The following is a 72,089-nucleotide window of genomic DNA, read 5'->3' as shown; positions in this document are numbered from 1 at the left end:
AGCTCTAGCAATCCATCTATGGACTGGCGCAAGCATCTCGGAGTTGGAATATACGCTTTGATAAGTTGATCAAAGCATATAGTTTTATACAGACTTGCGGTGAAGTCTGTATTTACAAGAAAGTGAGTGGGAGCACTACAACATTTCTGATAAGTATATGTGAATGGCATATTATTGATTGGAAATAATGTAGAATTATCCTGCAAAGCATATAGGAGTGTTTGAAAGGAGTTTTTTTAAAGAAAGACCTCGGTGAAGCTGCTTACATATTGAGCATTGAGATCTATAGAGATAGATCAAGACGCTTGATAAGTTTTTTCAATGAGTACATACCTTGACAAGATTTTGAAGTAGTTCAAAATGGAACAGTCAAAGAAAGAGTTCTTGCCTGTGTTACAAGGTGTGAAATTGAGTAAGACTCAAAGCCTGACCACGGTAGAAGATAGAAAGAGAATGAAAGTCATTCCCTATGCCTCAGCCATAGATTCTATAAAGTATGCCATGATGTGTACCAGATTTATTGTATACCCTACACTGTGTTAAGCGAGGGAATACAATAGTGATCTAGGAAGTAGATCACTGGACAGCGGTCAAAATTATCCTTAGTGAAATAAGGATATGTTTCTCGATTATGGACATAACAAAAGGTTCATCGTAAAGGGTTACGTCGATACAAATATTTGACATCGATCTAGATACATATTGAAAGTGGGAGCAATTAGCTAGAGTAGCTCCGTGCAGAGCATTGTTGACATAGATATTTGCAAAATACTTACGGATCTGAATGTAGCAGACCCATTGACTAAGCCTCTTCCACGAGCAAAACATGATCAGCACCAAAGCTCCATGGGTGTTAGAATCATTACTGTGTAATCTAGATTATTGACTCTAGTGCAAGTGGGAGACTGAAGGAAATATGCCCTAGAGGCAATAATAAAGTTATTATTTTATTTCCTTATATCATGATAAATGTTTATTGTTCATGCTAGAATTGTATTATCCGGAAACATAATACTTGTGTGAATACATAGACAAACTAAACGTCACTAGTATGCCTCTACTTGACTACCTCGTTAATCAAAGATGGTTATGTTTCCTAACCATAGACATGTGTTGTCATTTGATTAACGGGATCACATTATTAGGAGAATGATGTGATTGACATGACCCATTCCATTAGCTTAGCACCTGATCGTTTAGTATGTTGCTATTGCTTTCTTCATGACTTATACATGTTCCTATGACTATGAGATTATGCAACTCCCGTTTGCCGGAGGAACACTTTGTGTGCTACCAAACGTCACAATGTAACTGGGTGATTATAAAGGAGCTCTACATGTGTCTCCAAAGGTACATGTTGGGTTGGTGTATTTCGAGATTAGGATTTGTCACTCCGATTGTCGGAGAGGTATCTCTAGGCCCTCTCGGTAATGCACGTCACATAAGCCTTGCAAGCATTGCAACTAATGAGTTAGTTGTGAGATGATGTATTACGAAACGAGTAAAGAGACTTGCCGGTAACGAGATTGAACTAGGTATTGAGATACCGACGATCGAATCTCGGGCAAGTAACATACCGATGACAAAGGGAACAAAGTATGTTGTTATGCGGTCTGACCGATAAAGATCTTCGTAGAATATGTAGGAGCCAATATGAGCATCCAGGTTCCGCTATTGGATATTGACTAGAGACATGTCTCGGTCATGTCTACATTGTTCTCGAACCCGTAGGGTCCGCACGCTTAACGTTACGATGACAGTTTCATTATGAGTTTATATATTTTGATGTATCGAAGTTAGTTCGGAGTCCCGGATGTGATCACGGACATGACGAGGAGTCTCAAAATGGTCGAGACATAAAGATTGATATATTGGAAGCCTATGTTTGGACATCGAAAGTGTTCCGAGTGAAATCGGCATTTTACCGGAGTGCCGGGAGGTTACCGGAACCCCCCGGTAACCTAATGGGCCTTAATGGGCCTAGTGGAGGAAGAGGAGAGGAGGCCTAGGGGCTGACGCGCGCCCCTCCCCCCCCAAGTCCGAATTGGACAAGGAGGGGGGCGCCGCCCCACTTTCCTTTCTTCCCTCTCTTCCTTCTTCCCCAAGTCCTAATCCAACTAGGGAAAGGGGGGGAGTCCTACTCCCGGTAGGAGTAGGACTCCTCCTGCGCGCCTCCTCCTAGGGCCGGCCGCACCCCCCTTGGCTCCTTTATATACAGGGGCAGGGGGCACCCCTAGACACACAAGTTGATCTCTAAGATCGTTCTCTTAGCCGTGTGCGGTGCCCCCTTCCACCATAGTCCTCGATAATATTGTAGTGGTGCTTAGGCGAAGCCCTGCGACAGCTGAACATCAAGATCGTCACCACGCCGTCGTGCTGACGGAACTCTTCCCCGACACCTTGCTGGATCGGAGTCCGGGGATCGTCATCGAGCTGAACGTGTGCTAGAACTCGAAGGTACCGTAGTTTCGGTGCTTGATCGGTCGGGCCGTGAAGATGTACGACTACATCAACCGCGTTGTCATAACGCTTCCGCTTTCGGTCTACGAGGGTACGTAGATCACACTCTCCCCTTTCGTTGCTATGCATCACCATGATCTTGCGTGTGCGTAGGAATTTTTTTGAAATTACTACGTTCCCAACAATCATACACGTCAACAGTGAAGAGCAATTGGCAGATATCTTCACCAAGCCCTTGGATGAGAAGAGGTTTTGCAAGTTATGGTGTGAGCTAAATATCTTGGAATCCTCAAATGTCATGTGATCAGGCACACATCCTAACACTGAAGCATGTTGATGGCATAGATGTGCAACACACGAAGTAAAGTATATCTTCAATCAATGAAGACTTACATTCTGAGTGTGAATACATTAACGTGGAACTTGACTTCAGAGCACCACAATAATTGTGCGCCGTGTCTGGGTCTAATACTTCCTATATGGTGGGTAACACCACCACCAAATTCTTCTGTTTGAAGTGTTTTACTCATGGCGTTACATTTGATATGTCTTCACATTTGGATTGTCTTCAATTTCAACTTGTCTTCATGATTATCTTCACTATGCTGGTTTGATTGTCTTCTGATATATACATATTTGTGTTCTGTCCTCTACAACATTCACTTATAGCTATGTCTTCCTCATTGAATTTTTTGAACTAAGTGAATGTGATCGGACCCTAATCTCTCTATGCTCTCTATCTCAACCTCTCTCTATCCAAGTCATATGCATTCTATTGAAACTGTCGAATGTCTTCTCTGCGTCCTTGTCAGCAGAAGACACAGAGACAAACATTAATCCGTTTTCAATGCTAAGTCCTTTCACCTAAGACCCGGAGAAGTGGGAACGACCACCCAACAATCCAGGCGTGCGTGGGAACGTGGAACAACCTCTGATATGTTGCATGATAGCCACGTGTCCTTCAGATGTGAATCGCCAGGGGCACCTGTGTAATAACACTGTGCCGTCCCTATCCCTATAAATACATGCCTCACCACAGTCATTATCCTTTCTTCCACTCTCGCACAAAACCCTAGTGCCACCGCTAGCTCTCGACGACGCCGACGACGAAGCGCTTAGCTGCCGTGACTTCACCGACGCCGTCCTCACACCGACCGCGGTCTTCGTCCTCTCCGCCACCGCCGTAGGAGTCCTCCGTCGCCAAGTTAGGGCACGGTGGATTGAACTGCTCAGTCTCCTACTCTTCCCATCTAGCAGTTCATCATGTGGTAAATAAAACTCTCTTTTTACCATCTTGTTGATCCTAAGAGATTCATCCTGTTCACCGAAAGTGGTTTCTGCCTACTCAATGTTAGATCTATCCTGTCTGTATCTCATATAATGCCTAGTATATTCACTTAAGCTTCATAACGAGTTAGATTCCTCACTTGTACCTATTCCTGGATTCGTACAAATCTGGAACCAACCCCAAACACATAAGTGAATGTCTTCGCACTATGAGGTCAATGTCTTCAAACTGATTTACCTTCAAAATCTTCTGAGAATGCATATGACCTCTCCCCTTCCCTTGCATCTCTAATGCTGTCATAGGTACATGTCCGCGGGAGAATCCCTTGGTTCTCACAGTCTGCATTCGTTTGCAGAATTCTTACAGCATCACATTAACTCTCCCGAAGCCAGTTCCTGTTTGACCAGCAAGCGGAAGCCTTTGAACATGTTGACGCCATTCAATTTGAAGTTCATGGCTACAGAGAAATCAACAAGGAAGGGTGGCAGACAGCGTCGAGGGGGAACATCAAGAGATCTACCTGATGACCTCTCTGAGCTGTACAAGACAGATCCAGAAGAGGATTACAATCAGCGCAAGACACGAATCCAATGGATTCGAAGATATTGGGCCGAACATTGGTTTAAATACAAGTTTGTGACCCAGGAGTATGCTGAGAAGAATGCCATCAAGAGTCCTTGGGGTGACATTCTCTTCCGTAATCTTCAACCCAAGACCAGAGATGAAGCCATTGCTCAAGGTTTCTATCCCTGTATGGTCCATGGACCATACCCTGACAATGCTGACCCATCATCAATGCTCTGGTGTCGTGACGATAATCTCTTCAAGCGCAACTTCCAGCACGCAAAGGCATCGGCCAAGGAAAACAAGAAGTCATTGGGATTAGACTTCAACCCTGGTCCTTCTGCTCCACGGGCTGACGGCACACGCGATGCTGAACCCAATATCATCGGACCTTTCTACAACCTTGATGGTCTTATCACTCACATTTCTGTTCAAGGTGCCAAAGTAGATCATTCTGATGATGATGCCGACACTGATGAAGCCCCAGCTCCTGCTCCAAAGCCGCAGAAGCCAAATAAGGCTAGAGCTTCAAAGTCAACTGCTCCTCCAAAAGCTTCACCTGTGAAGCCACTGGCTACTGCACCTCCTGAAGACAGTGTGCAGTCTGAAGATCTATCACGTATCTCCAAGAAGACGGAGATGAAAAAGATGTTGGGGAACGTAGCAGAAAACAAAAATTTTCCTACGGTTTCACCAAGATCCATCTAGGAGTTCATCTATCAACGAGTGATTAGATGCATCTACGTACCTTGTAGATCGCGAGCGGAAGCGTTCAAAGAACGGGGATGAGGGAGTCGTACTCGACGTGATTCGAATCACCGAAGATCCTAGCACCGAACGGACGGCACCTCCGCGTTCAACACACGTACGGAACAGCCACGTCTCCTCCTTCTTGATCCAGCAAGGGGGAAGGAGAGGTTGAGGGAGATGGCTCCAGCAACAGCACGACGACATGGTGGTGATGGAGCTGTAGTACTCCGGCAGGGCTTCGCCAAGCACTATGGAGGAGGAGGAGGTGTTGGAGAGGGAGAGGGAGGCACCAAAAAACAAGGTAAGAAGTCCTCCATCTCCCCCACTATATATAAGAGGACCTAGGGGGGGGCCCTAGGAGATCCAATCTCCTAGGGGGGCGGCGGCCAATGGAGGTTTCCCTCCCCCCCCCCCAAGGCACCTAGGGGTGCCTTCCACTAGTGGGACTCCTCCCCTTTGGAAACCCTAGGCGCATGGGCATATTGGGGCTGGTGCCCTTGGCCCATGTAGGCCAAGGCGCACCCCCTACAGCCCATGTGGCCCCTCGGGGCAGGTGGCCCCACCCTGTGGGCCCCCGGGACCCTTCCGGTGGTCCCGGTACAATACCGATGACCCCGAAACTTGTCCCGATGGCCGAAATAGGACTTCCCATATATAATTCTTTACCTCCGGACCATTCCGGAACTCCTAGTGATGTCGGGGATCTCATCCGGGACTCCGAACAACATTCGGGTTACTGCATATACATATCCCTACAACCCTAGCGTCACCGAACCTTAAGTGTGTAGACCCTACGGGTTCGGGAGACATGCAGACATGACCGAGACGACTCTCCAGTCAATAACCAACAGCGGGATCTGGATACCCATGTTGGCTCCCACATGCTCCTCGATGATCTCATCGGATGAACCACAATGTCGAGGATTCAAGCAACCCCGTATACAATTCCCTTTGTCAATCGGTATGTTACTTGCCCGAGATTCGATCGTCGGTATCCCAATACCTTGTTCAATCTCGTTACCGGCAAGTCACTTTACTCATACCGTAATGCATGATCCCATGACCAGACACTTGGTCACTTTGAGCTCATTATGATGATGCATTACCGAGTGGGCCCAGTGATACCTCTCCATCATATGGAGTGACAAATCCCAGTCTCGATCCGTGTCAACCCAACAGACACTTTTGGAGATACCTGTAGTGCACCTTTATAGTCACCCAGTTACGTTGTGACGTTTGGTACACCCAAAGCACTCCTACGGTATCCGGGAGTTACACGATCTCATGGTCAAAGGAAAAGATACTTGACATTGGAAAAGCTCTAGCAAACGAACTACATGATCTTGTGCTATGCTTAGGATTGGGTCTTGTCCATCACATCATTCTCCTAATGATGTGATCCCGTTATCAATGACATCCAATGTCCATAGCCAGGAAACCATGACTATCTGTTGATCAATGAGCTAGTCAACTAGAGGCTTACTAGGGACATATTATGGTCTATGTATTCACACGTGTATTACGATTTCCGGATAATACAGTTATAGCATGAATAAAGACAATTATCATGAACAAAGAAATATAATAATAATACTTTTATTATTGCCTCTAGGGCATATTTCCAACAGTCTCCCACTTGCACTAGAGTCAATAATCTAGTTACATTGTTATGAATCGAACACCCATGGAATTCTGGTGTTGATCATGTTTTGCCCTAGGGAGAGGTTTAGTCAACGGATCTGCTACATTCAGGTCCGTATGTACTTTACAAATCTCTATGTCTCCATCTTGAACATTTTCACGAATGGAGTTGAAGCGACGCTTGATGTGCCTTGTCTTCTTGTGAAACCTGGGCTCCTTGGCAAGTGCAATAGCTCCAGTGTTGTCACAGAAGAGTTTGATTGGCCCCGATGCATTGGGTATGACTCCTAGGTCGGTGATGAACTCCTTCACCCATATTGCTTCATGTGCTGCCTCCGAGGCTGCCATGTACTCCGCTTCACATGTAGATCCCGCCATGATGCTCTGCTTGCAGCTGCACCAGCTCACTGCTCCACCATTCAACATATACACGTATCTGGTTTGTGACTTAGAGTCATCCAAATCTGTGTCGAAGCTAGCATCGATGTAACCCTTTACGACGAGCTCTTCGTCACCTCCATAAACGAGAAACATGTCCTTTGTCCTTTTCAGGTACTTCAGGATGTTCTTGACCGCTGTCCAGTGTTCCTTGCCGGGATTACTTTTGGTACCTTCCTACCAAACTTACGGCAAGGTTTACATCAGGTCTGGTACACAGCATGGCATACATAATAGATCCTATGGCTGAAGCATAGGGGATGACACTCATCTCTTCTTTATCTTTTGCCGTGGTCGGGCATTGAGCCGAGCTCAATCTCACACCTTGCAAAACAGGCAAGAACCCTTTCTTGGACTGATCCATTTTGAACTTCTTCAAAATCTTATCAAGGTATGTGCTTTGTGAAAGACCTATGAGGCGTCTCGATCTATCCCTATAGATCTTGATGCCTAATATATAAGCAGCTTCACCAAGGTCCTTCATCGAAAAACTCTTATTCAAGTAGGCCTTGATGCTGTCCAAGAGTTCTATATCATTTCCCATCAAAAGCATGTCATCTACATATAATATGAGAAATGCTACAGAGCTCCCACTCACTTTCTTGTAAACGCAGGCTTCTCCATAAGTCTGCGTAAACCCAAACGCTTTGATCATCTCATCAAAGCGAATGTTCCAACTCCGAGATGCTTGCACCAGCCCATAAATCGAGCGTTGGAGCTTGCACACCTTGTCAGCATTCTTAGGATCGACAAAACCTTCCGGCTGCATCATATACAATTCTTCCTTAAGGAAACCATTAAGGAATGCCGTTTTGACGTCCATCTGCCATATTTCATAATCATAAAATGTGGCAGTTGCTAACATGATTCGGACGGACTTCAGCTTCGCTACCGGTGAGAAAGTCTCATCGTAGTCAACCCCTTGAACTTGTCGATAACCCTTAGCGACAAGGCGAGCTTTATAGATGGTCACATTACCATCCGCGTCTGTCTTCTTCTTAAAGATCCATTTATTTTCTATGGCTCGCCGCTCAACGGGCAAGTCAGTCAAAGTCCATACTTCGTTTTCATACATGGATCCTATCTCAGATTTCATGGCTTCTAGCCATTTGTCGGAATCCGGGCCCGCCATCGCTTCTTCATAGTTCGAAGGTTCACCGTTGTCTAACAACATGATTTCCAAGACAGGGTTGCCATACCACTCTGGTGCGGAACGTGTCCTTGTGGACCTTCGAATTTCAGTAGGAGCTTGATCAGAAGTATCTTGATCATCATCATTAACTTCCTCTCTAGTCGGTGCAGGCACCTCAGAAACATTTTCTTGAGTTGCGCCATTTTCCGGTTCAAGAGGTAATACTTCATCAAGTTCTACTTTCCTCCCACTTACTTCTTTCGAGAGAAACTCCTTCTCTAGAAAGGATCCATTTCTGGCAACAAAGATCTTGCCTTCAGATCTGAGGTAGAAGGTATACCCAATAGTTTCTTTAGGGTATCCTATGAAGACGCATTTTTCCGATTTGGGTTCGAGCTTTTCAGGTTGAAGTTTCTTGACATAAGCATCGCATCCCCAAACTTTTAGAAACGACAGCTTAGGTTTCTTCCCAAACCATAATTCATACGGTGTCGTCTCAACGGATTTCGACGGAGCCCTATTTAAAGTGAATGCGGCAGTCTCTAAAGCATAGCCCCAAAAAGATAGTGGTAAATCGGCAAGAGACATCATAGATCGCACCATATCTAATAGAGTGCGATTACGACGTTCGGACACACCATTACGCTGAGGTGTTCCAGGCGGCGTGAGCTGTGAAACTATTCCACATTTTCTTAAATGTGTGCCAAACTCATGACTCAAGTATTCTCCTCCACGATCTGATCGCAGGAACTTGATTTTCCTGTCACGTTGATTTTCAACCTCACTCTGAAATTCCTTGAACTTTTCAAAGGTCTCAGACTTGTGTTTCATTAAGTAGACATACCCATATCTACTCAAGTCATCAGTGAGGGTGAGAACATAACGATAGCCACCGCGAGCCTCAACACTCATTGGACCGCGCACATCAGTATGTATGATTTCCAATAAGTTGGTTGCTCGCTCCATTGTTCCTGAGAACGGAGTCTTGGTCATTTTGCCCATGAGGCATGGTTCGCACGTGTCAAATGATTCGTAATCAAGAGACTCTAAAAGTCCATCAGCATGGAGCTTCTTCATGCGTTTGACACCTATGTGACCAAGGCAGCAGTGCCACAAGTATGTGGGACTATCATTATCAACTTTACATCTTTTGGTATTCACACTATGAATATGTGTATTATTACGTTCGATATTCATTAAGAATAAACCATTGACTATCGGAGCATGACCATAAAACATATCTCTCATATAAATAGAACAACCATTATTCTCGGATTTAAATGAGTATCCATCTCATATTAAACGAGATCCTGATACAATGTTCATGCTCAAACTTGGCACTAAATAACAATTATTGAGGTTTATAACTAATCCCGTAGGTAAGTGTAGAGGTAGCGTGCCGACGGCGATCACATCGACCTTGGAACCATTCCCGATGCGCATCGTCACCTCGTCCTTTGCCAGTCTCCGTTTATCCCGCAGCTCCTGCTGTGAGTTACAAATATGAGCAACGGCACCGGTATCAAATACCCAGGAGTTACTAAAAGTACTGGTAAGGTATCAATTACATGTATATCAAATATACCTTTGGTATTGCCGGCCTTCTTGTCCGCTAAGTATTTGGGGCAGTTCCGTTTCCAGTGACCCTTCCCTTTGCAATAAAAGCACTCCGTCTCAGGCTTGGGTCCATTCTTTGACTTCTTCCCGGCAGCTTGATTGCCGGGCGCGGCAACTTCCTTGCTATCTTTCTTGAAGTTCTTTTTACCCTTGCCCTTCTTGAACTTAGTGGTTTTATTCACCATCAACACTTGATGTTCCTTCTTGACTTCTACCTCTGCTGATTTCAGCATAGCAAATACTTCAGGAATGGTCTTTTCCATCCCCTACATATTGAAGTTCATCACAAAGCTCTTGTAGCTTGGTGGAAGCGACTGGAGGATTCTGTCAATGACCGCATCATCCGGGAGATTAACTCCGAGCTGAGTCAAGCGGTTATGTAACCCAGACATAGTGAGTATGTGCTCACTGACAGAACTATTTTCCTCCATCTTACAGCTGAAGAATTTGTCGGAGACTTCATATCTCTCGATCCGGGCATGAGCTTGAAAAACCATTTTCAGCTCTTCAAACATCTCATATGCTCCATGTCTCTCAAAACGCTTTTGGAGCCCCGGCTCTAGGCTGTAAAGCATGCCGCACTGAACGAGGGAGTAGTCATCAGCACGTGTCTGCCAAGCGTTCATAACGTCTTGGTTCTGTGGGATGGGTGGATCACCTAGCGGTGCTTGTAGGACATAATCTTTCTTGGCAGCTATGAGGATGATCCTTAGGTTTCGGACCCAGTCCGTGTAGTTGCTCCCATCGTCTTTCAGCTTGGTTTTCTCTAGGAACGCGTTGAAGTTGAGGACTACGTTGGCCATTTGATCTACAAGACATATTGTAAAGTTTTTAGACTAAGTTCATGATAATTAAGTTCATCTAATCAAATTATTAATGAACTCCCACTCAGATTAGACATCCCTCTAGTCATCTAAGTGTTACACGATCCGAGTCGACTAGGCCATGTCCGATCGTCACGTGAGACGGACTAGTCATCGTCGGTGAACATCTTCATGTTGATCGTATCTTCCATACGACTCGTGTTCGACCTTTCGGTCTCTGTGTTCCGAGGCCATGTCTGTACATGCTAGGCTCGTCAAGTTAACCCTAAGTGTTTTGCATGTGTAAAACTGTCTTACACCCGTTGTATGTGAACGTAAGGATCTATCACACCCGATCATCACGTGGTGCTTCGAAACGATGAACTTTAGCAACGGTGCACAGTTAGGGGAGAACACTTCTTGAAATTGTTGTAAGGGATCATCTTATTTACTACCGTCGTTCTAAGTAAACAAGATGCAAAACATGATAAACATCACATGCAATCAAATAATAAACGTGACATGATATGGCCAATATCACATAGCTCCTTTGATCTCCATCTTGGGGCTCCATGATCATCTTGTCACCGGCATGACACCATGATCTCCATCATCATGATCTCCATCATCGTGCCTCCATGAAGTTGCTCGCCAACTATTACTTCTACTACTATGGCTAACGCGTTTAGCAATAAAGTAAAGTAATTTACATGGCGTTTCTCAATGACACGCAGGTCATACAAAAAATAAAGAAAACTCCTATGGCTCCTGCCGGTTGTCATACTCATCGACATGCAAGTCGTGATTCCTATTACAATAGCATGAACATCTCATACATCACATATATATCATTCATCACAAAGCACTTGCTGCAAAAACAAGTTAGACGTCCTCTAATTGTTGTTGCATGTTTTACGTGGCTGAAGTAGGGTTCTAGCAAAAATGTTTTCTTACCTACGTGAAAGCCACAACATGATTTGTCAACTTCTATTTACCCTTGATAAGGACCCTTTTCATCGCATCCGCTCCAACTAAAGTGGGAGAGATAGACACCCGCCAGCCACCTTATGCAACTAGTGCATGTTAGTCGGTGGAACCGGTCTCACGTAAGCGTACGTGTAAGGTTGGTCCGGGACGCTTCATCCCACAATACCGTTGAAGCAAGATAAGACTAGTAGCGGCAAGAAAGTTGACAACATCTACGCCCACAACAAATTGTGTTCTACTCGCGCAAGAAGAACTACTCATAGACCTAGCTCATGATGCCACTGTTGGGGAACGTAGCAGAAAACAAAAATTTTCCTACGGTTTCACCAAGATCCATCTAGGAGTTCATCTAGCAACGAGTGATTAGATGCATCTACGTACCTTGTAGATCACGAGCGGAAGCGTTCAAAGAACGGGGATGAGGGAGTCGTACTCGACGTGATTCGAATCACCAAAGATCCTGGCACCGAACGGACGGCACCTCCGCGTTCAACACACGTACGGAACAGCCACGTCTCCTCCTTCTTGATCCAGCAAGGGGGAAGGAGAGGTTGAGGGAGATGGCTCCAGCAGCAGCACGACGGCGTGGTGGTGATGGAGCTGCAGTACTCCGGCAGGGCTTCACCAAGCACTATAGAGGAGGAGGAGGTGTTGGAGAGGGAGAGGGAGGCACCAAAAAACAAGGTAAGAAGTCCTCCATCTTCCCCACTATATATAGGAGGACCTAGGGGGGGCGCCGGCCCTAGGAGATCCAATCTCCTAGGGGGGCGGCGGCCAATGGAGGTTTCCCTCCCCCCCAAGGCACCTAAGGGTGCCTTCCACTAGTGGGACTCCTCCCCTTTGGAAACCCTAGGCGCATGGGTCTATTGGGGCTGGTGCCCTTGGCCCATGTAGGCCAAGGCGCACCCCCTACAGCCCATGTGGCCCCCCGGGGCAGGTGGCCCCACCCGGTGGGCCCCCGGGACCCTTCCGGTGGTCTCGGTATAATACCGATGACCCCGAAACTTGTCCCGATGGCCGAAATAGGACTTCCCATATATAATTCTTTACCTCCGGACCATTACGGAACTCCTCGTGATGTCCGGGATCTCATCCGGGACTCCGAACAACATTCGGGTTACTGCATATACATATCCCTACAACCCTAGCGTCACCGAACCTTAAGTGTGTAGACCCTACGGGTTCGGGAGACATGCAGACATGACCGAGATGACTCTCCAGTCAATAACCAACAGCGGGATCTGGATACCCATGTTGGCTCCCACATGCTCCTCGATGATCTCATCAGATGAACCACGATGTCGAGGATTCAAGCAACCCCGTATACAATTCCCTTTGTCAATCGGTATGTTACTTGCCCGAGATTCGATCGTCGGTATCCCAATACCTTGTTCAATCTCGTTACCGGCAAGTCACTTTACTCGTACCGTAATGCATGATCCCGTGACCAGACACTTGGTCACTTTGAGCTCATTATGATGATGCATTACCGAGTGGGCCCAGTGATACCTCTCCGTCATACGGAGTGACAAATCCCAGTCTCGATCCGTGTCAACCCAACAGACACTTTCGGAGATACCTGTAGTGCACCTTTATAGTTACCCAGTTACATTGTGACGTTTGGTACACCCAAAGCACTCCTACAGTATCCGGGAGTTACACGATCTCATGGTCAAAGGAAAAGATACTTGACATTGGAAAAGCTCTAGCAAACGAACTACACGATCTTGTGCTATGCTTAGGATTGGGTCTTGTCCATCACATCATTCTCCTAATGATGTGATCCCGTTATCAATGACATCCAATGTCCATAGCCAGGAAACCATGACTATCTGTTGATCAACGAGCTAGTCAACTAGAGGCTTACTAGGGACATATTATGGTCTATGTATTCACACGTGTATTACGATTTCCGGATAATACAGTTATAGCATGAATAAAGACAATTATCATGAACAAAGAAATATAATAATAATACTTTTATTATTGCCTCTAGGGCATATTTCCAACAAAAGAATACTGATCATGCATTTACTCCTGCTACCATTTTGCGAGACGAACACATTGACCTGTCCAGTGATGAAGATCCTGCAGACGACGCTCTTGAGCAACTGATTAAGAGCAAGGAAGAAGCAGAAATCTTCAATGATTTGCCTCTCTTTGACATGGCAATCATCCACAACTTCATTGATGAGTGGTTTGAAACCCCCAATCTCAGCTTTGACGATCTGCAACTTCCAATTGGCCTCAGCGTCTCTTTCACTGGCGCCATTGCTTTTGAGCTAGCTCTAGCTCAGTGCATCATTGAACTGAAGCAAAAGATCGACTATGAGAAAGCTCAGTTCAAGAAGCACATGGCAAAGCTTAGCATGCAAGATGTCAAAAACTTCAAGGTTATGCTGCACGAGCTCAAGGAAGCCTTTCTCAAGAAATGAGAAGAAGCCAAAGGTTCTCTTGAGCGCATGAAGAGTCTGGCTGACAAGTGCGTGCTAGTCTACAATGAAGCTGAGAAGCGCAAGGCTCTTGGGCGTCCTGGCATCGACCCCAGAATGGCTGCAAAGAAGAAGAAGAAGACATCGACTGACAAATCTGCACCTTCAAGGCAGGAAGAACCCCGCATTGTCTTCCCAAGCAGCATGTCTGGCTTGAAGCCAAAGGTCATGTCCATCGCTTCAGACCTAAAGAAGACAAGGGCTGCCGAGGCTGAAGCCAGAAAGAGGAAAAATCCTGACGCTTCTGATGTCGCTCCCTCCAAGAAGAAGCGCAAAACCAAGAAAGACCGGGCTGCTCCCATAGAGCCCCTTGTTATCGAGCCCATCTCGGTTGCTCGTCCTAACTCTTCACATCAAGAACGACGGATGATAGTTCATGAGCCTGCTTCCAAAGAGGCTCCTGAAGCTGAAGACTTTCCAGCAGTTGACCCCACTGCTGCTGAAGACATTGGTCACCATGAAAATGTTAAAGATGATGTAGTTCTTCCTCAGATCGAGCACAACTTGGTATCATCGTCTGTTCTCACGAACAGCGAACTCATCAGCATTGGTCGTCCTCTGACGCCAATTGCTCAAGATGCATCATGGGCTGATCACCCACAACAACAAGAAACCCCTAGTACTCCCCAACAACAAGTCACCCCACCAGTGCAAGAAGAAGAGGATGACTTTGAGGCCCAGCCAACTCCATCTTCACAGGCGTCGCCAGCATTACGCAGGCTTCGCAAAGGACCAAGGCCCCAAGTCCCTCTTTCGAGCGTTTCAGAAGGAGAAGTGCACCACCAATCTGTTGCATGTCAGGTGTTCCCCGAAGCCACTCCTACTGTGAACGTCTTTGAGTCTGAAGCTAAAGTTGCTGAAGACAATCCGGCTGCATCAGCCGAAGAGAAACAAGCAGAAGAACGTGTCCCTACTTCCCCCATCGCTGAAGAACTGTTCCTGAAGTGAACGTGTCAGTGCCCAACCCTCCAGCTCGTCAAGTGGAGGTTGAGAATCCTGAGGCTGCCACCACCAACACCACTGAAGCCAATGACATGGTCATGGCTGAAGACAGTGTGGAGCCTACACCTAACACTGTGCTAGAAGCCAATGAAGCCAATGATGCACCTGCAAAAGATGTGCAGCCTGACGCCTCTGTTGATGCCACTGCTCCTGTTCCGCCACCAAGGCCACATACTATTGAGCAAGCATACAACTATGGTCAACTCATCACTGTCAAATGGCCTCTTCTTGTTCCTCCACCTGCTGCCGGTCCCCAATTTGACTATCACGTCGAGCGCAGGCCTCAGGTTCAGAAGCCAATGCCAAGGCTGCCTAGGTTTCCAGGCACTGATCTGCACCCGGATCATTCAATATCAATGGCTTCAAAGCACACAACACCTTCTTCAATAGCGCCTAGAACCCCTACTCTAAGGCAAGAATATCTTCTGATCGGTTCTGGAGCTATCAGCAGCGCAGTTATTACTCATGCATCTTGTACAATCAAGGTCGCATTTTTCCCCATATGCGTCTTGACACTGAAGCCATAACTGGTTTGCCCTGTTTGGAAGAAGCGCTAGATTGCTTCAGAGAATCTGGCTTGTTGCAGTTCGTCACTGACAAGGAGCACTGGAATGAAGAATTGCTGCTCCAATTCTATGCCACTCTTCATATTCGTGGCTACAACAAGGATCTGAAGACTTGGGTCCTTGAGTGGATGACAGGCAATGTTCATCACGAAGCCAAAGCCTTTGATATCATTGAGCTCACTGGCCTGCCCACTCCACGAGATCTTTATGAACCTGGTTGTCAGCTTCACAGTCCTGCTATGGAAAGCATTTTTCACAAGCCTGAACCCAACATGAGTCAGATGCTTAGCATGATGAAGCCTTTGCCTCCAGATGCTGAATATCCTAAGGAGTTCTTTGTTGAAGACCTTGAGTATCTGCCACGCACTATCTATCACATCATAAGGCGAACTCTCTGGCCCATCAAAGGACATTCTCCACATGCAAAGCTGGAAGGTGCAATGAAGACTTTGGTCTTCCATATTCTTCACGGCAAAAGCTTCAATGCACAAGACTTCTTGATCCGCCAACTTGCTGCATCAGGATCTGATCTCTTTGGCTTGAAGTTTTATGCTCCATGGATTATGCATCTGATCAAACTACACTCAGCTGTCACCTATCAGCCCTTTGCTCGCAATCATCGGATTTTTCTGCCTGGCGTCGATATGTCAGTTGAAGCCATCTATCCAGAGCCTGCCAAGGAGCCCCTTAGTCTTTAGAATGCTGATAAGCAAAGTTTCTCTCAACACATTGAAGGCGACCCAACAGTCACTCGTGTTTATCCTCTGGCTGGTACTACCCGTGCACCTCATCGTGCCCTCATTGAAGCCACTGAAAGCACCATTGCACAACGGCCAAAGAAGCGATCTCGTGTTCTCAATGACCGAGAGCTTCTAGTTGCCCTTCATCAGAAATAGGATAAACATCATGACTGGCTGAAGCGCCAAATGCAAAGCCTCTTGGTGGACATAAACAGGATTCGCAACCTTGCCACCAAGAATGCCTTTGTCGCCCATGAAACTTGTCGGCGTACATGGAAAGGGCCGGTGCTTATGTGTTCTGAAGATGATCTTCAAGATGATGGTTTCTCTAAACGCTTCAAGTTTGACTCAACACCTCCGAGAAGGACCTTGCTGCGGCGTACTCCGTCTCTTGAAGACTCTGAGTTCTCCTCCTCTGCTGCAACAGTGAATGCACGTGTCATCGATGATGAAGACGATGCTACTTCACCACCTTCGGCACGAATCACCACTGCACCGAGTTCGTCTGCACCGCCAACCAACTCTGACGACCCTGCTGCTTCACCAACTCTTCATGGGAACGAGTAGGTGCTCTATGTCTTCAAACCTTTTTGGTCCTTACTGACAAAAGGGGGAGAAGCATATGAGTTTGATAGTCTTCAAGCGGGTCCATATGGGCAGTGGTTTTATATTTTGCCTAGTGTTTACAACTCTCGCGTTTTGATACATTTGGTTCTTTGAGTTGTAACACTCAAACTTGATGGTCGTCTGCTACGTATTTGCTTTTCTGTGATGCGATGATAAATTCCGCATGTGCGACGATAAATTCCGCACTTAGATCATTTTGCAGACGTCCATTTTTCATTATGCATGTCATTATCTTCCTTACATCATATCTTGCATAATGAATTGTCATCATAGGTTGAAGAGGATCTCCACAAGTAGAACCTGCCATGTGCATTTGCATTCCTAAAGCAAATTACTTATATGCACATCTTCAGGGGGGCCCTTGCAACTTATGAAGACAATACCCTATCCTTTACAATTTCACATATTTTATTCCCCGTTGAAAACTTCAACCAGTTTGTCATCAATCACCAAAAAGGGGGAGATTGTAAGTGCATCAAGTGCCACCCCTAGTTGGTTTTGGAGTATTGACGACAAACCTGGTTGAGGGACTAATGTGTTTGTGAGAATTGCAGGATAACACAGGTAGAAGTCCCTCATTGATTCGGTTTTCCTACCAGAGATGACCCCTAAAAATGTATGAAGACATTGAAGTCAAAGGTGGTATGTGAAGACATTCACATTGAAGACTATGACAAGAGAGGACATCGCGTGAAGACTATGGAGCGCGAAGACTTAGCAGTTTCGTCGTTCTGTGTTTTTCTTTGTTGAGTCATAGGAACCACCATACTGTTAAGTGGGGTCCAAGAGAACCAGTCAGAATGACTGAAGTGATGCTTAACCAAAATCCTATGTCTTCGAGTGAAGATAATGAGAGCAAATCTTATCCAGAGTTGGATAAGTCAGCTTTGCTTGTAGCCCAAGTAAAGTTGCCATGTGTGTTTGAAATCTGACCGTTGGAACACGTGTCAGTTCCTTAGTGACCAAGGGTCATTTCAGACAAATCAGGTCGGGTTGCCTAGTGGCTATAAATAGCCCACCCCCTACAACCATAAACGGTTGGCTGCTCAGAGTTAGTGTACGGCTTTTGTCGTTTGAGAGCAACCCACCTCAAAGCCTTTGAGAGGGAATTCCTTGCGAGGATAAAGCCCTAACCACCCAGAGCCAAAGAGTGTTAGGCATCACTGAAGTCTTCCTGTCTGTGTGATCTGAAGACTTATTACACTCGAGGACTGTGAATCCTCCAGCCGGTTAGGCGTCGCGTTCTGAGCATCCAAGAGTCATTGTGGATCGCCGGTGAACGAAGTCTGTGAAGGTTTGGGAGTCTACCTTGAAGACTTACCAGAGTGATTGGGCGAGGACTGGGTGTCCTTAGCTCAAGGGGAATAAGGTGAAGACGCAGTCTTCTGAGTTGAATCTCAGCCTCCCTAACCAGACGTACAGTTGTCACAACAATTGGAACTGGTCCAACAAATAATTGTCTTCAACGAGTCACTGGTTTCATCCTTCCCTCTCCTTTACTTACGGTTGGCCCTGGTGAAGTCACTGTATGATTGCATTATCTTTTATCTTCAGTGAGTGACTCCTTGTTCTGATTGGCTTCACACTATCTTCCTATCTGATCTAAACTGCCTAGCTGCTATTAGTCATTGTGCTTTCACTTCATTGAATATTTGACTATGGCTTGCTTAGTGTAGTCTACCTTCCGCTGCATGGTAATAGGTTTATTTCTATCGTTTGTCTTCAAAACTTCCATGTTTTGAAGACTTCCATAAAAATTGCCTATTCACCCCCTCTAGTCGATCACTAGCACTTTCACCTACCCTCCCGTGGCAGCGGGGTCCTATTGAAAACTAAGGGATATTAAGGCCTCCTTTTAGTAGAGTACCGGACCAAAGCATTAACACATAGTGAATACATGAAATCCTCAAACTACGGTCATCACCGGTAAGTATCCCGATTATTGTCACTTCGGGGTTAACGGATCATAACACATAATAGGTGACTATATACTTGCAAGATAGGATCAAGAACTCTCATATATTGATGAAAACATAATAGGTCCAGATCTGGAATCATGACACTCAAGCTCTAGTGACAAGCATTAAGCATAGCAAAGTCATAGCAACATCAATCTCAGAACATAGTGGATACTAGGGATCAAACCCTAACAAAACTAACTCGATTACATGAAATCTCATCCAACCCATCACCGTCCAGCAAGCTTACGATGGAATTACTCACACACGGCGGTGAGCATCATGAAATTGGTGATGGAGGAAGGTTGATGATGACGATGGCAACAGATTCCCCTCTCCGGAGCCCCGAACGGACTCCAGATCAGCCCTCCCGAGAGAGTTTAGGGCTTGGCGGCGGCTCCGTATCGTAAAACGTGATGGATCCTTCTCTCTGATTTTTCTCTCCCCGAAAATGAATATATGGAGTCAAGGTTGAGGTTGGTGGAGGATCAGGGGGGCCACGAGGCAGGGGGGCGCCCAGGGGGGTAGGGCGCGCCCCCACCCTTGTGGACAGGTGGTGGGCCTCCTCACGTGGATCTTTCTTCCAGTATTTTTTATATATTCCAAAATAATTCTCCGTTGATTTTCAGGTCATTTCGAGAACTTTTATTTCTGCACAAAAATAACACCATGGCAATTCTGCTAAAAACAGAGTCAGTCCGGGTTAGTTCCATTCAAATCATGCAAGTTAGAGTCCAAAATAAGGGCAAAAGTGTTTGAAAGTAGATACGACGGAGACGTATCAACTCCCCCAAGCTTAAACCGTTGCTTGTCCTCAAGCAATTCAGTTGATAAACTGAAAGTGATAAAGAAAAACTTTTACAAACTCTGTTTGCTCTTGTTGTTGTAAATATGTAAAGCCAGCATTCAAGTTTTCAGCAAATATTATGAACTAACCATATTCACAATAACACTTAGGTCTCATGTTTACTCATATCAATGGCATAATCAAGTAGCGAGCAATAATAATAAATCTCGGATGACAACACTTCCTCAAAACAATCATGATATGATATGACAAGATGGTATCTCGCTAGCCCTTTCTAGCACCTTTAAAGATTAAGGACTGACTAGACATTGTAATTCATGGTAAAAGAGATCCAGTCAAGTCATACTCAATGTAAACTAACAGTAATTGGTGCAAATGACAGCAGTGCTCTCCAACTGGTGCTTTTTAATAAGAGGATGATGACTCAGCGTAAAAATAAATAGATAGACCCTTCGCAGAGGGAAGCAAGGATTTGTAGAGGTGATAGAGCTCGGTTTTGAAATAGATATGAATAATATTTTGAGCGGTATACTTTTATTGCCAACATAACAACTGAGAGATCTCGATATCTTCCATGCTACACACATTATAGGCGGTTCCCAAACAGAATGGTAAAGTTTATACTCCCCCTCCACCAACAAGCATCAATCCATGGCTTGCTCGAAACAACGAGTGCCTCCAACTAACAAGAGTCCCGGGGAAGTTTTGTTTGCAGTTATTTTGATTTGATTTGCATAAAGTATGGGACTAGGCATCTCGGTGACCAGCCATTTTCTCGTGAGTGAGGAGCGGAGTCCACTCCTCTTGAGAATAACCCGCCTAGCATGGAAGATACAGACAACCCTAGTTGATACATGAGCTTTTCGAGCATACAAAACAGAATGTTTATTTGAAGGTTTAGAGTTTGGCACATACAAATTTACTTGGAACGGCAGGTAGATACCGTATATAGGTAGGTATGGTGGACTCATATGGAACAACTTTGGGGTTTATGGAATTGGATGCACAAGCAGCATTCCCGCTTAGTACAAGTGAAGGCTAGAAAAAGACTGGGAAGCGACCAGCTAGAGAGCGACAACAGTCATGAACATGCATTAAAATTAATCAACACCGAATGCAAGCATGAGTAGGATATAATGCACCATGAACATAAATATCATAGAGGCTATGTTGATTTTGTTTCAAATACATGCGTGAACATGTGCCAAGTCAAGCCACTCGAATCGTTCAAAAGAGGATACCACCCTATCATACCACATCACAACCATTTTAATAGCATGTTGGCATGCAAGGTAAACCATTACAAGCTCCTAGCTAATTAAGCATGGCATAAGAAACTGCAAATCTCTCATTGTCATTGCAAACATGTTTATTCATAATAGGCTGAATCAGGAACGATGAACTAATCATATTTACAAAAACAAGAGAGGTCGAGTTCATACCAGCTTTTCTCATCTCAATAAGTTCATCATATAATCATCATTGTTGCCTTTCACTTGCATAGCCGAATAGTATGGATAATAATAATAGTGCATGTGCATTGGACTAAGCTGGAATATGCAAGCATTCAATTCAAGAGAGAAGACAAGGTAATATGGGCTCTTTGTTAGATCAACAATAATGCATATAAGAGCCACTCAATCATTTTAATCATGGTCTTCTCCTCTCGACCCCCAAAGAAAAAAGAAATAAAACTATTTACACGGGAAAGCTCCCAACAAGCAAAAGAAGAACGAGAAATATTTTTGGGTTTTCTTTTTAATTACTACTACTACAACATGAAAAGTAAACTAGCTAAAAAGCTACGACTATTTTTTTGGTATAAGGTTTATCAAACACACAAGAGGAAAGCATAAAAAGGAAAATAAACTAGCATGGATATTATAATGAAAGAGTATGAGCACCGACAACTAGCATCAGTGTGTGAACAGGAATGTAATGTCGGTGAGAAATACGTACTCCCCGAAGCTTAGGCTTTTGGCCTAAGTTGGTCTATGGCCACGGCTGGCCTGGCGGATATCCAAAGTTGTAGCTGGGGTCATACTGAGATGCAGTGGCAATTGCCTGATGAGTTGCAGCTTGGAGGCGAGCTGTCTCTGCCCTCCTCTCGTACTCGGTCACCTCCTCCCTAGTTATAACATATCTCCCCTTTGCCTGAAAGTCAAAGAAAGTAGGAGCAGGGAGAGCGATGTGATAGGTGCGTCGTCTGTCAAAGATTAGTCGGTACTGGAGGAACTGATCGTTCCTCTCAACAAACTGATGACGAACCATAGCCTCATAGTCTAGATAAGAAGGAGGCAACTCGATATCATCTCCAAGTATGGGTATGTCAAGAAAATTAGCTATACGAGTTGCATAAATTCCACCAAAGAAATCTCCATGAATAGGATTATTATGCAACCTACATGCAACAATAGCCTCCAAGTTGTATTGTTTATCTCCTAAAACAGCGCTCCTGAGAACGCTAAGATCAGGTACACACATGTGACATGCTTCATCTTTACTATTTATGCATCTACCTATGAAGAGAGCAAAATAATGTATAGCAGGAAAATGAATGCTCCCTATAGTGGCTTGTGTTACATCTCTAGATTCCCCCACTGTAATACTAGCAAGAAAATCTCTACATTCAGATTTGCGAGGTTCACTAACATCACCCCACTGAGGGAGTTTACAAGTAGTGTTAAAATCTTCTAAGTCCATGGTATAAGATTTATCATAAAGATCAAATAGGACAGTTTGAGAATTGCGTGATGATGAAAATTTAAACCTTCTCACAAATGAATCAGTTAAATAGAGGTATTGACGTCACTTATCTGCCTCGAAGCTCTCCAGATCAGCATTACACACATATGCATCAAATTCCTCTTTAATTCCTACTCGGATCATGAAGTCTTCTGACGGTCATTCACAAGGCCGCACTTGAGCGTCTCTTGGTGGTTCCTCGCCAGCATCGCGTATTACGGGCCTGGGTCCTTGCTTCCTTGAAGAACCACCTTGGTACAGTTTCCCAAACATATTTCTTCCTTTGAAAAATTTCTAAAATTTTTAGTAACTTCAAAATAAAAGTGAACCAAACTCAACAATATTGATAGCAACTACTCCTACAAGTGCCTAGAGGCAATATCATGCATCAAAACTACTTTTGACCACATAAATTTGACATGCAAGCTCAAGAACAGGGTCACCTAAGCAGCAAAATTTTGCAATGAATAAAGCACTAGAACAAAAACTAATTGGACCATTGGAGGAGTCACATACCAAAGAACAATCCCCTAAAGCAGTTTTGTGAATGGAGCTTTGAGCTAGGAGATCGAAAATGGCAGCAAGATGAGCTTGAACTCGGGTTTGAGCTGGTTGGTGATTTTTGTGGGAGGAAGAAGGAGTGTGTGGTAGCTGGAATAAGTTGAGGGGAGACACCATGGGCCCACGAGGCAGGGGGCGCACCCTCACCCTCGTGGGCATGTGGCTGCTCCCCCTGTTGTGTTTTCAGTGCCAGATATTCTAAAATATTCTAGAAAAAATCATATTTAAATTTCAGGGCATTTGGAGAACTTTTATTTTCGGGGTATTTTTATTGCATGGATAATTCAGAAAAACAAATAGAAAATACTATTTTTGATTTATTTAATATAAATAATAGAAAGTAAAAAGAGGGTACAGAAAGTTGCGCTTTCTAAATTCATCCATCTCATGCTCATCAAAAGGAACCCACTAACAAGGTTGATCAGGTCTTGTTAACAAACTCATTTCGAATAACATGAAACCGGAGAATTTTCGAATAACACTAGGTTAACTCAACGGGGATATGCATGTCCCCAACAATAAGAATACCATATTTCTTCTTGACAGTAGGAAGAGGAAATTCAAAACCTCCAATAGTAATTGTTGAAAATTTTCCAATAGAATTGATACTGTGGATTTGAGGTTGTTTCCTCGGAAAGTGTACCATATGCTCATTACCATTAACATGAAAAGTGACATTGCCTTTGGTGCAATCAATAACAGCCCCTGCAGTATTCAAGAAGGGTCTTCCAAGAATAATGGACATACTATCATCCTCGCGTATATCAAGAATAACAAAGTCCGTTAAAATAGTAACGTTTGCAACCACAACAGGCACATCCTCACAAATACCGACAGGTATAGCAGTTGATTTATCAGCCATTTGCAAAGATATTTCAGTAGGTGTCAACTTATTCAAATCAAGTCTACGATATAAAGAGAGAGGCATAACACTAACATCGGCTCCAAGGTCACATAAAGCAGTTTTAACATAGTTTCTTTTAATGGAGCATGGTATAGTTGGTACTCCTGGATCTCCTAGCTTCTTAGGTATTCCACCTTTAAAAGTATAATTTGCAAGCATGGTGGAAATTTCAGCTTTCGGTATCTTTCTTTTATTAGTAACAATTTCCTTCATATATTTAGCATAAGGATTCATTTTAAGCATATCAGTCAAACGCATACGCAAAAAGATAGGTCTAATCATTTCAGCAAAGCACTCAAAATCCTCATCATCCTTTTTCTTGGATGGTTTAGGAGGAAAAGGCATGGGTTTCTGAACCCATGATTCTCTTTCTTTACCGTGTTTCCTAGCAACAAAGTCTCTCTTATCATAATGTTGATTCTTTGATTGTGGGTTATTAGATCAACAACAGGTTCAATTTCTACATCATTATTATTGCTAGGTTGAGCATCAACATGAACATCATCATTAACATTATCACTAGGTTCATGTTCATTACCGGATTGTGTTTCAGCATCAGAAATAGAAATGTCATTGGGATTCTCAGGTGTGTCAACAACAGGTTCACTAGAAGCATGCAAGTCCTATCATTCTTCTTTTTCTTCCTTTTAGAAGGACTAGGTGCGTCAATATTAATTCTTTGAGAATATTGCTCAATTCTCTTAGGATGGCCCTCAGGATACAAAGGTTCCTGAGTCATTTTACCACCTCTAGTCATAACTCTAACAACATTATCATTCTTCTTCTTATTTAATTCATTGAGCAAATCATTCCGAGCCTTAAGCACTTGTTCTACTTGAGTGGTAACCATAGAAGCATGTTCACTAATAAGTTTAAGTTCACCTTTGACATTAGCCATATAATCACCCAAGTGTTCAATCATATACGCATTATGTTTCAATTGTCTACCAACATAAGCATTAAAATCTTCTTGCTAACCATAAAGTTATCAAATTCATCCAAACATTGGCTAGCAAATTTACCAGGAGGGATTTCAGCTTTATCATATCTATAGAGAGAATTTACCTTTACTACCTGTGTCGGGTTATCGAGACCATGTGTTTCTTCAATAGGTGATGAATTAAGACCATGTATTTCTTCAACAGGCGGTAAATTCTTAACATTTTCAGCTTTTATACCTTTTCTTTCATAGATTTCTTTGCCTCTTGCATATCTTCAAGACTGAGAAATAGAATACCCCTTTTCTTTGGAGTTGGCTTAGGAGTTGGTTCTGGAAGTGTCCAATTATTTTCATTAGTCAACATATTATTCAATAGAATTTCAGCTTGATCAACAGTTCTTTCCCTGAAAACACAACCAGCACAACTATCCAGGTAATCTCTGGAAGCATCGGTTAGTCCATTATAAAAGATATCAAGTATTTCATTTTTCTTGAGAGGATGATCAGGCAAAGCATTAAGTAATTGGAGAAGCCTCCCCAAGCTTGTGGGGGAATCTCTTCTTCAAATTGCACAAAATTATATATCTCCCTTAAAGCAGCTTGTTTCTTATGAGCGGGGAAATATTTAGCAGAGAAGTAGTAAATCATATCCTGGGGACTATGCACACAACCAGGATCAAGAGAATTAAACCATATCTTAGCATCACCCTTTAATGAGAACGGAAATAATTTAAGGATGTAATAATAGCGTGTTCTCTCATCATTAGTGAACAGGGTAGCTATATCATTTAATTTAGTAAGATGTGTCACAACAGTTTCAGATTCATAGCCATAGAAAGGATCATATTCAACCAAAGTAATTAACTCAGGATCAACAGAGAAATCATAATCCTTATCAGTAAAAAAGATAGGTGAAGTGGCATAAGCAGGATCATATTTCATTCTAGCATTCAGAGCTTTTTCTTTAAGCTTAGCTAATAGCTTCTTAAGATCACTTCTACCATTGCAGGCAAGAAAGTCTCTAGCGGTCTCTTCATCCATAACATAACCCTCAGGAACAACAGGCAATTCATATCTAGGGGGAGAATCTTCATCATCACTTTCATCAATATTATCAGTTTCAATAATTTCATTCTCTCTAGCCCTAGCAAGTTGTTCATCAAGAAGTTCACCAAGTGGCACAGTATTATCAAGCATAGAAGTAGTTTCATCTTAAGTATCATGCATAGCAAAAGTGGCATCATCAATAACATGCGACATATTGGAATTAATAGCAGAAGCAGGTTTAGGTGTCGCAAGCTTACTCAAAACAGAAGGTGAATCAAGTGCAGAGCTAGATGGCAGTTCCTTACCTCCCCTTGTAGTTGAGGGAAAAATCTTGGTTCTTTGATCTTTCAAGTTCTTCATAATGATAAGCAGATATAAATCCCAAGTGACTCAAAGAATAGAGCTATGCTCCCCGGCAACAGCGCCAAAAAATGTTCTTGATAACCCACAAGTATAGGGGATCGCAACAGTTTTAGAGGGTAGAGTATTCAACCCAAATTTATTGATTCGACACAAGGGGAGCCAAAGAATATTCTCAAGTATTAGCAGCTGAGTTGTCAATTCAACCACACCTGGAAACTTAATATCTGCAGCAAAGTGTTTAGTAGCAAAGTAATATGATAGTAGTGGTAACTGTGGCAAAAGGTAATGGTAGCAAAAGTAATATTTTTGGGTTTTGTAGTGACTGTAACAGTAGCGATGGAAAAGTAAATAAGCGAAGAACGATATAGGAAAAACTCGTAGGCATTGGATCGGTGATGGAGAATTATGCCGGATGCAATCGATCATGTAACTGTCATAACCTAGGGTAACACAGAACTAGCTCCAGTTCATCAATGTAATGTAGGCATGTATTCCGAATATAGTCATACGTGCTTATGGAAAAGAACTTGCATGACATCTTTTGTCCTACCCTCCCGTGGCAGCAGGGTCCTATTGGAAACTAAGGGATATTAAGGCCTCCTTTTAATAGAGTACCGGACCAAAGCATTATAATTTTTGGCCTCGCGAAGGAGAAAGCATCGCTCAAGCTTGGGGGAGGCTTAAATCAATGTTATATTCATGCCCCAATCATGAGCTCTCAAGAGAAATGATTATTCAAAATTTTTATGCTCGGCTTTCTGGTAACAATCGCACCATGCTTGATACTTCTTGTGCTGCCTCTTTTATGATGAAGTCTATTGAATTCAAATGGGATTTATTGGAAAGAATTAAACGCAACTCCGAAGATTGGGACCTCGACAATGGTAAGGAGTCAGGTATGACACCTAGTTTTGATTGTGTTAAATATTTTATGGATACCGATATTTTTCGTAAATTTAGCACTAAATATGGACTTGACTCTGAGATAGTAGCTTCTTTCTGTGAATCTTTTGCTGCTTATGTTGATCTCCCCAAGGAGAAGTGGTTTAAATATCATCCTCCCATAGAAGTAAAAGTAGCTACACCTATTAAAGTTGAAGAAAATACTATTACTTATAATGATCCTATTGTTCCTACTTCTTATGTTGAGAAACCACCTTTCCCTGTTAGGATAAAGGATCATGCTAAAGCTTCAACTGTGATTCGTAAAAGCAATATTAAAACATATACACCTCCTGAGCAAGTTAAAGTTGAACCTAATATTGCTATTGTTAAAGATCTCTTGTCTGATAATATAGATGGGCATGTTATTTATTTCTGTAATGAACTGCTAGAATTGCTAAACCCCGTGATACAGATAAACCTAGACCTGTGGTAGGTATGCCTGTTATGTCTGTTAAAATAGGAGATCATTGTTATCATGGCTTATGTGATATGGGTGCTAGTGCTAGTGCAATACCTTATTCTTTATACCAAGAAGTTATGCATGATATTGCACCTGCTGAGATGGAAGATATTTATGTTACAATTAAACTTGCTAATAGAGATACTATTTCACCAATGGGAATTTTTAGAGATGTTGAAGTCTTGTGTGGGAAAACTAAATCTGATATGTCCATTTTGCATCATGCTTTTATATCGATATTTATTGCATTATGGGTTGTTATTTCACATTAAGTCACAATACTTATGGCTATTCTCTCTTATTTTACAAGGTTTACATAAAGGAGGGAGAATGCCGGCAGCTGGAATTCTGGGCTGGAAAAGGAGCAAATATTAGAGACCTATTCTGCACAACTCCAAAAGTCCTGAAACTCCACGGAATACCTTATAATAAATAATGAAAAATCCTCGCCAAAGATGAAGACCAAGGGGGCCCACACCCTTTCCACGAGGGTGGGGCGCGCCCCCTACCTCGTGGGCCCCCTGGTGGCTCTCCGATGACCATCTTCTACTATATGAAGTCTTTCGTCGATAAAAAAAGAAGCAACCTTTCGGGAGGAAACTCCGCCGCCATGAGGCGGAACCTTGGCGGATCCAATCTAGAGCTTCGGCAGAGCTATTCTGCCGGGGAAACTTCCCTCCTAGAGGGGGAAATCATCGCCATCGTCATCACCAACGCTCCTCTCATCGGGAGAGGGCAATCTCCATCAACATCTTCATCCGCACCATCTCATCTCAAAACCCTAGTTCATATCTTGTATCCAATTCTTGTCTCCAAGTCCGGGATTGGTGCTAGTAGGTTGCTAGTAGTGTTAATTACTCCTTGTAGTTGATGCTAGTTGGTTTAATTGGTGGAAGATCACATGTTCAGATCCATTATGCATATTATTACCCCTCTGATTATGAACATGAATATGCTTTGTGAGTAGTTACGTTTGTTCCTGAGGACAAGGGAGAAGTCTTGCTATTAGTAGTCATGTGAATTTGGTATTCGTTCGATATTTTGATGAGATGTATGTTGTCTAGCCTCTAGTGGTGTTATGTGAACGTAGACTACATAACACTTCACCATTATTTGGGCCTAGAGGAAGGCATTGGGAAGTAATAAGTAGATGATGGGTTGCTAGAGTGACAGAAGCTTAAACCCTAGTTTATGCGTTGCTTCGTAAGGGCCTGATTTGGATCCATATGTTTCATGCTATGGTTAGGTTTACATTAATACTTTTGTTGTAGTTGCGGATGCTTGCAATAGAGGTTAATCATAAGTGGGATGCTTGTTCAAGTAAGAACAACACCCAAGCACCGGTCCACCCACATGTCAAATTATCAAAGTACCGAACGCGAATTATATGAACGTGATGAAAACTAGCTTGACGATATTCCCATGTGTCATCGGGAGCGCTTTTCCTTATATAAGAGTTTGTCCAGGCTTGTCCTTTGCTACAAAAAGGATTGGGCCACCTTGCTGCACTTTCTTTACTTTTGTTACTTGTTGCTCGTTACAAATTATCTTATCACAAAAGTATCTGTTACCACTTATTTCAGGACTTGCAGAGAATACCTTGCTGAAAACCGCTTATCATTTCCTTCTGCTCCTCGTTGGGTTCGACACTCTTACTTATCGAAAGGACTACGATAGATCCCCTATACTTGTGGGTCATCAAGACTCTTTTCTGGCGCCGTTGCCGGGGAGTGAAGCGCCTTTGGTAGGTGGAATTTGGTAAGGAAAAATTTATATTGTGTGCTGAAATTTACTGTCACTTGTTACTATGGAAAGTAATCCTCTGAGGGGCTTGTTCGGGGTATCTTCACCCTGACCAGTAGAGCAAAGAGTTGATCCTCAACCTACTGAACCTATTGAAAATAAAATTCCTTATGAGTATCCTTCGGGTATGATAGAAAAACTGCTAGCTAATCCTTTTACAAGAGATGGAACAAAGCATCCTGATGAACATCTAATATATGTGGATGAAGTTTGTGGATTATTTAAGCTTGCAGGTATACGCGATGATGTTGCTAAGAAGAAGGTCTTCCCTTTATCTTTGAAGGGAGACACATTGACATGGTATAGGCTATGTGATGATATGAGATCGTGGAACTATAGAAGATTGAAATTGGAATTTCGTCAAAAGTATTACCCTATGCATCTTGTTCATCGTGACCGCAATTATATATATAATTTTTGACCTCGCAAAGGAGAAAGCATCGCTCAAGCTTGGGGGAGGCTTAAATCAATGTTATATTCATGCCCCAATCATGAGTTCCCAAGAGAAATAATTCTTCAAAAAATTTATGCTCGGCTTTCTGAAAATAATCGCACCATGCTCGATACTTCTTGTGCTGGCTCCTTTATGATGAAGACTATTGGATTTAGATGGGTTTTATTGGATAGAATTAAACGCAAATCTGAAGGTTGGGACCTCGACAATGGTAAGGAGTCAGGTATGACACCTAAGTTTGATTGTGTTAAATCTTTTATGGATACCAATATTTTCCGTAAGTTTAGCACTAAATATGGACTTGATTCTGAGATAGTAGCTTCTTTCTGTGAATCTTTTGCTACTTATGTTGATCTCCCTAAGGAGAAGTGGTTTAAATATCATCCTCCCATAGAAGTAAAAGTAGCTGCACCTATTAAAGTTGAAGAAAAGACTGTCACTTATAATGATCCTATTGTTCCTACTTGTTATGTTGAGAAACCACCTTTCCCTGTTAGGATAAAGGATCATGCTATAGCTTCAACTATGGTTCATAAAAGCAATATTAAAACATATACACCTCCTGAGCAAGTTAAGGTTGAACCTAATATTGCTATTGTTAAAGATCTCTTGTCTGATAATATTGATGGGCATGTTATTTACTTCTGTAATGAAACTGCTAGAATTGCTAAACCCCGTGATATAGATAAACCTAGACCCGTGGTAGGCATGCCTGTTATTTTTGTTAAAATAGGAGATCATTGTTATCATGGCTTATGTGATATGGGTGCTAGTGCTAGTGCAATACCTATTGACTTATACAAAGAAATTATGCATGATATTGCACCTGTTGAGTTAGAAGAAATTGATGTTACTATTAAACTTGCTAATAGAGATACTATTTCACCAATGGGAATTGTTAGAGATGTTGAAGTCTTGTGTGGGAAAACTAAATATCCTGCTGATTTTCTTGTTCGTGGTTCCCCACAAGATAGCTTTTGTCCCATTATATTTGGTAGACCCTTCTTAAATACTGTTAATGCCACCATAGATTGAACAAGGGATGTTGTTACTATCGGCTTAGATGATATGACTCATGAGTTTAATTTCTCTAAATTTAGTAAACAACACCGTGAAGAAGAATTGCATAGTAAGGATGAAATTATTGGTCTTACTTCTATTGCCGTACCTCCTTGTGATCCTTTAGACCAATATTTGCTAGACCATGAGAATGATATGTTTATGAATGAAAGAAGGGAAATAGATGAAGTATTTTTTAAAGAGGAACCTATTCTGAAACACAATTTGCCTGTTGAAATCCTAGGGGATCCTCCTCCACCTAAGGGTGATCCCGTGTTTGAGCTTAAACCCTTGCCTGATAATCTTAAATATGCTTATCTTGATGAAAAGAAGATATATCCTGTCATTATTAGTGCTAACCTTTCAGAGCATGAAGAAGAAAGATTATTGAAAACTCTAAAGAAGCACCGTGCTGCTATTGGATATACTCTGGATGATCTAAAGGGCATTAGTCCCACTCTATGTCAACATAAAATAAATTTGGAAGCAGATGCCAAACCAGTTCGTGATCCTCAACGACGTCTGAATCCTAAAATGAAAGAAGTGGTAAGAAAAGAAATACTAAAGCTTCTGGAGGCAGGTACAATTTATCCCGTTGCTGAAAGTTAGTGGGTAAGTCCTGTTCATTGTGTCCCTAAGAAGGGAGGTATTACTGTTGTTCCTAATGATAAATATGAATTGATTCCACAAAGAATTATTACGGGTTATAGGATGGTAATTGATTTCCGCAAATTAAATAAGGCTACTAAGAAAGATCATTACCCCTTACCTTTTATCGATCAAATGCTAGAAATATTACGCAAGCATACACATTACTACTTTCTAGATGGTTATTCTGGTTTCTCTCAAATACCTGTGTTGGCTAAAGATCAATCAAAGACTACTTTTACATGCCCTTTTGGTACTTTTGCTTATAGACATATGCCTTTTGGTTTATGTAATGCACCTGCTACCTTTCAAAGATGCATGATGGCTATATTCTCTGACTTCTGTGAAAAGATTTGTGAGGTTTTCATGGATGACTTTTCCGTCGATGGATCTTCTTTTGATGATTGCTTGAGCAATCTTGATCGAGTTTTGCAGAGATGTGAAGAAAATAATCTTGTCTTGAATTGGGAAAAGTGCCACTTTATGGTTAATGAGGGTATTGTCTTGGGGCATAAAGTTTCTGAAAGAGGTATTGAAGTTGATAAAGCCAAGGTTGATGCTATTGAAAAGATGCCATGTCCCAAGGACATCAAAGGTATAAGAAGTTTCCTTGGTCATGCCGGATTTTATAGGAGGTTCATTAAGGACTTCTCAAAAATTTCTCGGCCTCTGACTAATTTATTACAAAAAGATATACCATTTGTCTTCGATGAGGATTGTGTAGAAGCATTTGAAATACTTAAGAAAGCATTAGTCTCTGCACCTATTGTTCAGCCACCTGATTGGAATTTACCCTTTGAAATCATGCGTGATGCTAGCGATTATGCTGTAGGTGTTGTGCTAGGGAAAAGAGTTCATAAGAAATTAAATGTTATCCATTATGCTAGTAAGACTCTAGACAATGCTCAAACAAATTATGCTACTACTGAAAAAGAACTTTTAGCAGTTGTATTTGCTTGTGATAAGTTCAGACCTTATATTGTTGATTCTAAAGTAACTATCCACACCGATCATGCTGCTATTAAATATCTTATGGAGAAGAAAGATGCTAAACCTAGACTTATTAGATGGGTTCTCTTGCTACAAGAATTTGATTTGCATATTGTTGATAGAAAAGGAGCTGAGAACCCCGTTGCAGGCAACTTATCTAGGTTAGAGAATGTTCTTGATGACCCACTACCTATTGATGATAGCTTTCCTGATGAACAATTAAATGTCATAAGTACTTCTCGTAGTACCCCTTGGTATGCTGATTATGCTAATTACATAGTTGCTAAATTTATACCACCTAGCTTCACATACCAACAAAAGAAAAAGTTCTTCTATGATTTGAGACATTACTTTTGGGATGACCCACATCTTTATAAAGAAGGAGTACATGGTGTTATTAGACGTTGTGTACCTGAGCATGAACAGGAACAGATCCTACACAAGTGCCACTCCGAAACTTATGGAGGACACCACGCGGGAGATAGAATTGCACATAAGGTATTGCAATCCGGTTTTTATTGGCCTACTCTCTTCAAGGATGCCCGTAAGTTTGTCCTATCTTGTGACGACTGTCAAAGAATTGGTAATATTAGTAGACGTCAAGAAATGTCTATGAATTATTCACTTGTTATTGAACCATTTGATGTTCGGGGCTTTGATTATATGGGACCATTTCCTGCCTCTAATGGATATACACATATTTTAGTTGCTGTTGATTACATTACTAAGTGGGTAGAAGCTATTCCAACTAGTAGTGCTGATCATAACACTTCTATTAAAATGCTTAAAGAAGTTATTTTTTCGAGGTTTGGAGTCCCTAGATATTTAATGACTGATGGTGGTTCACATTTTATTCATGGTGCTTTCCGTAAAATGCTTGCTAAATATGACGTCAATCATAGAATTGCATCTCCGTATCACCCACAGTCTAGTGGTCAAGTAGAATTGAGTAATAGAGAACTCAAATTAATTTTGCAAAAGACTGTTAATAGGTCTAGAAAGAATTGGTCCAAGAAACTTGATGACGCATTATGGGCCTATAGAACTGCATATAAAAATCCTATGGGTATGTCTCCGTATAAAATGGTATATGGAAAAGCATGTCACTTACCTCTCGAACTAGAACATAAGGCATATTGGGCTATTAAAGAGCTCAACTATGATTTCAAACTTGCCGGTGAAAAGAGGTTATTTGATATTAGCTCACTTGATGAATGGAGAACCCAAGCTTATGAAAATGCAAAGTTGTTTAAAGAAAAGGTTAAAAGATGGCATGACAAAAGGATACAAAAGCGTGAGTTTAATGTAGGTGATTATGTATTGCAATACAACTCTCGTTTAAGATTTTTTGTAGGTAAACTTCTCTCCAAATGGGAAGGCCCCTATGTTATCGAGGAGGTCTATCATTCCGGTGCCATAAAAATCAACAACTTCGAAGGCACAAATCCGAAGGTGGTAAACGGTGAAAGAATCAAACATTATATCTCGGGTAATCCCATAAATATTGAAACTTTAACCCTGGAGGAATACATAAGGGACACTCTCCAGAACGTTTAAGACTCCGAAAAGGAATAGGTATGTGGTACGGTAAGTAAACCAACTCCAAAACAATTTTTAAGGCCATATTTCTCTGTTTTGGAATATTTAGAAAAATAGAAAATTAAGTAGCAGTCCGGGAAGGACACGTGGGCCCCACGAGGGTGGAGGGCGCGCCCCTTCCTCGTGAGCACCTCGTGTGCCTTCTGGACTCCGTTTTCTTGCACGATATGTATTTTGGTCGGTAAAAATTCACTATATATTCTCCCGAAGGTTTTGACTCCCGTATCACGCAATTATCCTCTGTTTTTGTTTCGAGCTGTCCCACTGCAGATTAGATCAACATGTCTTCCCAGGATTCGGAAGGAGAAAGCTATGTGGATGATTACTTAGCTAATCCTAAGGTCTATGGAGATGTGGAGCACGATGGTTGGACCACGGAGGAAGAAGAGGACTATGAACCCAATGGGAAGGAGGAGACGAGCTCAGATGAAGATGAAGCCCCATTACCTCAACCTGGGGATATGCACGTGGAGTTCAAAAAGTCAAGTCTCCCTGATAGGGTAAAGAAACCAAAATTCGAGTTTATCCCTTTTCGTCTCTTGCAGGAAAATAAGCAGGACCTATGCAAAAAGATATTAACCCTAGAGTGGGAGATTGATGATCTGAGGGATCAAAATGCCGTCCTCAAGCGTAAATTAAGGGAGAAGTCTATGCCATCAACTAAGTCAACAACACCTCCACCTTCTTCACCAACCGAGATATAATCACATGGGTATGGGCACTCCCCTCGGCAACAGCCAAGCTTGGGGGAGGTGCCTCGGTATCGTATCACAATCACAACTCCTATCTTTACCATTTTCCTTGGTTCGATCCTATTAGGAGTATTTTGATCTAGTAGAATAAAGGTTCTTAGTATGATCTAGTTTGAGTTTTGCCTTATGATCTCTCTATGTTATCGAGTCTGTGAGCTATATAATAAAGATTAGTGTTGAGTCAAGGGATTGATTTTCTTGCTATGATCTTGGGTGAATAAAAGAAAAGAGAAAAAAAATAAGAAGAAACAAAAGTTCACATAGAAAGAGTGTGATGATTAAAAGTTGTTGGGAGTTGGCAGACATAGCTTTGGTCATCGTTGCAATTAATAGGAAGTAATAAGGAAAGAGAGGTTTCACATATAAACATACTATTATTGACATCTTTTATGATTGGGAGCACTCATCAAAATATGACATGCTAAAGAGTTGATGTTGGACAACGAAGACAACATAATGGGTTATGTTTTATTATATCTGAGATAAAGTATGTTGTCATGGATCATCCAACATGTTGAGCTTGCCTTTCCCCCTCATGCTAGCCAAATTCTCAGCACCAAGTAGAGATACTACCCGTGCTTCCAAATACCCTTAAACCAGTTTTGCCATGAGAGTACACTATATCTACCTATGGATTGAGTAAGATCCTTCAAGTAAGTTGTCATCGGTGCAAAGCAATAAAAATTGCTCTAAATATGTATGATTAGTGTGGGAGAAATAAGCTTTATACGATATTGTGATGTGGAAGTAATAAAAGCGATGGACTGCATATTAAAGGTTCATATCAAAAGGGGCAATATGAAGTGACGTTCTTTCGCATTAAGATTTTGTGCATCCAAACATAATAGCGCATGGCAACCTCTGCTTCCCTCTGCGAAGGGCCTATCTTTTACTATTATCATCTACCTTATGCAAGTGTCATGGTGATCTTCACCTTTCCTTTTTCATTTTATCCTTTGGCAAGCCCAGCATGTTGGAAAGAACCTGATATATATATCTAATTGGATGTATGTGGCATGAGTTATTATTGTTGACATTACCCTTGACGTAAAAGGTTGTGGGGCGAAACTATAAGCCCCTATCTTTCTCTGTGTCCGATTAAAACTCCGTAACCACAAGTATTGCGCGAGTGTTAGCAATTATGAAGGACTAGATGATAGTTGAGTATGTGGACTTGCTTTTTAGCTCTGACATAGACTCTTTCTGATGTTATGATAAATTGCAATTGCTTCAATGACTGAGGTTATAGTTTGTTGGTTCTCAATAAGGTTTCTCATTCATACTTCTCCATTATGAATAGATCATCACTTGAACATAAGTAATCATATGACAATATCTATGTATGTTGCTGTTATGAGAATAATCATGATGCGGTCATGTCCGTATTTTATTTTTATCGACGCCTCTACCTCTAAACATGGGGACATATTTATTGTTATCGGGTTTCTCTTGAGGACAAGCAAGGTCTAAGCTTGGGGGAGTTGATACATCCATTTTGCATCATGCTTTTATATCGATATTTATTGCATTATGGGCTGTTATTTCACATTAAGTCACAATACTTATGGCTATTCTCTCTTATTTTACAAGGTTTACATAAAGGAGGGAGAATGCCGGCAGCTGGAATTCCGGGCTAGAAAAGGAGCAAATATTACAGACCTATTCTGCACAACTCCAAAAGTGCTGAAACTCCACGGAATACCTTATAATAAATAATGAAAAATCCTCGCCAAATATGAAGACCAGGGGCCCACACCCTTTCCACAAGGGAGGGGGGCGCCCCCCCTAGGGCGCGCCTCCTACCTCGTGGGCCCCCTGGTGGCTCTCCGATGACCATCTTCTGCTATATGAAGTCTTTTGTCGAGAAAAAAAATAAGAAGCAACCTTTCGGGATGAAACTCCGCCGCCATGAGGCGAAACCTTGGCGGATCCAATCTAGAGCTCCGGCAGAGCTGTTCTGCCGGGGAAACTTCCCTCCCGGAGGGGGAAATCATCGCCATCATCATCACCAACGCTCCTCTCATCGAGAGAGGGCAATCTCCATCAACATCTTCATCAGCACCATCTCATCTCAAAACCCTAGTTCATCTCTTGTATCCAATTCTTGTCTCCAAGTCCGGGATTGGTGCTAGTAGGTTGCTAGTAGTGTTAATTACTCCTTGTAGTTGATGCTAGTTGGTTTAATTGGTGGAAGATCATATGTTCAGATCCTTTATGCATATTATTACCCTTTGATTATGAACATGAATATGCTTTGTGAGTAGTTACGTTTGTTCCCGAGGACAAGGGAGAAGTCTTGCTATTAGTAGTCATGTGAATTTGGTATTCGTTCGATATTTTGATGAGATGTATGTTGTCTAGCCTCTAGTGGTGTTATGTGAACGTCAACTACATAACACTTCACCATTATTTGGGCCTAGAGTAAGGCATTGGGAAGTAATAAGTAGATGATGGGTTGCTAGAGCGACAGAAGCTTAAACCCTAGTTTATGCGTTGCTTCGTAAGGGGCTGATTTGGATCCATATGTTTCATGCTATGGTTAGGTTTACCTTAATACTTTTGTTGTAGTTGCGGATGCTTGCAATAGAGGTTAATCATAAGTGGGATGCTTGTTCAAGTAAGAACACCACCCAAGCACCGGTCCACCCACATGTCAAATTATCAAAGTACCGAACACGAATTATATGAACGTGATGAAAACTAGCTTGACGATATTCCCATGTGTCCTCGGGAGCGCTTTTCCTTATATAAGAGTTTATCCAGGCTTGTCCTTTGCTACAAAAAGGATTGGGCCACCTTGCTGCACTTTATTTACTTTTGTTACTTGTTGCTCGTTACAAATTATCTTATCACAAAACTATCTGTTACCACTTATTTCAGTACATGCAGAGAATACCTTGCTGAAAACCGCTTATCATTTCCTTCTGCTCCTCGTTGGGTTCGACACTCTTACTTATCGAAAGGATTATGATAGATCCCCTATACTTGTGGGTCATCAATATCCTTCTGATTTTCTTGTCCTTGGTTCCCCACAAGATAGTTTTTGTCCCATTATATTTGGTAGACCCTTCTTAAGTATTGTTAATGCTACCATAGACTGCAAAAGGGATGTTGTTACTGTCGGTTTAGATGATATGACTCATGAATTTAATTTTTCTAAATTTAGTAGACAACACCATGAAGAAGAATTACCTAGTAAGGATGAAATTATTGGTCTTGCTTCTATTGTCGTACCTCCTAGTGATCCTTTAGAACAATATTTGCTAGACCATGAAAGTGATATGTTTATGAATGAAAGAAGGGAATTAGATGAAGTATTCTTCTTGAGCGTCTCTTGGTGGTTCCTCGTCCGCATCACGTATTACGGGCCTGGGTCCTTGCTTCCTTGAAGAACCACCTTGGTATAGTTTCCCAAACATATTTCTTCCTTTGAAAAATTTCTAAATTTTTTAGTAACTTCAAAATAAAAGTGAACCAAACTCAACAATATTGATAGCAACTACTCCTACAAGTGCCTAGAGGCAATATCATGCATCAAAACTACTTTTGACCACATAAATTTGACATGCAAGCTCAAGAACAGGGTCACCTAAGCAGCAAAAATTTGCAATGAATAAAGCACTAGAACAAAAACTAATTGGACCATTGGAGGAGTCACATACCAAAGAACAATGCCCTAAAGCAGTTTTGTGAATGGAGCTTTGAGCTAGGAGATCGAAAATGGCAGCAAGATGAGCTTGAACTCGGGTTTGAGCTGGTTGGTGATTTTTGTGGGAGGAAGAAGGAGTGTGTGGTAGCTGGAATAAGTTGAGGGGAGACACCATGGGCCCACGAGGCAGGGGGCGCACCCTCACCCTCGTGGGCATGTGGCTGCTCCCCCTGTTGTGTTTTCAGTGCCAGATATTCTAAAATATTCTAGAAAAAATCATATTTAAATTTCAGGGCATTTGGAGAACTTTTATTTTCGGGGTATTTTTATTGCATGGATAATTCAGAAAAACAAATAGAAAATACTATTTTTGATTTATTTAATATAAATAATAGAAAGTAAAAAGAGGGTACAGAAAGTTGCGCTTTCTAAATTCATCCATCTCATGCTCATCAAAAGGAACCCACTAACAAGGTTGATCAGGTCTTGTTAACAAACTCATTTCGAATAACATGAAACCGGAGAATTTTCGAATAACACTAGGTTAACTCAACGGGGATATGCATGTCCCCAACAATAAGAATACCATATTTCTTCTTGACAGTAGGAAGAGGAAATTCAAAACCTCCAATAGTAATTGTTGAAAATTTTCCAATAGAATTGATACTGTGGATTTGAGGTTGTTTCCTCGGAAAGTGTACCATATGCTCATTACCATTAACATGAAAAGTGACATTGCCTTTGGTGCAATCAATAACAGCCCCTGCAGTATTCAAGAAGGGTCTTCCAAGAATAATGGACATACTATCATCCTCGCGTATATCAAGAATAACAAAGTCCGTTAAAATAGTAACGTTTGCAACCACAACAGGCACATCCTCACAAATACCGACAGGTATAGCAGTTGATTTATCAGCCATTTGCAAAGATATTTCAGTAGGTGTCAACTTATTCAAATCAAGTCTACGATATAAAGAGAGAGGCATAACACTAACATCGGCTCCAAGGTCACATAAAGCAGTTTTAACATAGTTTCTTTTAATGGAGCATGGTATAGTTGGTACTCCTGGATCTCCTAGCTTCTTAGGTATTCCACCTTTAAAAGTATAATTTGCAAGCATGGTGGAAATTTCAGCTTTCGGTATCTTTCTTTTATTAGTAACAATTTCCTTCATATATTTAGCATAAGGATTCATTTTAAGCATATCAGTCAAACGCATACGCAAAAAGATAGGTCTAATCATTTCAGCAAAGCACTCAAAATCCTCATCATCCTTTTTCTTGGATGGTTTAGGAGGAAAAGGCATGGGTTTCTGAACCCATGATTCTCTTTCTTTACCGTGTTTCCTAGCAACAAAGTCTCTCTTATCATAATGTTGATTCTTTGATTGTGGGTTATTAGATCAACAACAGGTTCAATTTCTACATCATTATTATTGCTAGGTTGAGCATCAACATGAACATCATCATTAACATTATCACTAGGTTCATGTTCATTACCGGATTGTGTTTCAGCATCAGAAATAGAAATGTCATTGGGATTCTCAGGTGTGTCAACAACAGGTTCACTAGAAGCATGCAAGTCCTATCATTCTTCTTTTTCTTCCTTTTAGAAGGACTAGGTGCGTCAATATTAATTCTTTGAGAATATTGCTCAATTCTCTTAGGATGGCCCTCAGGATACAAAGGTTCCTGAGTCATTTTACCACCTCTAGTCATAACTCTAACAACATTATCATTCTTCTTCTTATTTAATTCATTGAGCAAATCATTCCGAGCCTTAAGCACTTGTTCTACTTGAGTGGTAACCATAGAAGCATGTTTACTAATAAGTTTAAGTTCACCTTTGACATTAGCCATATAATCACCCAAGTGTTCAATCATATACGCATTATGTTTCAATTGTCTACCAACATAAGCATTAAAATCTTCTTGCTAACCATAAAGTTATCAAATTCATCCAAACATTGGCTAGCAAATTTACCAGGAGGGATTTCAGCTTTATCATATCTATAGAGAGAATTTACCTTTACTACCTGTGTCGGGTTATCGAGACCATGTGTTTCTTCAATAGGTGATGAATTAAGACCATGTATTTCTTCAACAGGCGGTAAATTCTTAACATCTTCAGCTTTTATACCTTTTCTTTCATAGATTTCTTTGCCTCTTGCATATCTTCAAGACTGAGAAATAGAATACCCCTTTTCTTTGGAGTTGGCTTAGGAGTTGGTTCTGGAAGTGTCCAATTATTTTCATTAGTCAACATATTATTCAATAGAATTTCAGCTTGATCAACAGTTCTTTCCCTGAAAACACAACCAGCACAACTATCCAGGTAATCTCTGGAAGCATCGGTTAGTCCATTATAAAAGATATCAAGTATTTCATTTTTCTTGAGAGGATGATCAGGCAAAGCATTAAGTAATTGGAGAAGCCTCCCCAAGCTTGTGGGAGAATCTCTTCTTCAAATTGCACAAAATTATATATCTCCCTTAAAGCAGCTTGTTTCTTATGAGCGGGGAAATATTTAGCAGAGAAGTAGTAAATCATATCCTAGGGACTATGCACACAACCAGGATCAAGAGAATTAAATCATATCTTAGCATCACCCTTTAATGAGAACGGAAATAATTTAAGGATGTAATAATAGCGTGTTCTCTCATCATTAGTGAACAGGGTAGCTATATCATTTAATTTAGTAAGATGTGCCACAACAGTTTCAGATTCATAGCCATAGAAAGGATCAGATTCAACCAAAGTAATTAACTCAGGATCAACAGAGAAATCATAATCCTTATCAGTAAAAAAGATAGGTGAAGTGGCATAAGCAGGATCATATTTCATTCTAGCATTCAGAGCTTTTTCTTTAAGCTTAGCTAATAGCTTCTTAAGATCACTTCTACCATTGCAGGCAAGAAAGTCTCTAGCGGTCTCTTCATCCATAACATAACCCTCAGGAACAACAGGCAATTCATATCTAGGGGGAGAATCTTCATCATCACTTTCATCAATATTATCAGTTTCAATAATTTCATTCTCTCTAGCCCTAGCAAGTTGTTCATCAAGAAGTTCACCAAGTGGCACAGTATTATCAAGCATAGAAGTAGTTTCATCTTAAGTATCATGCATAGCAAAAGTGGCATCATCAATAACATGCGACATATTGGAATTAATAGCAGAAGCAGGTTTAGGTGTCGCAAGCTTACTCAAAACAGAAGGTGAATCAAGTGCAGAGCTAGATGGCAGTTCCTTACCTCCCCTTGTAGTTGAGGGAAAAATCTTGGTTCTTTGATCTTTCAAGTTCTTCATAATGATAAGCAGATATAAATCCCAAGTGACTCAAAGAATAGAGCTATGCTCCCCGGCAACAGCGCCAAAAAATGTTCTTGATAACCCACAAGTATAGGGGATCGCAACAGTTTTAGAGGGTAGAGTAATCAACCCAAATTTATTGATTCGACACAAGGGGAGCCAAAGAATATTCTCAAGTATTAGCAGCTGAGTTGTCAATTCAACCACACCTGGAAACTTAATATCTGCAGCAAAGTGTTTAGTAGCAAAGTAATATGATAGTAGTGGTAACTGTGGCAAAAGGTAATGGTAGCAAAAGTAATATTTTTGGGTTTTGTAGTGACTGTAACAGTAGCGATGGAAAAGTAAATAAGCGAAGAACGATATAGGAAAAACTCGTAGGCATTGGATCGGTGATGGAGAATTATGCCGGATGCAATCGATCATGTAACTGTCATAACCTAGGGTAACACAGAACTAGCTCCAGTTCATCAATGTAATGTAGGCATGTATTCCGAATATAGTCATACGTGCTTATGGAAAAGAACTTGCATGACATCTTTTGTCCTACCCTCCCGTGGCAGCAGGGTCCTATTGGAAACTAAGGGATATTAAGGCCTCCTTTTAATAGAGTACCGGACCAAAGCATTATAATTTTTGGCCTCGCGAAGGAGAAAGCATCGCTCAAGCTTGGGGGAGGCTTAAATCAATGTTATATTCATGCCCCAATCATGAGCTCTCAAGAGAAATGATTATTCAAAATTTTTATGCTCGGCTTTCTGGTAACAATCGCACCATGCTTGATACTTCTTGTGCTGCCTCTTTTATGATGAAGTCTATTGAATTCAAATGGGATTTATTGGAAAGAATTAAATGCAACTCCAAAGATTGGGACCTCGACAATGGTAAGGAGTCAGGTATGACACCTAGTTTTGATTGTGTTAAATATTTTATGGATACCGATATTTTTCGTAAATTTAGTACTAAATATGGACTTGACTCTGAGATAGTAGCTTCTTTCTGTGAATCTTTTGCTGCTTATGTTGATCTCCCCAAGGAGAAGTGGTTTAAATATCATCCTCCCATAGAAGTAAAAGTAGCTACACCTATTAAAGTTGAAGAAAAGACTATTACTTATAATGATCCTAGTGTTCCTACTTCTTATGTTGAGAAACCACCTTTCCCTGTTAGGATAAAGGATCATGCTAAAGCTTCAACTGTGATTCGTAAAAGCAATATTAAAACATATACACCTCCTGAGCAAGTTAAAGTTGAACCTAATATTGCTATTGTTAAAGATCTCTTGTCTGATAATATAGATGGGCATGTTATTTATTTCTGTAATGAACTGCTAGAATTGCTAAACCCCGTGATACAGATAAACCTAGACCTGTGGTAGGTATGCCTGTTATGTCTGTTAAAATAGGAGATCATTGTTATCATGGCTTATGTGATATGGGTGCTAGTGCTAGTGCAATACCTTATTCTTTATACCAAGAAGTTATGCATGATATTGCACCTGCTGAGATGGAAGATATTGATGTTACAATTAAACTTGCTAATAGAGATACTATTTCACCAATGGGAATTTTTAGAGATGTTGAAGTCTTGTGTGGGAAAACTAAATATCTGATATGTCCATTTTGCATCATGCTTTTATATCGATATTTATCGCATTATGGGTTGTTATTTCACATTAAGTCACAATACTTATGGCTATTCTCTCTTATTTTACAAGGTTTACATAAAGGAGGGAGAATGCCGGCAGCTGGAATTCTGGGCTGGAAAAGGAGCAAATATTAGAGACCTATTCTGCACAACTCCAAAAGTCCTGAAACTCCACGGAATACCTTATAATAAATAATGAAAAATCCTCGCCAAAGATGAAGACCAAGGGGGCCCACACCCTTTCCACGAGGGTGGGGCGCGCCCCCTACCTCGTGGGCCCCCTGGTGGCTCTCCGATGACCATCTTCTACTATATGAAGTCTTTCGTCGATAAAAAAAGAAGCAACCTTTCGGGAGGAAACTCCGCCGCCACGAGGCGGAACCTTGGCGGATCCAATCTAGAGCTTCGGCAGAGCTATTCTGCCGGGGAAACTTCCCTCCTAGAGGGGGAAATCATCGCCATCGTCATCACCAACGCTCCTCTCATCGGGAGAGGGCAATCTCCATCAACATCTTCATCCGCACCATCTCATCTCAAAACCCTAGTTCATATCTTGTATCCAATTCTTGTCTCCAAGTCCGGGATTGGTGCTAGTAGGTTGCTAGTAGTGTTAATTACTCCTTGTAGTTGATGCTAGTTGGTTTAATTTGTGGAAGATCATATGTTCAGATCCTTTATGCATATTATTACCCCTCTGATTATGAACATGAATATGCTTTGTGAGTAGTTACGTTTGTTCCTGAGGACAAGGGAGAAGTCTTGCTATTAGTAGTCATGTGAATTTGGTATTCGTTCGATATTTTGATGAGATGTATGTTGTCTAGCCTCTAGTGGTGTTATGTGAACGTAGACTACATAACACTTCACCATTATTTGGGCCTAGAGGAAGGCATTGGGAAGTAATAAGTAGATGATGGGTTGCTAGAGTGACAGAAGCTTAAACCCTAGTTTATGCGTTGCTTCGTAAGGGCCTGATTTGGATCCATATGTTTCATGCTATGGTTAGGTTTACCTTAATACTTTTGTTGTAGTTGCGGATGCTTGCAATAGAGGTTAATCATAAGTGGGATGCTTGTTCAAGTAAGAACAACGCCCAAGCACCGGTCCACCCACATGTCAAATTATCAAAGTACCGAACACGAATTATATGAACATGATGAAAACTAGCTTGACGATATTCCCATGTGTCATCGGGAGCGCTTTTCCTTATATAAGAGTTTGTCCAGGCTTGTCCTTTGCTACAAAAAGGATTGGGCCACCTTGCTGCACTTTCTTTACTTTTGTTACTTGTTGCTCGTTACAAATTATCTTATCACAAAAGTATCTGTTACCACTTATTTCAGGACTTGCAGAGAATACCTTGCTGAAAACCGCTTATCATTTCCTTCTGCTCCTCGTTGGGTTCGACACTCTTACTTATCGAAAGGACTACGATAGATCCCCTATACTTGTGGGTCATCAAGACTCTTTTCTGGCGCCGTTGCCGGGGAGTGAAGCGCCTTTGGTAGGTGGAATTTGGTAAGGAAAAATTTATATTGTGTGCTGAAATTTACTGTCACTTGTTACTATGGAAAGTAATCCTCTGAGGGGCTTGTTTGGGGTATCTTCACCCTGACCAGTAGAGCAAAGAGTTGATCCTCAACCTACTGAACCTATTGAAAATAAAATTCCTTATGAGTATCCTTCGGGTATGATAGAAAAACTGCTAGCTAATCCTTTTACAAGAGATGGAACAAAGCATCCTGATGAACATCTAATATATGTGGATGAAGTTTGTGGATTATTTAAGCTTGCAGGTATACGCGATGATGTTGCTAAGAAGAAGGTCTTCCCTTTATCTTTGAAGGGAGACACATTGACATGGTATAGGCTATGTGATGATATGAGATCGTGGAACTATAGAAGATTGAAATTGGAATTTCGTCAAAAGTATTACCCTATGCATCTTGTTCATCGTGACCGCAATTATATATATAATTTTTGGCCTCGCAAAGGAGAAAGCATCGCTCAAGCTTGGGGGAGGCTTAAATCAATGTTATATTCATGCCCCAATCATGAGTTCCCAAGAGAAATAATTCTTCAAAAAATTTATGCTCGGCTTTCTGAAAATAATCGCACCATGCTCGATACTTCTTGTGCTGGCTCCTTTATGATGAAGACTATTGGATTTAGATGGGTTTTATTGGATAGAATTAAACGCAGATCTGAAGGTTGGGACCTCGACAATGGTAAGGAGTCAGGTATGACACCTAAGTTTGATTGTGTTAAATCTTTTATGGATACCAATATTTTCCGTAAGTTTAGCACTAAATATGGACTTGATTCTGAGATAGTAGCTTCTTTTTGTGAATCTTTTGCTACTTATGTTGGTCTCCCTAAGGAGAAGTGGTTTAAATATCATCCTCCCATAGAAGTAAAAGTAGCTGCACCTATTAAAGTTGAAGAAAAGACTGTCACTTATAATGATCCTATTGTTCCTACTTGTTATGTTGAGAAACCACCTTTCCCTGTTAGGATAAAGGATCATGCTATAGCTTCAACTATGGTTCATAAAAGCAATATTAAAACATATACACCTCCTGAGCAAGTTAAGGTTGAACCTAATATTGCTATTGTTAAAGATCTCTTGTCTGATAATATTGATGGGCATGTTATTTACTTCTGTAATGAAACTGCTAGAATTGCTAAACCCCGTGATATAGATAAACCTAGACCTGTGGTAGGCATGCCTGTTATTTTTGTTAAAATAGGACATCATTGTTATCATGGCTTATGTGATATGGGTGCTAGTGCTAGTGCAATACCTATTGACTTATACAAAGAAATTATGCATGATATTGCACCTGTTGAGTTAGAAGAAATTGATGTTACTATTAAACTTGCTAATAGAGATACTATTTCACCAATGGGAATTGTTAGGGATGTTGAAGTCTTGTGTGGGAAAACTAAATATCCTGCTGATTTTCTTGTTCTTGGTTCCCCACAAGATAGCTTTTGTCCCATTATATTTGGTAGACCCTTCTTAAATACTGTTAATGCCACCATAGATTGCACAAGGGATGTTGTTAATGTCGGCTTAGATGATATGACTCATGAGTTTAATTTCTCTAAATTTAGTAAACAACACCGTGAAGAAGAATTGCATAGTAAGGATGAAATTATTGGTCTTACTTCTATTGCCGTACCTCCTTGTGATCCTTTAGACCAATATTTGCTAGACCATGAGAATGATATGTTTATGAATGAAAGAAGGGAAATAGATGAAGTATTTTTTAAAGAGGAACCTATTTTGAAACACAATTTGCCTGTTGAAATCCTAGGGGATCCTCCTCCACCTAAGGGTGATCCCGTGTTTGAGCTTAAACCCTTGCCTGATAATCTTAAATATGCTTATCTTGATGAAAAGAAGATATATCCTATCATTATTAGTGCTAACCTTTCAGAGCATGAAGAAGAAAGATTATTGAAAACTCTGAAGAAGCACCGTGCTGCTATTGGATATACTCTGGATGATCTAAAGGGCATTAGTCCCACTCTATGTCAACATAAAATAAATTTGGAAGCAGATGCCAAACTAGTTCGTGATCCTCAATGACGTCTGAATCCTAAAATGAAAGAAGTGGTAAGAAAAGAAATACTAAAGCTTCTGGAGGCAGGTACAATTTATCCCGTTGCTGAAAGTTAGTGGGTAAGTCCTGTTCATTGTGTCCCTAAGAAGGGAGGTATTACTGTTGTTCCTAATGATAAATATGAATTGATTCCACAAAGAATTATTACGGGTTATAGGATGGTAATTAATTTCCGCAAATTAAATAAGGCTACTAAGAAAGATCATTACCCCTTACCTTTTATCGATCAAATGCTAGAAATATTACGCAAGCATACACATTACTACTTTCTAGATGGTTATTCTGGTTTCTCTCAAATACCTGTGTCGGCTAAAGATCAATCAAATACTACTTTTACATGCCCTTTTGGTACTTTTTCTTATAGACATATGCCTTTTGGTTTATGTAATGCACCTGCTACCTTTCAAAGATGCATGATGGCTATATTCTCTGACTTCTGTGAAAAGATTTGTGAGGTTTTCATGGATGACTTTTCCGTCTATGGATCTTCTTTTGATGATTGCTTGAGCAATCTTGATCGAGTTTTGCAGAGATGTGAAGAAAATAATCTTGTCTTGAATTGGGAAAAGTGCCACTTTATGGTTAATGAGGGTATTGTCTTGGGGCATAAAGTTTCTGAAAGAGGTATTGAAGTTGATAAAGCCAAGGTTGATGCTATTGAAAAGATGCCATGTCCCAAGGACATCAAAGGTATAAGAAGTTTCCTTGGTCATGCCAGATTTTATAGGAGGTTCATTAAGGACTTCTCAAAAATTTCTCGGCCTCTGACTAATTTATTACAAAAAGATATACCATTTGTCTTCGATGAGGATTGTGTAGAAGCATTTGAAATACTTAAGAAAGCATTAGTCTCTGCACCTATTGTTCAGCCACCTGATTGGAATTTACCCTTTGAAATCATGTGTGATGCTAGCAATTATGCTGTAGGTGTTTTGCTAGGGAAAAGAGTTCATAAGAAATTAAATGTTATCCATTATGCTAGTAAGACTCTAGACAATGCTCAAAGAAATTATGCTACTACTGAAAAAGAACTTTTAGCAGTTGTATTTGCTTGTGATAAGTTCAGACCTTATATTGTTGATTCTAAAGTAACTATCCACACCGATCATGCTGCTATTAAATATCTTATGGAGAAGAAAGATGCTAAACCTAGACTTATTAGATGGGTTCTCTTGCTACAAGAATTTGATTTGCATATTGTTGATAGAAAAGGAGCTGAGAACCCCGTTGCAGGCAACTTATCTAGGTTAGAGAATGTTCTTGATGACCCACTACCTATTGATGATAGCTTTCCTGATGAACAATTAAATGTCATAAGTACTTCTCGTAGTACCCCTTGGTATGCTGATTATGCTAATTACATAGTTGCTAAATTTATACCACCTAGCTTCACATACCAACAAAAGAAAAAGTTCTTCTATGATTTGAGACATTACTTTTGGGATGACCCACATCTTTATAAAGAAGGAGTACATGGTGTTATTAGACGTTGTGTACCTGAGCATGAACAGGAACAGATCCTACACAAGTGCCACTCCGAAACTTATGGAGGACACCACGCGGGAGATAGAATTGCACATAAGGTATTGCAATCCGGTTTTTATTGGCCTACTCTCTTCAAGGATGCCCGTAAGTTTGTCCTATCTTGTGACGACTGTCAAAGAATTGGTAATATTAGTAGACGTCAAGAAATGCCTATGAATTATTCACTTGTTATTGAACCATTTGATGTTCGGGGCTTTGATTATATGGGACCATTTCCTGCCTCTAATGGATATACACATATTTTAGTTGCTGTTGATTACATTACTAAGTGGGTAGAAGCTATTCCAACTAGTAGTGCTGATCATAACACTTCTATTAAAATGCTTAAAGAAGTTATTTTTTCGAGGTTTGGAGTCCCTAGATATTTAATGACTGATGGTGGTTCACATTTTATTCATGGTGCTTTCCGTAAAATGCTTGCTAAATATGACGTCAATCATAGAATTGCATCTCCGTATCACCCACAGTCTAGTGGTCAAGTAGAATTGAGTAATAGAGAGCTCAAATTAATTTTGCAAAAGACTGTTAATAGGTCTAGAAAGAATTGGTCCAAGAAACTTGATGACGCATTATGGGCCTATAGAACTGCATATAAAAATCCTATGGGTATGTCTCCGTATAAAATGGTATATGGAAAAGCATGTCACTTACCTCTCGAACTAGAACATAAGGCATATTGGGCTATTAAAGAGCTCAACTATGATTTCAAACTTGCAGGTGAAAAGAGGTTATTTGATATTAGCTCACTTGATGAATGGAGAACCCAAGCTTATGAAAATGCGAAGTTGTTTAAAGAAAAGGTTAAAAGATGGCATGACAAAAGGATACAAAAGCGTGAGTTTAATGTAGGTGATTATGTATTGCAATACAACTCTCGTTTAAGATTTTTTGTAGGTAAACTTCTCTCCAAATGGGAAGGCCCCTATGTTATCGAGGAGGTCTATCATTCCGGTGCCATAAAAATCAACAACTTCGAAGGCACAAATTCGAAGGTGGTAAACGGTCAAAGAATCAAACATTATATCTCGGGTAATCCCATAAATATTGAAACCGTAACCCTGGAGGAATACATAAGGGACACTCTCCAGAACGTTTAAGACTCCGAAAAGGAATAGGTATGTGGTACGGTAAGTAAACCAACTCCAAAACAATTTTTAAGGCCATATTTCTCTGTTTGGAATATTTAGAAAAATAGAAAATTAAGTAGGAGTCCGGGAAGGACACGAGGGCCCCACGAGGGTGGAGGGCGCGCCCCTTCCTCGTGAGCACCTCGTGTGCCTTCTGGACTCCGTTTTCTTGCACGATATGTATTTTGGTCGGTAAAAATTCACTATATATTCTCCTGAAGGTTTTGACTCCCGTATCACGCAATTATCCTCTGTTTTTGTTTCGAGCTGTCCCGCTGCAGATTAGATCAACATGTCTTCCCAGGATTCGGAAGGAGAAAGCTATGTGGATGATTACTTAGCTAATCCTAAGGTCTATGGAGATGTGGAGCACGATGGTTGGACCACGGAGGAAGAAGAGGACTATGAACCCAATGGGAAGGAGGAGACGAGCTCAGATGAAGATGAAGCCCCATTACCTCAACCTGGGGATATGCACGTGGAGTTCAAAAAGTCAAGTCTCCCTGATAGGGTAAAGAAACCAAAATTCGAGTTTATCCCTTTTCGTCTCTTGCATGAAAATAAGCAGGACCTATGCAAAAAGATATTAACCCTAGAGTGGGAGATTGATGATCTGAGGGATCAAAATGCCGTAAATTAAGGGAGAAGTCTATGCCATCAACTAAGTCAACAACACCTCCACCTTCTTCACCAACCGAGATATAATCACATGGGTATGGGCACTCCCCTCGGCAACAGCCAAGCTTGGGGGAGGTGCCTCGGTATCGTATCACAATCACAACTCCTATCTTTACCATTTTCCTTGGTTCGATCCTATTAGGAGTATTTTGATCTAGTAGAATAAAGGTTCTTAGTATGATCTAGTTTGAGTTTTGCCTTATGATCTCTCTATGTTATCGAGTCTGTGAGCTATATAATAAAGATTAGTGTTGAGTCAAGGGATTGATTTTCTTGCTATGATCTTGGGTGAATAAAAGAAAAGAGAAAAAAATAAGAAGAAACAAAAGTTCACATAGAAAGAGTGTGATGATTAAAAGTTGTTGGGAGTTGGCAGACATAGCTTTGGTCATCGTTGCAATTAATAGGAAGTAATAAGGAAAGAGAGGTTTCACATATAAACATACTATTATTGACATCTTTTATGATTGGGAGCACTCATCAAAATATGACATGCTAAAGAGTTGATGTTGGACAACGAAGACAACATAATGGGTTATGTTTTATTATATCTGAGATAAAGTATGTTGTCATGGATCATCCAACATGTTGAGCTTGCCTTTCCCCCTCATGCTAGCCAAATTCTCAGCACCAAGTAGAGATACTACCTGTGCTTCCAAATACCCTTAAACCAGTTTTGCCATGAGAGTACACTATATCTACCTATGGATTGAGTAAGATCCTTCAAGTAAGTTGTCATCGGTGCAAAGCAATAAAAATTGCTCTAAATATGTATGATTAGTGTGGGAGAAATAAGCTTTATACGATCTTGTGATGTGGAAGTAATAAAAGCGATGGACTGCATATTAAAGGTTCATATCAAAAGGGGCAATATGAAGTGACGTTCTTTCGCATTAAGATTTTGTGCATCCAAACATAAAAGCGCATGGCAACCTCTGCTTCCCTCTGCGAAGGGCCTATATTTTACTATTATCATCTACCTTATGCAAGTGTCATGGTGATCTTCACCTTTCCTTTTTCATTTTATCCTTTGGCAAGCCCAGCATGTTGGAAAGAACCTGATATATATATATATATATATATATATATATATATATATATATATATATATATATCTAATTGGATGTATGTGGCATGAGTTATTATTGTTGACATTACCCTTGACGTAAAACGTTGTGGGACGAAACTATAAGCCCCTATCTTTCTCTGTGTCCGATTAAAACTCCGTAACCACAAGTATTGCGCGAGTGTTAGCAATTATGAAGGACTAGATGATAGTTGAGTATGTGGACTTGCTTTTTAGCTCTGACATAGACTCTTTCTGATGTTATGATAAATTGCAATTGCTTCAATGACTGAGGTTATAGTTTGTTGGTTCTCAATAAGGTTTCTCATTCATACTTCTCCATTATGAATAGATCATCACTTGAACATAAGTAATCATATGACAATATCTATGTATGTTGCTGTTATGAGAATAATCATGATGCGGTCATGTCCGTATTTTATTTTTATCGACGCCTCTACCTCTAAACATGGGGACATATTTATTGTTATCGGGTTTCGCTTGAGGACAAGCAAGGTCCAAGCTTGGGGGAGTTGATACATCCATTTTGCATCATGCTTTTATATCGATATTTATTGCATTATGGGCTGTTATTTCACATTAAGTCACAATACTTATGGCTATTCTCTCTTATTTTACAAGGTTTACATAAAGGAGGGAGAATGCCGGCAGCTGGAATTCCGGGCTAGAAAAGGAGCAAATATTAGAGACCTATTCTGCACAACTCCAAAAGTGCTGAAACTCCACGGAATACCTTATAATAAATAATGAAAAATCCTCGCCAAATATGAAGACCAGGGGCCCACACCCTTTCCACAAGGGAGGGGGGCGCCCCCCCTAGGGCGCGCCTCCTACCTCGTGGGCCCCCTGGTGGCTCTCCGATGACCATCTTCTGCTATATGAAGTCTTTTGTCGAGAAAAAAATAAGAAGCAACCTTTCGGGATGAAACTCCGCCGCCATGAGGCGAAACCTTGGCGGATCCAATCTAGAGCTCCGGCAGAGCTGTTCTGCCGGGGAAACTTCCCTCCCGGAGGGGGAAATCATCGCCATCATCATCACCAACGCTCCTCTCATCAAGAGAGGGCAATCTCCATCAACATCTTCATCAGCACCATCTCATCTCAAAACCCTAGTTCATCTCTTGTATCCAATTCTTGTCTCCAAGTCCGGGATTGGTGCTAGTAGGTTGCTAGTAGTGTTAATTACTCCTTGTAGTTGATGCTAGTTGGTTTAATTGGTGGAAGATCATATGTTCAGATCCTTTATGCATATTATTACCCCTTTGATTATGAACATGAATATGCTTTGTGAGTAGTTACGTTTGTTCCCGAGGACAAGGGAGAAGTCTTGCTATTAGTAGTCATGTGAATTTGGTATTCGTTCGATATTTTGATGAGATGTATGTTGTCTAGCCTCTAGTGGTGTTATGTGAACGTCAACTACATAACACTTCACCATTATTTGGGCCTAGAGTAAGGCATTGGGAAGTAATAAGTAGATGATGGGTTGCTAGAGCGACAGAAGCTTAAACCCTAGTTTATGCGTTGCTTCGTAAGGGGCTGATTTGGATCCATATGTTTCATGCTATGGTTAGGTTTACCTTAATACTTTTGTTGTAGTTGCGGATGCTTGCAATAGAGGTTAATCATAAGTGGGATGCTTGTTCAAGTAAGAACACCACCCAAGCACCGGTCCACCCACATGTCAAATTATCAAAGTACCGAACACGAATTATATGAACGTGATGAAAACTAGCTTGACGATATTCCCATGTGTCCTCGGGAGCGCTTTTCCTTATATAAGAGTTTGTCCAGGCTTGTCCTTTGCTACAAAAAGGATTGGGCCACCTTGCTGCACTTTATTTACTTTTGTTACTTGTTGCTCTTTACAAATTATCTTATCACAAAACTATCTGTTACCACTTATTTCAGTACATGCAGAGAATACCTTGCTGAAAACCGCTTATCATTTCCTTCTGCTCCTCGTTGGGTTCGACACTCTTACTTATCGAAAGGATTATGATAGATCCCCTATACTTGTGGGTCATCAATATCCTTCTGATTTTCTTGTCCTTGGTTCCCCACAAGATAGTTTTTGTCCCATTATATTTGGTAGACCCTTCTTAAGTATTGTTAATGCTACCATAGACTGCAAAAGGGATGTTGTTACTGTCGGTTTAGATGATATGACTCATGAATTTAATTTTTCTAAATTTAGTAGACAACACCATGAAGAAGAATCACCTAGTAAGGATGAAATTATTGGTCTTGCTTCTATTGCCGTACCTCCTAGTGATCCTTTAGAACAATATTTGCTAGACCATGAAAGTGATATGTTTATGAATGAAAGAAGGGAATTAGATGAAGTATTCTTTAAACAGGAACCTATTCTGGAAAACATATTACCTGTTGAAATCCTAGGGGATCCTCCTCCACCCAAGGGTGATCCCGTGTTTGAGCTTAAACCGTCACCTGATACTCTTAAATATGCTTATCTTGATGAGAAAAAGAATATCATGTTATTATTAGTGCTAACCTTTCAGAGCATGAAGAAGAGAGATCATTGAAAACTCTGAAGAAGCACCGTGCTACTATTGGGTATACTCTTGATGATCTTAAGGGCATTAGTCTCACTCTATGTCAACATAAAATTAATTTGGAAGAAGATGCTAAACCAGTTCCTGATCATCAACGCTGTCTGAATCCTAAAATGAAAGAAGTGGTAAGAAAGGAGATACTAAATCTCCTCGAGGCAGGTATAATTTATCCCGTTGCTGATAGTAAGTGGGTAAGTCATGTCCATTGTGTCCCTAAGAAGGGAGGTATTACTGTCGTTCCTAATGATAAAGATGAATTGATTCCTCAAAGAATTATTACTAGTTATAGGATGGTAATTGATTTCCGCAAATTAAATAAGGCTACTAAAAAAGATCATTACCCCTTACCTTTTATCGATCAAATTCTTGAAAGATCGTCTAAACATACACATTTTTGCTTTCTAGATGGTTATTCTGGTTTCTCTCAAATACCTGTGTCAGCCAAAGATCAATCAAGGACTACTTTTACATGCCCTTTTAGTACTTTTGCTTATAGACGTATGCCTTTTGGTTTATGTAATGCACCTGCTACCTTTCAAAGATGCATGATGGCTATATTCTCTGACTTTTGTGAAAAGATTTGTGAGGTTTTCATGGACGACTTTTCCGTCTATGGATCTTCTTTTGATGATTGCTTGAGAAACCTTGATCGAGTTTTGCAGAGATGTGAAGAAACTAATCTTGTCTTGAATTGGGAAAAGTGACACTTTATGGTTAATGAAGGTATTGTGTTGGGGTATAAAGTTTCTGAAAGAGGTATTGAAGTTGATAAAGCCAAGGTTGATTCTATTGAAAAGATGCCATGTCCCAGTGACATCAAAGGTATAAGAAGTTTCCTTGGTCATGCCGGTTTTTATAGGAGGTTCATTAAGGACTTCTCAAAAATCTCTCGGCCTCTGACTAATTTAATACAAAAAGATATACTATTTATTTTTGATAATGATTGTGTAGAAGCATTTGAAATACTTAAGAAAGCATTGATCTCTGCACCTATTGTTCAGCCACCTGATTGGAATTTACCCTTTGAAATTATGTGCGATGCTAGTGATTATGCTATAGGTGTTGTTCTAGGACAAAGAGTTGATAAGAAACTAAACGTTATTCAATATGTTAGTAAAACTCTAGACAATGCTCAAAGAAATTATTCTACTACTGAAAAAGAATTCTTAGCAGTTGTATTTGCTTGTGATAAGTTTAGACCTTATATTGTTGATTCTAAAGTAACTATTCACACTGATCATGCTGCTATTAAATATCTTATGGAAACGATGTTGGGGAACGTAGCAGAAATTCAAAATTTTCCTACGTGTCACCAAGATCTATCTATGGAGAGACTAGCAACGAGGGGAAGGAGAGTGCATCTACATACCCTTGTAGATCGCTAAGCGGAAGCGTTCAAGAGAACGGGGTTGATGGAGTCGTACTCGTCGTGATTCAAATCACCAATGATCCTAGCGCCGAGCGGACGGCACCTCCGCGCTCAACACACGTACGGAGCAGCGACGTCTCCTCCTTCTTGATCCAGCAAGGGGGAAGGAGAGGTTAATGGAGATCCCGCAGCACGACGGCGTGGTGGTGGAAGTAGCGGGATTCCAACAGGGCTTCGTTAAGCGCTGCGGGAGGAGGGAGATGTGTCACGGGAGGGAGAGGGAGGCGCCAGGCCTTAGGTGTGGTTGCCCTCCCTTCCCCCCACTATATATAGGGCCAAGGGAGAGGTGGGGCGCAGCCTTGGCCCTTCCTCCAAGGAAGGGTGCGGCCAAGGGAGGAGTCCCTCCTCCCCAAGGCACCTCGGAGGTGCCTTCCCCCTTTAGGACTCTTCCTTTCCCTCTTCTCTTGGCGCATGGGCCTCTTGGGGCTGGTGCTCTTGGCCCATATAGGCCAAGGCGCACCCCCTACAGCCCATGTGCCCCCCCGGGGCAGGTGGCCCCACCCGGTGGACCCCCGGGACCCTTCCGGTGGTCCCGGTACAATACCGGTGACCCCGAAACTTGTCCCGATGGCCGAAATAGCACTTCCTATATATAATTCTTTACCTCCAGACCATTCCGGAACTCCTCGTGACGTCCGGGATCTCATCCGGGACTCCGAACAACTTTCGGGTTACCGCATACTAATATCTCTATAACCCTAGCGTCACCGAACCTTAAGTGTGTAGACCCTACGGGTTCGGGAAGCATGCAGACATGACTGAGACGTTCTCCGGTCAATAATCAATAGCGGGATTTGGATACCCATGTTGGCTCCCACATGTTCCGCGTTGATCTCATCGGATGAACCTCGATGTCAAGGACTTAATCAATCCCGTATACAATTCCCTTTGTCTAGCGGTACGATACTTGCCCGAGATTCGATTGTCGGTATCCCGATACCTTGTTCAATCTCGTTACCGGCAAGTCTCTTTGCTCGTTCCATAACACATCATCCCGTGATCAACTCCCTGATCACATTGTGCACATTATGATGATGTCCTACCGAGTGGGCCCAGAGATACCTCTCCGCTTACACGGAGTGACAAATCCCAGTCTCGATTCGTGCCAACCCAACAGACACTTTCAGAGATACCTGTAGTGCACCTTTATAGTCACCCAGTTACGTTGTGACGTTTGGTACACCCAAAGAATTCCTACGGTATCCGGGAGTTGCACAATCTCATGGTCTAAGGAAATGATACTTGACATTAGAAAAGCTTTAGCATACGAACTACACGATCTTTGTGCTAGGCTTAGGATTGGGTCTTGTCCATCACATCATTCTCCTAATGATGTGATCCCGTTATCAATGACATCCAATGTCCATGGTCAGGAAAGCGTAACCATCTATTGATCAACGAGCCAGTCAACTAGAGGCTTACTAGGGACATTGTGTTGTCTATGTATCCACACATGTATCTGAGTTTCCTATCAATACAATTCTAGCATGGATAATAAACGATTATCATGAACAAGGAAATATAATACTAACTAATTTATTATTGCCTCTAGGGAATATTTCCAACAGTCTCCCACTTGCACTAGAGTCAATAATCTAGTTCACATCGCCATGTGATTAACACTCACAGGTCATATCGCCATGTAACCAACATCCAAAGAGTTTACTAGAGTCAATAATCTAGTTCACATCACTATGTGATTAACACTCAATGAGTTCTGGGTTTGATCATGTTGCTTGTGAGAGAGGTTTTAGTCAATGGGTCTGAACCTTTCAGATCCGTGTGTGCTTTACAAATCTTTATGTCATCTCCTAGATGCAGCTACCATGCTCTATTTGGAGCCATTTCAAATAACTGTTCTACTTGGAGTTATTCTAAATTGTTGCTCCATTATACGTATCCGGTATCTCTACTCAGAGCTACCCGGATAGGTGTTAAGCTTGCATCGTCGTAACTCTTTACGTCGAACTCTTTATCACCTCCATAACCGAGAAAATTCCTTAGTCCACTAGTTACTAAGGATAACTTTGACCGTTGTACAGTGATCCATTCTTGGATCACTCTTGTACCCCTTGACTGACTCATGGCAAGGCACACTCAGGTGCGGTACACAGCATAGCATACTGTAGAGAGCCTATGATAAAAGCATAGGGGACGACCTTCGTCCTTCCTCTTTCTTCTGCCATGGTCGAGCTTTAAGTCTTAACTTCATACCTTACAACTCAGGCAAGAACTCCTTCTTTGACTGATCCATCTTGAACACCTTCAAGATCATGTCAAGGAATGTGCTCATTTGAAAGTACCATTAAGCGTTTTGATCTATCCTTATAGATCTTGATGCTCAATGCTCAAGTAGCTTAATCCAGGCTTTCCATTGAAAAACACTTTCCAAATAACCCTATATGCTTTCCAGAAATTCTACGTCATTTCTGATCAACAATATGTTAACAACATATATTCATGAGAAATTCTATAGTGCTCCCACTCACTTCTTTGGAAATACAAGTTTCTCATAAACTTTGTATACACCAAAATCTTTGATCATCATCAAAGCATACATTCCAACTCCGAGATGCTTACTCCAGTCCTCAGAAGGATTGCTGGAGCTTTGCATACTTATTAGCATCTTTCAGGATTGACAAAACCTTCCGGTTGTATCACATACAACCTTTCCTCAAGAAAATCGTCGAGGAAACAATGGTTTTTGACATCCTATCTGCAAGATTTCATAAATAATGCAGTAATTGCTAATATAATTCCAACAGACTCTTAGCATCGCTACGAGTGAGAAAGTCTCATCGTAGTCAACTCCTTGAACTTGTCGGAAAACATCTTAACAACAAGTCGAGCTTTCTAATGGTGACATTTACCATCATTGTCCGTCTTCCTTTTAAAATCCATCTGCACTCAACAGCCTTACGACCATCGAGCTGTTCTGCCAAAGTCTACACTTTGTTTTCATACATGGATCCTCTCTCGGATTTTATGGCCTCGAGCCATTTATCGGAATCCAGGCCCACCATCGCTTCTCCATAGCTCGTAGGTTCATTGTTGTCTAGCAACATGACTTCCAAGACAGGATTACGTACCACTCTGAAGTAGTACGCATCCTTGTCATCCCACGAGGTTTGGTAGTGACTTGATCTGAAGTTTCATGATCACTATCATAAGCTTCCACTTCAATTGGTGTAGGTGCCACAGGAACAACTTCCTGTGCCCTGCCACACACTAGTTGAAGAGATGGTTCAATAACCTCATCAAGTCTCCACCATCCTCCCACTCAATTCTTTCGAGAGAAACTTTTCCTCGAGAAAGGACCCGATTCTAGAAACAATCCCTTATTGCTTTCGAATCTGAGACAGGAGGTATACCCAACTATTTTTGGGTGTCCTATGAAGATGCATTTATCCGCTTTGGGTTCGAGCTTATCAGCTTGAAACTTTTTCACATAATCGTTGCAGCCCCAAACTTTTAAGAAATGACAGCTTAGGTTTCTCTAAACCATAGTTCATACGGTGTCATCTCATCGGAATTACGTGGTGCCTTATTTAAAGTGAATGTGGTTGTCTTTAATGCCTAACCCGTAAACTATCGTGGTAATTCGATAAGAGACATCATGGTATGCATCGTATCCAATAGGGTGCAGTTATGATGTTCGGACACACCATCACACTATGGTGTTCCAGGCTGTATTTAGTTGTGAAACAATTTCCACAATGTCTTAATTCTGTGCCAAACTCGTAATTCAGATATTCATCTCTATGATCATATCATAGATCTTTTATCCTCTTGTCACGACGATCTTTCAACTCACCCTGAAATTACTTGAACCTTTCAATAATTTAGACTCGTGATTCATCAAGTAAATATACTCAACATCTACTCAAATCATCTGTGAAGTAAGAACATAACGATATCCACTACACGCCTCAGCACTCATTGGACTGCACACATCAAAATGTATTACTTCCAACAAGTTGCTTTCTAGTTCCATTTTACTGAAAATGAGGCTTTCAGTCATCTTGCCCATGTGGTATGATTTGCATGTCTCAAGTGATTCAAAATCAAGTGAGTCTAAACGGTCCATTTGCATGGAGTTTCTTCATGCATATACACCAATAGACATGGTTCGCATGTCTCAAACTTTTCAAAAACGAGTGAGCCTAAAGATGCATCAACATGGAGCTTCTTCATGCGTTTTATACCGATATGACTTGCGTGGCAGTACCACAAGTAGGTACTATCATTACTATCTTTTGGCATGAACATGTGTATCACCACGATCGAGATTCAATAAACCATTCATTTTAGGTGTAAGACCATTGAAGGTATTATTCAAATAAACAGAGTAACCATTATTCTCCTTGAATGAATAACCGTATTGTGATAGACATAATCCAATCATGTCTATGCTCAACGCAAACACCAATCTCGATGGCAGAGGGAGCGTACGATATTTGATCAACCTTGGAAATACTTCCAACACATATCGTCAGCTCATCTTTAGCTAGTCTCCATTTATTCCGTAGCTTTTATTTCGAGTTACTAACACTTAGCAACCGAACCGGTATCTAATACCCTGGTGCTACTAGGAGTACTAGTAAAGTACACATTAGCATAATGTATATCCAATATACTTCTATCGATAGCCTTCTCATCTACCAAGTATCTAGGGTAATTCTGCTCCAGTGGCTGTTCCCCTTATTACAGAAGCACTCAGTCTCGGGTTTGGGTTCAACCTTGGGTTTCTCCACTAGAGCAGCAACTGATTTGTTGTTTCATGAAGTATCCCTTTCTTGCCCTTGCCTTTCTTGAAACTAGTGGTTTCACCAACCATCAACAATTGATGCTCCTTCTTGATTTCTACTTTTGTGGTGTCAAACATCGCGAATATCTCAAGGATCATCATATATGTCCCTGATATATTATAGTTCATCACGAAGCTCTAGCAGCTTGGTGGTAATGACTTCGGAGAAACATCACTATCTCATTTGGAAGATCAACTCCCACTTGATTCAAATGATTGTTGTACTCAGACAATCTGAGCACAAGCTCAACAATTGAGCTTTTCTCCCTTAGTTTGCAGGCTAAGAAAATCGTCAGAGGTCTTATACCTCTTGACGTGGGCACGAGCCTGAAATCCCAATTTCAGTCCTCGAAACATCTCATATGTTTCACGACGTTTCAAAAACATCTTCGGTGCCTCAACTCTAAACCGTTTAACTGAACTATCACGTAGTTATCAAAACGTGTATGTCAGATGTTCGCAACATCCACAGACAACGTTCGAGGTTCAACACACTGAGCGGTGCATTAAGGACATAAGCCTTCTAAGAAGCAATGAGGACAATCCTCAGTTTACGGACCTAGTCCGCATAATTGCTACTATCAACTTTCAACTAATTTTTCTCTAGGAACATATCTAAACAGTAGAACTAAAGCGCGAGCTACGACATAATTTGCGAAGCCCCTTTTTGACTATGTTCAGGATAATTAAGTACATCTTATGAACTCCCACTCAGATAGACATCCCTCTAGTCATCTAAGTGATTACATGATCCGAGTCAACTAGGCCGTGTCCGATCATCACGTGAGACGGACTAGTCATCATCGGTGAACATCTTCATGTTGATCGTATCTACCATACGACTCATGCTCGACCTTTCGGTCTCTTGTGTTCCGAGGCCATGTCTGTACATGCTAGGCTCGTCAAGTTAACCCTAAGTGTTTTGCATGTGTAAAACTGTCTTACACCCGTTGTATGTGAACGTAAGGATCTATCACACCCGATCATCACGTGGTGCTTCGAGATGACGAACTTTAGCAACGATGCACAGTTAGGGGAGAACACATTCTTGAAATTGTAATGAGGGATCATCTTATTTACTACCGTCGTTCTAAGCAAATAAGATGTATAAACATGATAAACATCACATGCAATCAAATAATAGTGACATGATATGGCCAATATCATATAGCTCCTTTGATCTCCATCTTGGGGCTCCATGATCATCTTGTCACCGGCATGACACCATGATCTCCATCATCATGATCTCCATCATCGTGTCTTCTTGAAGTTGTCTCATCATCTATTACTTCTACTACTATGGCTAACGCTTTAGCAATAAAGTAAAATAATTACATGACGTTTAAGTTGACACGCAAGTCATAAATAAATAAATACAACTCCTATGGCTCCTGCCGGTTGTCATACTCATCGACATGCAAGTCGTGATACCTATTACAAGAACATGATCAATCTCACACATCACATATATCATTCATCACATCCTTTTGGCCATATCACATCACATAGCATACCCTGCAAAAACAAGTTAGACGTCCTCTAATTGTTGTTTGCATGTTTTACGTGGCTGCTATGGGTTTCTAGCAAGAACGTTTCTTACCTACACAAAACCACAACGTGATATGCCAATTGCTATTTACCCTTCATAAGGACCCTTTTCATCGAATCCGACCCGACTAAAGCGGGAGAGACAGACACCCGCCAGCCACCTTATGCAACTAGTGCATGTTTGTCGGTGGAACCGGTCTCACATAAGCATACATGTAAGGTTGGTCCGGGCCGCTTCATCCCACAATACCGTCGAATCAAGATAAGACTAGTAACGGCAAGCATATTGAACAAAATAAACGCCCACAACTTCTTTGTGTTCTACTCGTGCATAGAATCTACGCATAGACCTGGCTCATGATGCCACTGTTGGGGAACGTAGCAGAAATTCAAAATTTTCCTACGTGTCACCAAGATCTATCTATGGAGAGACTAGCAACGAGGGGAAGGAGAGTGCATCTACATACCCTTGTAGATCGCTAAGCAGAAGCGTTCAAGAGAACGGGGTTGATGGAGTCGTACTCGTCGTGATTCAAATCACCAATGATCCTAGCGCCGAACGGACGGCACCTCCGCGTTCAACACACGTACGGAGCAGCGACGTCTCCTCCTTCTTGATCCAGCAAGGGGGAAGGAGAGGTTAATGGAGATCCAGCAGCACGACGGCGTGGTGGTGGAAGTAGCGGGATTCCAACAGGGCTTCGCTAAGCGCCGCGGGAGGAGGGAGATGTGTCACGGGAGGGAGAGGGAGGCGCCAGGCCTTAGGTGTGGTTGCCCTCCCTTACCCCCACTATATATAGGGCCAAGGGAGAGGGGGGCGCAGCCTTGGCCCTTCCTCCAAGGAAGGGTGCGGCCAAGGGAGGAGTCCCTCCTCCCCAAGGCACCTCGGAGGTGCCTTCCCCCTTTAGGACTCTTCCTTTCCCTCTTCTCTTGGCGCATGGGCCTCTTGGGGCTGGTGCTCTTGGCCCATATAGGCCAAGGCGCACCCCCTACAGCCCATGTGGCCCCCCGGGCAGGTGGCCCCACCCGGTGGACCCCCGGGACCCTTCCGGTGGTCCCGGTACAATACCGGTGACCCCGAAACTTGTCCCGATGGCCGAAATAGCACTTCCTATATATAATTCTTTACCTCCGAACCATTCTGGAACTCCTCGTGACGTTCGGGATCTCATCCGGGACTCCGAACAACTTTCGGGTTACCGCATACTAATATCTCTATAACCCTAGCGTCACCGGACCTTAAGTGTGTAGACCCTACGGGTTCGGGAAGCATGCAGACATGACCGAGACGTTCTCCGGTCAATAACCAACAGCGGGATCTGGATACCCATGTTGGCTCCCACATGTTCCATGATGATCTCATCGGATGAACCTCGGTGTCAAGGACTTAATCAATCCCGTATACAATTCCCTTTGTCTAGCGGTACGATACTTGCCCGAGATTCGATCGTAAGTATCCCGATACCTTGTTCAATCTCTTTACCGGCAAGTCTCTTTACTCGTTCCGTAACACATCATCCCGTGATCAACTCCTTGATCACATTGTGCACATTATGATGATGTCCTACCGAGTGGGCCCAGAGATACCTCTCCGCTTTCACGGAGTGACAAATACCAGTCTCGATTCGTGCCAACCCAGCAGACACTTTCGGAGATACCTGTAGTGCACCTTTATAGTCACCCAGTTACATTGTGACGTTTGGTACACCCAAAGCATTCCTACGGTATCCGGGAGTTGCACAATCTCATGGTCTAAGGAAATGATACTTGACATTAGAAAAGCTTTAGCATACGAACTACACGATCTTTGTGCTAGGCTTAGGATTGGGTCTTGTCCATCACATCATTCTCCTAATGATGTGATCCCGTTATCAATGACATCCAATGTCCATGGTCAGGAAACCGTAACCATCTATTGATCAACGAGCCAGTCAACTAGAGGCTTCCTAGGGACATTGTGTTGTCTATGTATCCACACATGTATCTGGGTTTCCTATCAGTACAATTCTAGCATGGATAATAAACGATTATCATGAACAAGGAAATATAATAATAACTAATTTATTATTGCCTCTAGGGCATATTTCCAACAAAAGAAAGATGCTAAACCTAGACTTATTAGACTGGTTCTCTTGCTACAAGAATTTGATTTACACATTGTTGATAGAAAAGGAGCTAAGAACCCCATTGGAGACAACTTGTCTAGGTTAGAAAATGTGCTTGATGACCCACTACCTATTGATGATAGCTTTCCTGATGAGCAACTAAATGTCATAAATACTTCTCATACTGCTCCATGGTATGCTGATTATGCTAATTACATAGTTGCTAAGTTTATACCACCTAGTTTCACATACCAGCAAAAGAAAAAGTTCTTTTATGATTTGAGGCATTACTTTTGGGATGACCAACATCTTTATAAAGAAGGAGTAGATGGTGTTATTAGACGTTGTGTACCTGAGCATGAAAAGGAACAGATCCTATGCAAGTGTCACTCTAAGGCTTATGGAGGACACCACGCTAGAGACAGAACTGCACACAAGGTATTGCAATCCGGTTTTTATTGGCCTACTCTCTTCAAGGATGCCCGTAAGTTTGTCTTATCTTGTGATGAATGTCAAAGAATTGGTAATATTAGTAGACGTCAAGAAATGCCTATGAATTATTCACTTGTTATTGAACCATTTGATGTTTGGGGCTTTGATTATATCGGACCTTTTCCTGCCTCTAATGGATATACACATATTTTAGTTGCTGTTGATTACGTTACTAAGTGGGTAGAAGCTATTCCTACTAGTAGTGCTGATCATAACACCTCTATTAAGATGCTTAAAGAAGTTATTTTTCCAAGGTTTGGAGTCCCTAGATATTTAATGACTGATGGAGGTTCACATTTTATTCATGGTGCTTTTCGTAAAATGCTTGCTAAATATGATGTTAATCATAGAATTGCATCTCCTTATCACCCCCAGTCTAGTGGTCAAGTAGAATTGAGTAATAGAGAACTCAAATTAATTTTGCAAAAGACTATTAATAGGTCCAGAAATAATTGGTCCAAGAAACTTGATGATGCATTATGGGCCTATAGAACTGCATATAAAAATCCTATGGGTATGTCTCCGTATAAAATGGTCTATGGAAAAGCATGTCACTTACCTCTCGAACTAGAACACAAGGCTTATTGGGCTATTAAAGAACTTAATTATGATTTTAAACTTGCTGATGAGAAGAGGTTATTTGATATTATCTCACTTGATGAATGGAGAACCAAGGCCTAGGAAAATGCCAAGTTGTTTAAATAAAAAGTTAAAAGGTGGCATGATAAAAGAATACAAAAGCGTGAGTTTAACGTAGGTGATTATGTATTGCTATACAACTCTTGTTTAAGATTTTTTGTAGGAAAACTTCTCTCTAAATGGGAGGGTCCTGACGTTATCGGGGAGGTCTACCGTTCCGGTGCCATAAAAATCAACAACTTTGAAGGCACAAATCAGAAGGTGGTGAACGGTCAAAGAATCAAACACTATATCTCAGGTAATCCTATAAATGTTGAAACCAACATTATTGAAACTGTAATCCCGAAGGAATACATAAGGGACACTTTCCAGAATGTTTCAGACTCCGAAATGGAATAGGTATGTGGTACGGTAAGTAGACCGACTCCAAAACAGTTTTTACGGCAATATTTCTCTGTTTTGGAATATTTAGAAAAATAGAAAAATAAACAACAGTCCGGAAAGGACACGAGGGCCCCACGAGGGTGGAGGGCGCGCCCTACCCCCCTTGGCGTGCCCCCTACCTCGTGGGCACCTCGTGTGCTCTCCGGACTCCCTTTTCTTACAGGACACGTATTTTGGTCGGTAAAAATTCATTATATAACCTCCCGGGGGTTTTGACTCCCGTATCACGCAAAAATCTTTTGTCTTTATTTTGAGCTGTCCTGCTGCAAACAGAGCAACATGTCGTCCCAGGATTCGGAAGGAGAAAGCTATGTGGCTGATTACCTCGCAGATCCTAAGGTCTATGGGGATGTGGAGCACTGTGGTTGGACTACATAAGAAGAAGAGGACTATGAACCCAAGGGAAGGGAGGAGATGAGCTCAAATGAAGATGACGTCCCACTACCTCAACCTGGGGACATGCATGTGGATTTGAAAAAGTCAAGACTCCCGGATAGGGTAAAGAAACCTAAGATCGAGTTTATCCCTTTCCGCCTCTTGCAGGAGAACAAGCAGGAACTATGCAAAAAGATACTGAGCTTGGAGCAGGAGATCGAGGACCTAAGGGACCAAAATTCTGTCCTCAAACGCAAATTAAGGAAGAAGCCCACACCATCAACAAAATCACCACCGTCTCCTCCAACAAAGAAGAATTGAGTATCTGGTATGGGCACTCCACTTGGCAACTGCCAAGCTTGGGGGAGTGCACCGGTATCGTATCACCATCACTTTTATCTTTACCGTTTTCTTAGTTCGATCCTTTTGGTAATATCTTGATCTAGTAGAATAAAAGTTCTTAGTATGATCTAGTTGTGAGTTTTGCTTTATTATCCTTCTATGTAATCGAGTCCGTGAGCTATATAATAAAGATTAGTGTTGAGTCAAGGGCTTGATTGTTTTTGCCATGATCCCAAGTGAATAAAAGAAAAGAGAAAGAAATAAAAAGAAACAAAGAGATCATGTGACTCTTATGGTGAGTAATGAGCTCACATAGAAAGAGTATGATGAATAAAAGTTATTGGGGGTTGACAAACATAGTTTTGGTCATCGTTGCAATTAATAGGAAGTAATAAATAAAGAGAGGTCTTCACATATAGATATACTATCTTGGACATCTTTTATGATTGTGAGCACTCATTAAAATATGACATGCTAGAGTTGACATTGGACAAGGAAGACAACGTGATGGGTTATGTTTTCTTACATCTGAGATAAATTATATTGTCTTGGATCCTCCAACATGTTGAGCTTGCCTTTCCCCCTCATGCTAGCCAAATTCATTGCACCAAGTAGAGATACTACTTGTGCTTCCAAATACCCTTAAACCAGTTTTGCCATGAGAGTCCACCATACCTACCTCTGGATTGAGTAAGATCCGTCAAGTAAGTTGTCCTCGGTGCAAGCAATAAAAATTGCTCTCTAACTATGTATGATTGATTGGTGTGGAGGAAATAAGCTTTATACGATCGTGTGATATGGAAGTAATAAAAGCGATAACTGCATAATAAAGGTCCATATCACAAGTGGCAATATAAGGTGACGTTCTTTCGCATTAGGATTTTGTGCATCCAACCATAAAAGCGCATGACAACCTCTGCTTCCCTCTGCGAAGGGCCTATCTTTTACTTTTATCTCCTATACTGCAAAAGAGTCAAGGTGATCTTCACCCTTCCTTTTTACATTTTATCCTTTGGCAAGCACAATATGTTGGAAAGATCCTGGTATATACGGCTAATTGGATGTGGATTTTCATGAACTATTACTATTGACATTACCCTTGAGGTAAAACGTTGGGAGGCAAAACTATAAGCACCTATCTTTCTCTATGTCCGATTAAAACTCAATACCCATAAGTATTGTGTGAGTGTCAGCAATTGTGAAAGACTATATGATAGTTGAGTATGTGGACTTGCTGAAAAGCTCTTATACATTGACTCTTTCCTATGTTATGATAAATTGCAATTGCCTCAATGACTGAGATTATAGTTTGTTAGTTTCCAACGAAGTTTGCAATTCCTACTTGATATTGTGATTGAATTATTACTCTAGCATAAGAAATCATATGACAAGAATTATTTAAGTTGCTGCTCTAAGAATGATCATGATGCCCTCATGTCCGTATTTTATTTTTATCAACACCTTCATCTCTAAAGATGTGGACATATTTTTTGATTTCGGCTTTTCGCTTGAGGGCAAGCGAGATCTAAGCTTGGGGGAGTTGATACGTCCATTTTGCATCATGCTTTTATATCAATATTTATTGCATTATGGGCTATTATTACACATTATGTCACAATACTTATGCCTATTCTCTCTTATTTTACAAGGTTTACATAAAGAGGGAGAATGCCGGCAGCTGGGATTCTGGCTGGAAAGGAGCAAATATTAGAGACCTATTCTGCACAGCTCCAAAAGTCCTGAAACTTCACGGATGATGTTTTCCAAATATATAAAAAACATTGAGCGCAAGAACTTCACCAGGGGGCCACACCCTGCCCATGAGGGAGGGGGCGCGCCCTACCCCCTGGGCGCGCCCCCTACCTCGTGGGCCCCCTGATGGCCCTCCGGTGACCATCTTATGCTATATGGACTCTTTCGATGAAAAAATAATCATAAGCCATCTTCTCAGACGAAACTCCGCTGCCACGAGGCGAAACATCAGCAGAGCCAATCTAGGGTTCTGGCGGGGCTGTTCTGCCGGGGGAACTTCCCTCCCGGAGGGGGAAATCATTGCCATCGTCATCACCAACGCTCCTCTCATCGGGAGAGGGCAATCTCCATCAACATCTTCATCATCTCATATCAAAACCCTAGTTCATCTCTTGTATCCAATTCTTGTCTCCAAGTCCGGGATTGGTGCTAGTAGGTTGCTAGTAGTGTTAATTACTCCTTGTAGTTGATGCTAGTTGGTTTAATTGGTGGAAGATCATATGTTCAGATCCTATATGCACATTAATACCCCTCTGATTATGAACATGAATATGCTTTGTGAGTAATTACGTTTGTTACTGAGGACATGGGAGAAGTCTTGCTATTAGTAGTCATGTGAATTTGGTATTCGTTCGATATTTTGATGAGATGTATGTTGTCTCTCCTCTAGTGGTGTTATGTGAACGTCGACTACATGACACTTCACCATTGTTTGGGCCTAGAGGAAGGCATTGGGAAGTAATAAGTAGATGATGGGTTGCTAGAGGGACAGAAGCTTAAACCCTAGTTTATGCGTTGCTTCGTAAGGGGCCGATTTGGATCCATATGTTTCATGCTATGGTTAGGTTTACCTTAATACTTTTGTTGTATTTGCGGATGCTTGCAATAGAGGTTAATCATAAGTGGGATGCTTGTCCAAGTAAGGGAAGCACCCAAGCACCGGTCCACCCACATACCAAATTATCAAAGTACCGAACGTGAATCATATGAGCGTGATGAAAACTAGCTTGGCGATATTCCCATGTGTCCTCGGGAGCGCTTTACATCATATAAGAGTTTGTCCAGGCTTGTCCTTTGCTACAAAAGGATTGGGCCACCTTGCTGCACTTTATTTACTTTTTTTACTTGTTGCTCGTTACAAATTATCCTATCACAAACTATCTGTTACCACTTATTTCAGTACTTACAAAGAATACCTTGCCGGAAACCGCTTATCATTTCCTTCTTCTCCTTGTTGGGTTCGACACTCTTACTTATCGAAAGGACTACGATAGATCCCTATACTTGTGGATCATCATATATCACTAAGCATTTTGAGCAAGTAACTCATTAAGCAACACCTCATCCCCTTTTAATAGTATTCGCTTTTCCTATGGACTCAATGTGATATTGGATCACTAAAATGGAAAAAGTAGAGTCTTGTCCTTTGAGCTTGAGCCAATCTTTTGTCCTTAGCATTTTGAGGGGTCCACTTTCTAATCCATGCCATGCCAATCATTGAGCTTTCCTGAAATATTTATCTTCAAATAGCATTAGCTCAATTAGATATATGTTGTTAAGAATTACCAAAACCACCCAGGGATAGTTGCACTTTCAATCTCCCCCTTTTTGGTAATTGATGACAACATATAGATCAAAGCTGCAACAAATGATAATAGGATTGAAAAACATCGTTGCTTTGAGAAGTATGTGATAAGCAAGAGCTCCCCGTAAATTTGTGCATTATTTAAAATTTGATTTTGAATGCAAATGCACAATCAATTAGGTTCATGGGTTACTCTTCCATGTCACATGCATCTTGGTGGAGCACTCAAAATGATAGAAATTTAAAGCATGCACTCATCTCCAAGCAAGTGAATGATCATATATGAAATATAAAAGATAGCATCATTCATCCAAACATTAAGGGAGCATATGATCAACCACATGATCACATATGTATCTCACAAGGACATAAAAGTATCTCACACAAGCACACAAAGTTCAACCAAAAGCAAGAGAGAGATAAAAAGCAAGACACTCTCTCTTGAAGCCTATGATCTATACATATTTCTCCCCCTTTGGAAACAAGTTACCAAAAAGTTCAAAAATGCATAGTGCTATACGTCTCTCAGGCTTGGTCTTCGGGAGGTGGTGTAGAGAGAACTCCAAGGACGAAGGCTTCCAATGACGTAGTTGGAGCTGATGGAGTGGGTGCTGGAGGTGGCACTGGAGTTGTAGAGTCTTGTGTTGACACTGAAGCTCTGGCATCTGAGACTGGCACCAACAACCTCTTCAGTTGGCTTGGAGGTTTCAGCAGTTGAGGCTCTCACCTTTAAGGTTGGCACCCTCTTGGCAGGGGCCTTCTTGTGCAAGCCAGGCTTAGTTGATGCAACTGTGCCATACTCCTTCTTTAGCACCTTCTTCTTGGAGCTGACTTCCTCCTCAACAGCCACATAGTCCTCATCTTCAGAGTCCGAGGTTTTCTTCTTCCTTGTTCTGGTGACTGCCTTGGGCAAGTTGCTTGGTGTGCTCCTGCTGCCATCATCAGAAGTGCTGGAGGGACTAGTGCCCTCACTTAATTGTACCTGTTCCTCTGACTTGTTCTGGTTGTAGCTCTGGTCAGACATTTCTGCAAACTTACTAACAGCAGACCCTGTGAATAGATATGGATGAGTTAGAGTGGATGAGCATCACAAAGTGTAGAGTTTGGCAAAAAGAATGACCTAAAAACTTAGTTTTAGTTCTTCACAAAAAGCATTTTGGAGCTACCGATATGTAAACTCAGTGATACCGAAGCAGATTTTGGAACCTAAACTAGTGAACTCGGTCAGACCGAGTCACATTTCGGTGGCACCAAGATTGCTAGGGTTTCACACAGAATCGAACTCGGTCACACCGATTTGCAGTTTTCGATCAGACCGAAAGTGCAACTGCAATGGCGTAAGCCAAATCGGTGAGACCGATTTCTACAATTCGGTCAGTCCGAGATGAGTCCGCCGAAGACTTAACCCTAAATTTTCAAATCAAACCTAACCTATGGGATGTTTTCGGTGGATAGATTGATTGCATATGTGGTCATGATCATGGCAAAATAATGTTCTACGAATCGGAGTTAAAGGAATAGCACAAAAGATCAAACTCATACCCTAATTCGGCAGAGTTCAGCAATGGAGGGGCAGAAATCCGTTGACAGTGATGGAAACCAGCGGCGGGAGGCCGATGGTGGCGGGAGGACGATCCGGAGACCCGAGGCGGCAGAGCAGGACACGCGCGAGCTAAGAGGTTTTGAAGAATTTTCCAAAATCTCACCCGTGGGTATATATATCCTGACCCTGTCGGTGTGACCGAGTGGAACAACTCAGTGGCACCGAGATGCAGAACTGCAAGCGGTTACTGCAACTCAGTGTGACCTAAAAGTTCTAGTCGGTTGCACCGAGATTGAAAACCTAGATCAACTTAGTGATCTCGGTGTGACTGAAATGGATGACTCGGTCATACCGAAATGCACAAAGAGGTTTTGGAAGTTTAAGTCTATGACGAATCGGGGACTCCAAGTGCTCCTCACACAGAGTGGTTCGAATCTGACTTGATCAAACTTTGTGATGTAGCATGAATAGAGTTTGAGACGAGAAAATCATAGATAGCTAGAGGGAGTTCTTAGGCATTCTTGTCCATCCATTTGGCCAAAGAGAAAAAGGCAAACAATCAATGCAACAAATGGATGTCCTCGAATGAGTAAAATATGCATCCAACATGCTCACACAATGAAATGACAAATGAA

At 41.4% G+C, this 72,089-nt stretch overlaps 1 pseudogene; it reads left to right on the top strand.

Moving 5' to 3' along the window:
• The first annotated feature begins 32,846 nt into the window (after positions 1–32,846).
• LOC119272112 lies at positions 32,847–55,649 on the top strand (annotated as a pseudogene).
• Positions 55,650–72,089: the final 16,440 nt, after the last annotated feature.

This window comes from Triticum dicoccoides, chromosome 3A (genome assembly GCF_002162155.2).
Source record: "Triticum dicoccoides isolate Atlit2015 ecotype Zavitan chromosome 3A, WEW_v2.0, whole genome shotgun sequence".
NCBI classification, from domain to species: domain Eukaryota; kingdom Viridiplantae; phylum Streptophyta; class Magnoliopsida; order Poales; family Poaceae; genus Triticum; species Triticum dicoccoides.
Note: the sequence above shows the minus strand (reverse complement) of the source record. Positions and strands in the feature narration are given on the sequence as shown.